The sequence below is a fragment of the Pseudophryne corroboree genome, chromosome 9 (genome assembly GCF_028390025.1).
Source record: "Pseudophryne corroboree isolate aPseCor3 chromosome 9, aPseCor3.hap2, whole genome shotgun sequence".
NCBI classification, from domain to species: Eukaryota; Metazoa; Chordata; class Amphibia; order Anura; family Myobatrachidae; genus Pseudophryne; species Pseudophryne corroboree.
The window spans coordinates 478,617,993-478,690,081 of NC_086452.1; the positions used below are offsets into that span (position 1 = coordinate 478,617,993).

The 72,089-nt window shown below is 48.6% G+C and overlaps 1 protein-coding gene across 1 annotated transcript; it reads left to right on the forward strand.

The window, feature by feature from the left end:
- The first annotated feature begins 13,523 nt into the window (after positions 1-13,523).
- Positions 13,524-15,883, forward strand: LOC134958877 (cGMP-specific 3',5'-cyclic phosphodiesterase alpha). The gene is made up of 2 exons (XM_063941578.1): positions 13,524-13,573; positions 14,638-15,883. Exons 1-2 carry the CDS (start codon positions 13,524-13,526, stop codon positions 15,881-15,883), a joined length of 1,296 nt encoding a protein of 431 aa, XP_063797648.1.
- Positions 15,884-72,089: the final 56,206 nt, after the last annotated feature.

A 72,089-nucleotide genomic window follows, 5' to 3' on the forward strand; every position in this document is an offset into this window, starting at 1 on the left:
CCATACACTGGGGCTGTGCGATCTATCATTCATCAGTAATTACTCCCAGGCTCCTAGGAGTGGCCGTGACTGGCCCAGAGTAATAGTCACGGGTTCCCAGGAGTGGCCATGGCTGGCCCAGAGGAATAGTCACAGGTTCCCAGGAGTGGCCGTGACTGGCCCAGAGGAATAGTCACAGGTTCCCAGGAGTGGCCATGGCTGGCCCAGAGGAATAGTCACAGGTTCCCAGGAGTGGCCGTGACTGGCCCAGAGGAATAGTCACAGGTTCCCAGGAGTGGCCGTGACTGGCCCAGTGGAATAGTCACAGGTTCCCAGGAGTGACCGTGGCTGGCCCAGAAGAGTAGTCACGGGTTCCCAGGAGTGGCCGTGACTGACCCAGAGGAGGACTGGCCCAGAGGAATAGTCACAGGTTCCCAGGAGTGGCCGTGACTGGCCCAGAGGAATAGTCACAGGTTCCCAGGAGTAGCCGTGACTGGCCCAGAGGAGGACTGGCCCAGAGGAATAGTCACAGGATCCCAGGAGTGGCCGTGGCTGGCCCAGAAGAGTAGTCACGGGTTCCCAGGAGTGGCCGTGACTGGCCCAGAGGAATAGTCTCGGGTTCCCAGGAGTGGCCGTGACTGGCCCAGAGGAATAGTCACAGGTTCCCAGGAGTGGCCGTGACTGGCCCAGAGGAATAGTCACGGGCTCCCAGGAGTGGCCGTGACTGGCCCAGAGGAATAGTCACGGGTTCCCAGGAGTGGCCGTGACTGGCCCAGTGGAATAGTCACGGGTTCCCAGGAGTGGCCGTGACTGGCCCAGAGGAATAGTCACAGGTTCCCAGGAGTGGCCGTGACTGGCCCAGAGGAATAGTCACAGGTTCCCAGGAGTGGCCGTGAATGGTCCAGAGGAACAGTCACTGGTTCCCAGGAGTGGCCGTGACTGGCCCAGAGGAACAGTCACGGGTTCCCAGGAGTGACCGTGACTGGCCCAGAGGAATAGTCACGGGTTCCCAGGAGTGGCCGTGACTGGCCCAGAGGAATAGTCACAGGTTCCCAGGAGTGGCCGTGACTGGCTCAGTGGAATAGTCACGGGTTCCCAGGAGTGGCCGTGACTGGCCCAGAGGAATAGTCACGGGTTCCCAGGAGTGACCGTGACTGGCCCAGAGGAATAGTCACAGGTTCCCAGGAGTGACCGTGACTGGCCCAGAGTAATAGTCACTGGTTCCCAGGAGTGGCCGTGACTGGCCCAGAGGAATAGTCACAGGTTCCCAGGAGTGGCCGTGACTGGCCCAGAGGAATAGTCACACTTTGTTAACCACTTGGATACATGAAAAATATTAATTCATATAATGGAATCCCAGTGAGTTACACCAGAATGGCAGATCCAGCTTGCCACCGCTCTGCGGATGACTTCCGCGCTCACCCTCTGCCGGTGACTTCGGCGCTCACCCTCTGCCGGTGACTTCCGCTCGCACCATCCATAGGTGACTTCCGTTCGCACCATCCATAGGTGACTTCCGCTCGCACCATCCATAGGTGACTTCCGCTCGCACCCTCTGCGGGTGACTTCTGCTCGCACCCTCTGCGGGTGACTTCTGCTCGCACCCTCTGCGGGTGACTTCTGCTCGCACCCTCTGCGGGTGACTTCTGCTCGCACCCTCTGGAGGTGACTTCTGCTCGCACCCTCTGGAGGTGACTTCTGCTCGCACCCTCTGGAGGTGACTTCTGCTCGCACCATCCATAGGTGACTTCTGCTCGCACCATCCATAGGTGACTTCTGCTTACACCATCCATAGGTGACTTCTGCTCGCACCCTCTGCCGGTGACTTCTGCTCGCACCCTCTGCCGGTGACTATTGCTTGCACCATCCGCAGGTGACTTCTGCTCGCACCATCCATAGGTGACTTCTGCTCGCACCATCCATAGGCGACTTCTGCTCATACCCTCTGTGGGTGACATTTGTTCATACCCTTTGCGAGTGACTTCTGCTCGCACCATCTGTTAGTGACTTCTGCTTGCACCATCCATAGGTGACTTCTGCTCACACCATCCATGGGTGACTTCTGCTCGCACCCTTTGTGGGTGACTTCTGCTTGCACCCTCTGCCGGTGACTTCTGCTCGCACCTCTGCAGGTGACTTCTGCTTACACCATCCATAGGTGACTTATGCTCGCTTCATCTGCAGGTGACTTCTGCTCGCACCATCCGCAGGTGACTTCTGCTCGCACCATCCGCAGGTGACTTCTGCTCGCACCATCCATAGGTGACTTCTGCTCGCACCATCTGTTAGTGACTTCTGCTTGCACCATCCATAGGTGACTTCTGCTTGCACCATCCATAGGTGACTTCTGCTCGCACCATCCATAGGTGACTTCTGCTCGCACCATCCATAGGTGACTTCTGCTGGCACCCTTTGCGGGTGACTTCTGCTGGCACCATCCATAGGTGACTTCTGCTCACACCATCCATAGGTGACTTCTGCTTGCACCATCCATATGTGACTTCTGCTCGCACCCTTTGCGGGTGACTTCTGCTTGCACCATCCATAGGTAACTTCTGGTAGCAGAGAAATAGGGGACTCAAAATGTGCGCAAGGCAGCTTTAACTGGTGATAATTGTCTAACAGGATGCCACCACACCCCACTGAAACAAAAATTGCAAAAGAGAAGACAATCTTTCCCAGTATAAGCGCCCTAATATATAACAGAACATACGTAACATATACGTCCCTTATTGGTGTAGATGTATTGTTTCTTCAATTTCTTAGTCGTCAGGAGTTTCAATTGTGATGATTTGGTCTCAGCAATTTTATGTAAAGACAAAAAATGAATAAACATACAATGTGTAATATCGTTTTATATAGTCCTCTTTTCTCTGACGTCCTAGTGGATGCTGGGAACTCCGTAAGGACCATGGGGAATAGACGGGCTCCGCAGGAGACTGGGCACTCTAAAAGAAAGATTAGGTACCATCTGGTGTGCACTGGCTCCTCCCTCTATGCCCCTCCTCCAGACCTCAGTTAGAATCTGTGCCCGGCCAGAGCTGGGTGCTCCTAGTGGGCTCTCCTGAGCTTGCTAGAAAAGAAAGTATTTGTTAGGTTTTTTATTTTCAGTGAGATCTGCTGGCAACAGACTCACTGCTACGAGGGACTGAGGGGAGAGAAGCAAACCTACCTGCGTGCAGCTAGCTTGTGCTTCTTAGGCTACTGGACACCATTAGCTCCAGAGGGTTCAAACACAGGGCCTGACCTCGATCGTCCGTTCCCGGAGCCGCGCCGCCGTCACCCTTGCAGAGCCAGAAGACAGAAGAAACGATGAAATCGGCGGCAGAAGACTCCTGTCTTCATTAAGGTAGCGCACAGCACTGCAGCTGTGCGCCATTGCTCCCTCAGCACACCACACACTCCGGTCACTGTAGGGTGCAGGGCGCTGGGGGGGGCGCCCTGGGCAGCAATTTCAATACCTTTGGCAAAAGAATACACATAATACAATCAGTTAACTGTATATGTGTAAAAAAACCCCGCCATTACTTTACAGAAAACGCGGGACAGAAGCCCGCCGCTGAGGGGGCGGGGCCTTCTTCCTCAGCACACCAGCGCCAATTTCCCTTCACAGCTCCGCTGGAAGCACGCTCCTCAGGCTCTCCCCTGCAGTATCCAGGTACAAGACGGGTTAAAAAGAGAGGGGGGGCACATAAATTTAGGCGCAAATCGATACAGACAAGCAGCTATTGGGAAAATCACTTATTAGCAGTGTAAATCCCTGTGTTATATAGCGCTCTGGTGTGTGCTGGCATACTCTCTCTCTGTCTCCCCAAAGGACTTTGTGGGGTCCTGTCCTCAGTCTGAGCATTCCCTGTGTGTGTGCGGTGTGTCGGTACGGCTGTGTCGACATGTTTGATGAGGAGGGTTACGTGGAGGCGGAGCAGAGGCAGATAAGTGTGGTGTCGCCCCCGACGGGGCCGACACCTGATTGGATGGATATGTGGAAGGTCTTAACCGACAGTGTCAACTCCTTACATAAAAGGTTAGATGACGCAGCAGCCTTGGGACAGCCGGGGTCTCAGCCCGCGCCTGCCCAGGCGACTCAGAAGCCGTCAGGGGCTCATAAACGCCCGCTAGCTCTGATGGTAGACACAGATGTCGACACGGAGTCTGACTCCAGTGTAGATGAGGATGAGACAAATGTACAGTCTACAAAAGCCATCCGATGCATGATTACTGCAATGAAAGATGTATTACACATTTCTGATATTAACCCGGTAACCACCAAGAGGGTTTATATGTTTGGGGAGAAAAAGCAGCCAGTGACTTTTCCCCCATCTGATGAATTAAATGATTTGTGTGAAGAAGCGTGGAGTTCCCCTGATAAGAAACTAGTGATTTCTCAGAGGTTACTGATGGCGTACCCTTTCCCGCCAACGGATAGGTTACGTTGGGAAACATCCCCTAGGGTGGACAAGGCGCTAACACGCTTATCTAAAAGGGTGGCACTGCCGTCTCAGGATACGGCCGCCCTAAAGGATCCTGCGGATAGAAAGCAGGAAGCTATCCTGAAGTCTGTGTATACACACTCTGGTACTCTACTGAGACCTGCTATTGCTTCAGCATGGATGTGTAGTGCTGCAGCAGCATGGACTGATACCCTGTCAGACAACATTGATTCCCTCGACAGGGATACTATTTTGCTAACCATCGATCATATAAAAGACGTCGTCTTATATATGCGGGATGCACAGAGGGACATTTGCCTGCTGGCATCTAGAATTAATGCAATGTCCATTTCTGCCAGGAGAGTATTATGGACTCGGCAGTGGACAGGTGATGCTGATTCTAAAAAACACATGGAGGTTTTGCCTTCTAAGGGTGAGGAATTGTTTGGGGACGGTCTCTCGGACCTCGTATCCACAGCAACTGCTGGGAAGTCGACTTTTTTACCTCAGGTTCCCTCACAGCCTAAGAAAGCACCGTATTATCAAATGCAGTCCTTTCGGCCTCAGAAAGGCAAGCGGGTCAGAGGCGCATCCTTTCTGCCCAGAGGCAGGGGTAGAGGAAAGAAACTGCACCAGGCAGCCAGTTCCCAGGAACAAAAATCCTCCCCTGCTTCCACTAAGTCCACCGCATGACGTTGGGGCTCCACAGGCGGAGCCAGGTGCGGTGGGGGCGCGTCTCCGAAACTTCAGCAACCAGTGGGTTCGCTCACAAGTGGATCTCTGGGCTGTACAAATTGTATCTCAGGGATACAAGCTGGAGTTCGAGGCGACTCCCCCTCGCCGTTACCTCAAATCGGCCTTGCCAGCTGCTCCCAGGGAAAGAGAGGTAGTACTGGCGGCAATTCACAAGCTGTACCTCCAGCAGGGGATTATCAAGGTCCCCCTCCTTCGACAGGGCAGGGGTTACTATTCCACAATGTTTGTGGTACCGAAACCGGACGGTTCGGTGAGATCCATCCTGAATTTAAAATCCTTGAACACTTATATAAAGAAGTTCAAGTTCAAAATGGAATCGCTCAGGGCGGTTATTGCAAGCCTGGAAGAGGGGGATTTTAAGGTGTCGCTGGACATCAAGGATGCTTACTTGCATGTCCCCATTTACCCACCTCACCAGGAATACCTCAGGTTTGTGGTACAAGACTGTCATTGCCAATTCCAGACGTTGCCGTTTGGTCTCTCCACGGCACCGAGAATATTTACCAAGGTAATGGCCGAAATGATGATACTCCTTCGGAAGAAGGGAGTTATAATTATCCCGTACTTGGACGATCTCCTCATAAAGGCGAGGTCCAGAGAGCAGTTGTTGGTCAGCGTAGCACTCTCTCAGGAAGTGTTGCAACAGCACGGCTGGATTCTGAATATCCCAAAGTCGCAGCTGATTCCTGCGACGCGTCTGCTTTTCCTGGGCATGATTCTGGACACAGAACAGAAGAAGGTGTTTCTACCGGTGGAGAAGGCCCAGGAATTGTCATCTCTGGTCAGGGACCTCCTGAAACCAAAACAGGTATCGTGCATCACTGCACGCGAGTCCTGGGAAAGATGGTGGCTTCTTACGAAGCAATTCCCTTCGGCAGGTTCCATGCAAGGATCTTTCAGTGGGATCTGTTGGACAAATGGTCCGGATCGCATCTTCAGATGCATCGGTTGATCACCCTGTCCCCAAGGGCCAGGGTGTCTCTGCTGTGGTGGCTGCAGAGTGCTCATCTTCTCGAGGGCCGCAGGTTCGGCATACAGGACTGGGTCCTGGTGACCACGGATGCAAGCCTCCGAGGATGGGGGGCAGTCACTCAGGGAAGAAACTTCCAAGGACAGTGGTCAAGTCTGGAGACTTCACTACACATAAATATACTGGAACTAAGGGCCATTTACAATGCCCTGAGTCAAGCAGAGCCCCTGCTTCAAAACCAACCTGTACTGATTCAGTCAGACAACATCACGGCTGTCGCCCATGTAAACCGCCAGGGCGGCACGAGAAGCAGGATGGCAATGGCAGAAGCCACAAGGATTCTTCGATGGGCGGAGAATCACGTGCTAGCACTGTCAGCAGTGTTCATTCCGGGAGTGGACAACTGGGAAACAGACTTCCTCAGCAGGCACGACCTCCACCTGGGAGAGTGGGGACTTCATCAAGAAGTCTTCACACAGATTGTAAATCGCTGGGAACTGCCACAGGTGGACATGATGGCGTCCCGCCTCAACAAAAAGCTAAAAAAATATTGCGCCAGGTCAAGGGACCCTCAGGCGATAGCTGTGGACGCACTAGTGACACCGTGGGTGTACCAGTCGGTTTATGTGTTCCCTCCTCTTCCTCTCATACCCAAGGTACTGAGGATAGTAAGAAAGAGAGGAGTAAGAACTATACTCATCGTTCCGGATTGGCCAAGAAGAACTTGGTACCCAGAACTACAAGAAATGATCTCAGAGGACCCATGGCCTCTGCCTCTCAGACAGGACCTGTTACAACAGGGGCCCTGTCTGTTCCAAGACTTACGGCGGCTGCCTTTGACGGCATGGCGGTTGAACGCCGGATCCTAGCGGAAAAGGGCATTCCAGATGAAATTATTCCTACGCTGAAAAAGGCTAGGAAAGACGTGACAGCAAAACATTATCACCGAATATGGCGAAAATATGTTGCTTGGTGTGAGGCCAGGAAGGCCCCTACAGAGGAATTCCAGCTGGGTCGATTCCTGCACTTCCTACAGTCAGGAGTGTCTATGGGCCTAAAATTAGGATCCATAAAGGTCCAGATTTCGGCCCTATCTATTTTCTTTCAAAAAGAACTGGCTTCACTGCCTGAAGTTCAGACGTTTGTTAAGGGAGTGCTGCATATTCAGCCCCCTTTTGTGCCTCCAGTGGCACCTTGGGATCTTAACGTTGTGTTGGATTTCCTGAAACCACACTGGTTTGAGCCACTTAAGACCGTGGAGCTAAAGTATCTCACGTGGAAGGTGGTCATGCTGTTGGCCTTAGCTTCGGCTAGGCGTGTGTCAGAATTGGCGGCTTTGTCATGTAAAAGCCCATATCTGATCTTCCATATGGACAGGGCAGAATTGAGGACTCGTCCCCAATTTCTCCCAAAGGTGGTATCAGCGTTTCATTTGAACCAACCTATTGTGGTGCCTGCGGCTACTCGGGACTTGGAGGATTCCAAGTTGCTGGATGTAGTCCGGGCTTTGAAAATTTATGTTTCCAGGACGGCTGGAGTCAGAAAAACTGACTCGCTATTTATCCTGCATGCACCCAACAAGCTGGGTGCTCCTGCTTCAAAGCAAACTATTGCTCGCTGGATCTGTAGCACGATTCAGCAGGCTCATTCTGCGGATGGATTGCCGCATCCAAAATCGGTGAAGGCCCATTCCACAAGGAAGGTGGGCTCTTCTTGGGCGGCTGCCCGAGGGGTCTCGGCATTACAGCTTTGCCGAGCTGCTACTTGGTCGGGTTCAAACACATTTGCAAAATTCTACAAGTTTGATACCCTGGCTGAGGAGGACCTTGAGTTTGCCCATTCGGTGCTGCAGAGTCATCCGCACTCTCCCGCCCGTTTGGGAGCTTTGGTATAATCCCCATGGTCCTTACGGAGTTCCCAGCATCCACTAGGACGTCAGAGAAAATAAGAATTTACTCACCGGTAATTCTATTTCTCGTAGTCCGTAGTGGATGCTGGGCGCCCGTCCCAAGTGCGGACTCTCTGCAATACATGTATATAGTTATTGCTTCACTAAAGGGTTATTGTTATGAGCCATCCGTAAACGGAGGCTCAGTTGTTGTTCATACTGTTAACTGGGTATGGTTATCACAAGTTGTACAGTGTGATTGGTGTGGCTGGTATGAGTCTTACCCTGGATTCCAAATCCTTTCCTTGTTGTGTCAGCTCTTCCGGGCACAGTTTCCCTAACTGAGGTCTGGAGGAGGGGCATAGAGGGAGGAGCCAGTGCACACCAGATAGTACCTAATCTTTCTTTTAGAGTGCCCAGTCTCCTGCGGAGCCCGTCTATTCCCCATGGTCCTTACGGAGTTCCCAGCATCCACTACGGACTACGAGAAATAGAATTACCGGTGAGTAAATTCTTATTATTTGTTCAAAACAATCCTTGTCCCATCAGAATGGAAAAAACACCAAAAGAGATCTGTATAAGGTGCGTACCCCAACTCACACTAGAAGCAAGTGTTTGTGTTCATAAAGTTTTCTTTATATTGCTTCACCCTTTCCGTGGAACCTTCACCAGATAGCATGCAAAGAAGCGCATACCTAAACTCACTTAGAGATATAGATAAATCAAGTGCATAAAGGTATCTTTTTCCTCTATAGTTCCTCTGCTTGCACCAACCACAGGTGACTTCTGCTTGCACCATCCATAGGTGACTTCTGCTCGCACCATCCATAGGTGACTTCTGCTCATACCCTCTGTGGGTGACTTTTGCTCGCACCATCCATAGGTGACTTCTACTCGCACCCTTTGCGTGTGACTTCTGCTTGCACCCTCTGTGGGTGACTTCTGCTCGCACCATCCATAGGTAACTTCTGCTTGCACCATCCATAGGTGACTACTCTTTGTACCATCCATAGGCGACTTCTGATCGCACCCTCTGCGGTTGACTTCTGCTTGCACCATCCATAGGCGACTTCCGCTCATACCCCCTGTGGGTCACTTCTGCTTGCACCCTCTGTGGGTGACTTCTATTCGCACCCTCTGCGGGTGACTTCTGCTCGCACCATTCATAGGTAACTTCTGCTTGCACCATCCACAGGTGACTTCTGCTTGCACCATCCATAGGTGACTTCTGATCGTACCCTCTGTGGGTGACTTTTGCTTGTGCCATTCATAGGTAACTTCTGATTGCACCATCCACAGGTGACTTCTGCTTGCACCATCCATAGGTGACTTCTGCTCATACCTTCTGCTTGCACAATCCATAGGTGACTTCTGCTTGCACCCTCTGCGGGTGACTTCTGCTTGCACCATCCATAGGTGACTTCTGCTCGCACCCTTTGCGGGTGACTTCTGCTCGCACCATCCATAGGTAACTTCTGTTTGCACCATCCATAGGTGACAACGGCTTGCACCATCCATAGGTGACTTTTGCTCGCACCCTCTGGAGATGACTGCACCCTCTGGGGATGACTTCTGCTCGCACCCTCTGGGGATGACTTCTGCTCGCACCCTCCGGGGATGACTTCTGCTCGCACCCTCCGGGGATGACTTCTGCTCACACCCTCTGGGGATGACCTCTGCCCACACCCTCTGGGAATGACTTCTGCTCACACCCTCTGGGGATGACTTCTGCCCACACCCTCTGGGGATGACTTCTGCCCACACCCTCTGGGGATGACTTCTGCTCACACCCTCTACGTGGCATTTCTGCTTGCATCCTCCAAGGTGACATCTGCTCTGACCTTCCGTGGGTGACTTCTGCTTGCACCCTACGCAGATGAGTCCACATGGGATTTCTACTTGCACCCTGGGTGACATCCGTTTTCACCCTCCATTTTGCCTACAAAATGTAAAACATGAATTATATTAGATGCCAATCATGCCTGGTTTTGAATTATCTTCATTGCCAAAAGATAAATACTTGACTATAACCATTGCTGATCAGTCACTTTGCACCTATCACTCACCTGGAACCAGTAATCTCTGTGACGAGGCCCTTGCTGCTGCCGCTTTACTGAGCGCTTATAAGAGATAAATTATGATTAAATCCACCCAGTTTTAAGCAAATTTTTCCGTTTGTGAGAGAAGATCCAGACAGGAAACTCCCCTACACTGTGATCCTGGCATGCAGGAGACTGAGGCTCAGAGGATGGTGCGATAGCTGACAGGGGTGTGTTGCACAGTATATACATACTGATAATAATATTCCAGGATGCCTGCGGATTGTAATAAGGGGCGGGATATAGGAAAGGTGCATCAAATACAAAAACATGGGCATTATAGCAGAAATCACAGTAGTAATAATAACAACCCCGCACCTGAGACTAGAACAGCGCTTCTTACACTCTACTGGTTTGGTCCAGGTCCCATAAGGCATGCTCAGCAGAGTATAAGGAGGAGACAATGTTTTCCAGCTCTCCTCCGGCTCCAGGATACACTCTGACCAATCAGCAGGGGCAGGGGAGGAGACTGTGCTTTCCTGCTCTCATCCGGCTCCAGGATACACTCTGACCAATCAGCAGTGGCATGGGAGGAGACTGTGCTTTCCTGCTCTCATCCGGCTCCAGGATACACTCTGACCAATCAGCAGTGGCATGGGAGGAGACTGTGCTTTCCAGCTCTCCTCCGGCTCCAGGATACACTCTGACCAATCAGCAGGGGCAGGGGAGGAGACTGTGCTTTCCTGCTCTCATCCGGCTCCAGGATACACTCTGACCAATCAGCAGTGGCATGGGAGGAGACAATGCTTTCCTGCTCTTGTCCGGCTCCAGGATACATTCTGACCAATCAGCAGTGGCAGGGGAGGAGACAATGCTTTCCTGCTCTCGTCCGGCTCTGGGATACACTCTGACCAATCAGTAGTGGCGGGGGAGGAGACTATGCTTTCCCGCTCTCCTCCTGCTCCAGGATACACTCTGACCAATCAGCAGTTGCAGGGGAGGAGACAGTGCTTTCCCACTCTCCTCCGCCTCCAGGATACACTCTGACCAATCAGCAGTGGCAAGGGAGGAGACTGTGCTTTCCCGCTCTCCTTCGGCTCCAGGATACACTCTGTCCAATCAGCAGGGGCAGGGGAGGAGACTGTGCTTTCATAATCTCCTTCGGCTCCAGGATGCTCTCTGACCAATCAGCAGTTGCATGGGACCCATTACACTGCTGGACATCTGACTAGGCTTACATGATGACCTGTAGGACATCCAGCCCTCCTCACACCAGGACCCATTACACTGCTGGACATCTGACTAGGCTCACACGATGACCTGTAGGACATCCAGCCCTCCTCACACCAGGACCCATTACACTGCTGGACATCTGACTAGGCTCACACGATGACCTGTAGGACATCCAGCCCTCCTCACACCAGGACCCATTACACTGCTGGACATCTGACTAGGCTTACATGATGACCTGTAGGACATTCAGCCCTCCTCACACCAGGACCCATTACACTGCTGGACATCTGACTAGGCTCACACGATGACCTGTAGGACATCCAGCCCTCCTCACACCAGGACCCATTACACTGCTGGACATCTGACTAGGCTTACATGATGACCTGTAGGACATTCAGCCCTCCTCACACCAGGACCCATTACACTGCTGGATATCTGACTAGGTTCACACGATGACCTGTAGGACATCCAGCCCTCCTCACACCAGGACCCATTACACTGCTGGACATCTGACTAGGCTCACACGATGACCTGTAGGACATCCAGCCCACCTCACACCAGGACCCATTACACTGCTGGACATCTGACTAGGCTCACACGATGACCTGTAGGACATCCAGCCCTCCTCACACCAGGACCCATTACACTGCTGGATATCTGACTAGGCTCACACGATGACCTGTAGGACATCCAGCCCTCCTCACACCAGGACCCATTACACTGCTGGACATCTGACTAGGCTCACACGATGACCTGTAGGACATCCAGCCCTCCTCACACCAGGACCCATTACACTGCTGGACATCTGACTAGGCTCACACGATGACCTGTAGGACATCCAGCCCTCCTCACACCAGGACCCATTACACTGCTGGACATCTGACTAGGCTCACACGATGACCTGTAGGACATCCAGCCCTCCTCACACCAGGACCCATTACACTGCTGGACATCTGACTAGGCTCACACGATGACCTGTAGGACATTCAGCCCTCCTCACACCAGGACCCATTACACTGCTGGACATCTGACTAGGCTCACACGATGACCTGTAGGACATCCAGCCCTCCTCACACCAGGACCCATTACACTGCTGGACATCTGACTAGGCTCACACGATGACCTGTAGGACATCCAGCCCTCCTCACACCAGGACCCATTACACTGCTGGACATCTGACTAGGCTCACACGATGACCTGTAGGACATCCAGCCCTCCTCACACCAGGACCCATTACACTGCTGGACATCTGACTAGGCTCACACGATGACCTGTAGGACATTCAGCCCTCCTCACACCAGGACCCATTACACTGCTGGACATCTGACTAGGCTCACACGATGACCTGTAGGACATCCAGCCCTCCTCACACCAGGACCCATTACACTGCTGGACATCTGACTAGGCTTACACGATGACCTGTAGGACATCCAGCCCTCCTCACACCAGGACCCATTACACTGCTGGACATCTGACTAGGCTTATATGATGACCTGTAGGACATCCAGCCCTCCTCACACCAGGACCCATTACACTGCTGGACATCTGACTAGGCTTACACGATGACCTGTAGGACATCCAGCCCTCCTCACACCAGGACCCATTACACTGCTGGACATCTGACTAGGCTCACACGATGACCTGTAGGACATCCAGCCCTCCTCACACCAGGACCCATTACACTGCTGGACATCTGACTAGGCTCACACGATGACCTGTAGGACATTCAGCCCTCCTCACACCAGGACCCATTACACTGCTGGACATCTGACTAGGCTCACATGATGACCTGTAGGACATCCAGCCCTCCTCACACCAGGACCCATTACACTGCTGGACATCTGACTAGGCTTACACGATGACCTGTAGGACATCCAGCCCTCCTCACACCAGGACCCATTACACTGCTGGACATCTGACTAGGCTTACACGATGACCTGTAGGACATCCAGCCCTCCTCACACCAGGACCCATTACACTGCTGGACATCTGACTAGGCTTACACGATGACCTGTAGGACATCCAGCCCTCCTCACACCAGGACCCATTACACTGCTGGACATCTGACTAGGCTTACACGATGACCTGTAGGACATCCAGCCCTCCTCACACCAGGACCCATTACACTGCTGGACATCTGACTAGGCTCACACGATGACCTGTAGGACATCCAGCCCTCCTCACACCAGGACCCATTACACTGCTGGACATCTGACTAGGCTCACACGATGACCTGTAGGACATCCAGCCCTCCTCACACCAGGACTCAGTACCGCCAGTATCCATATAAACATTATGTTGCATGTTTTTTTCATCGTGTATATAAAATTGTTTCATGTTATAATCTGTACCGATGGCATCATCTGAATATTTTATATACAGTTTGGGTGGAACCAGAATGAGTCAATGTTACCACAATAAATTCTATAATCATAACATGTAGGGTTATATGCTAGGTACAGTGCCGTGATATGTGGGGTTATATGCTAGGTACAGCACCATATGTGGGGTTATATGCTAGGTACAGCACCATATGTGGGGTTATATGCTAGGTACAGTGCCGTGATATGTGGGGTTATATGCTAGGTACAGCACCATATGTGGGGTTATATGCTAGGTACAGTGCCGTGATATGTGGGGTTATATGCTAGGTACAGCGCCATGATATGTGGGGTTATATGCTAGGTACAGTGCCGTGATATGTGGGGTTATATGCTAGGTACAGTGCCATGATATGTGGGGTTATATGCTAGGTACAGTGCCATGATATGTGGGGTTATATGCTTGGTACAGTGCCGTGATATGTGGGGTTATATGCTAGGTACAGTGCCGTGATATGTGGGGTTATATGCTAGGTACAGCACCATGATATGTGGGGTTATATGCTAGGTACAGCGCCATGATATGTGGGGTTATATGCTAGGTACAGTGCCGTGATATGTGCCGCCGATCACCATGCCGACGCCAAAATCCCAAACTATCACAATGCTGCCCGACGGAATGCCGACATACAGGGTCTTTTCCTGTTACTACAGCTACACCTATCACTACATCTACCACTACATCTACGTACCACTACACCTACCGCTACATCTACCGATACACCTACAGCTTCATCTACCGCTACATCTACGTACCACTACACCTACCGCTACATCTACCGATACACCTACAGCTTCATCTACCGCTACACCTACGTACCAATACACCTATTGCTGCATCTACAACTACAGCTTCATCTACCGCTACACCTACCGTTACACCTACGTACCACACCTACAGCTTCATCTACCACTACACCTACCACTAGACTTACCACTACATCTACTGATACAACTACAGCTTCATCTACCGCTACATCTGCCACTACACCTGCTGCTACTACCCATACACATACTGCTACACCTACCACTACACCTACAGCTTCATCTACCGCTACACCTACAGCTTCATCTACCGCTACACCTACTGCTTCATCCACCGCTACACCTACAGCTTCATCTACCGATACACCTACAGCTTCATCTACCACTACACCTACAGCTTCATCTACCGCTACACCTACTGCTTCATCTACCGCTACATCTACAGCTTCATCTACCGCTACACCTGCCGCTACTACTGCTACACCTACCACTACACCTACATCTTCATCTACCGCTACACCTACCGCTTCATCTACCGATACAACTACAGCTTCATCTACCGCTACACCTGTCGCTACTACCAATACACCTACTGCTACACCTACCACTACACCTACAGCTTCATCTACCGCTACACCTGCCGCTACTACCAATACACCTACCACTACACCTACATCTTCATCTACCGCTACACCTACCGCTTCATCTACCGATACAACTACAGCTTCATCTACCACTACACCTACAGCTTCATCTACCGATACACCTACAGCTTCATCTACCACTACACCTACAGCTTCATCTACCGCTACACCTACAGCTTCATCTACCGCTACATCTACAGCTTCATCTACCGCTACACCTACCGCTACATCTACAGCTTCATCTACCTCTACACCTACAGCTTCATCTACCGCTACACCTACAGCTTCATCTACCGCTACACCTACTGCTTTATCTACCGCTACACCTACAGCTTCATCTACCGATACACCTACAGCTTCATCTACCACTACACCTACAGCTTCATCTACCGCTACATCTACAGCTTCATCTACCACTACACCTACAGCTTCATCTACCGCTACACCTACAGCTTCATCCACCGCTACACCTACAGCTTTATCTACCGCTACACCTACAGCTTCATCTACCGATACACCTACAGCTTCATCTACCACTACACCTACAGCTTCATCTACCGCTACATCTACAGCTTCATCTACCGCTACACCTGCCGCTACTACTGCTACACCTACCACTACACCTACATCTTCATCTACCGCTTCATCTACCGATACAACTACAGCTTCATCTACCGCTACACCTGCCGCTACTACCAATACACCTACTGCTACACCTACCACTACACCTACAGCTTCATCTACCGCTACACCTACAACTTCATCTACCGCTACACCTACCACTACACCTATCGCTAGACTTACCACTACACCTACAACTTCATCTACCGCTACACCTACTGCTTCATCCACCGCTACACCTACAGCTTTATCTACCGCTACACCTACAGCTTCATCTACCACTACACCTACAGCTTCATCTACCGCTACACCTACTGCTTCATCTACCGCTACATCTACAGCTTCATCTACCGCTACACCTGCCGCTACTACTGCTACACCTACCACTACACCTACATCTTCATCTACCGCTACACCTGCCGCTACTACCAATACACCTTCTGCTACACCTACCACTACACCTACAGCTTCATCTACCGCTACACCTGCCGCTACTACCAATACACCTACCACTACACCTACATCTTCATCTACCGCTACACCTACCGCTTCATCTACCGATACAACAACAGCTTCATCTACCGCTACACCTACATACCACTACACCTACCTCTACATCTACCGATACACCTACAGCTTCATCTACCGCTACACCTACCAATACACCTACCTCTACATCTACCGATACAACTACAGCTTCATCTACCGCTACACCTACTGCTTCATCCACCGCTACACCTACCAATACACCTACTGCTACATCTACCGATACAACTACAGCTTCATCTACCGCTACACTTACATACCACTACACCTACCTCTACATCTACCGATACACCTACAGCTTCATCTACCGTTACACCTACCAATACACCTACCTCTACATCTACTGATACAACTACAGCTTCATCTACCGCTACACCTGCCACTTCACCTACTGCTACATGTACCGCTACACCTACTGCTCCACCTACCACTTCATCTATCGCTACACCTACAGCTTCATCTACCACTACACCTACCACTTCATCTACCGCTACACCTACAGCTTCATCTACCGCTACACTTACTGCTACCCCTACCGATACACCTACTGCTACACCTACCGCTACATCTACCGCTACCCCTACTGATACACCTACTGCTACACCTACCACTACACCTAATGCTACACCTACCGCTTCACCTACCACTACATCTACCGCTACAACTACAGCTTCATCTACCGCTACACCTACCACTACATCTACCACTTCATATACCACTACACCTACTGCTACACCTACAACTACACCTAATGCTACACCTACCGCTTCATCTACTACTACACCTAGCCTTTCCTGTCATACTATTGTATACATCACAGGTTTGACTATATAAAGTATATGAAAAATACAAAGATTATATTAGAAATATCTTCTTTGCATTATTCTAATCAATTTTATACTCTGAAGTAAAAAGTCTATGGCAGATGAGGCAGTGCCCCCCCCCTCCCCCCCGCCAACCTACCTTTCCCAAACATATCTGATCAACACTCATCAAGTTTCCAGCAGTATATACTGCTGCACCTGTGTATAACGCCCACATGTATATACCGCTGCACCTGTGTATAACGCCCACATGTATATACCGCTGCACCTGTGTATAACGCCCACATGTATATGCCGCTGTACCTGTGTATAACGCCCACATGTATATGCCGCTGCACCAGTGTATAACGCCCACATGTATATGCCGCTGCACCAGTGTATAACGCCCACATGTATATGCCGCTGCACCTGTGTATAACGCCCACATGTATATGCCGCTGCACCTGTGTATAACGCCCACATGTATATGCCGCTGCACCTGTGTATAACGCCCACATGTATATGCCACTGCACCTGTGTATAATGCCAACATGTGTATACCGCTGCACCTGAGTATAATGGCCACATGTATATGCCGCTGCACCTGTGTATAACGCCCACATGTATATGCCGCTGCACCTGTGTATAATGCCCACATGTATATACCGCTGCACCTGTGTATAACGCCCAAATGTATATACCGCTGCACCTGTGTATAACGCCCACATGTATATGCCGCTGCACCTGTGTATAACGCCCACATGTATATGCCGCTGTACCTGTGTATAACGCCCACATGTATATGCCGCTGCACCAGTGTATAACGCCCACATGTATATGCCGCTGCACCTGTGTATAACGCCCACATGTATATGCCGCTGCACCTGTGTATAACGCCCACATGTATATGCCGCTGCACCTGTGTATAACGCCCACATGTATATGCCACTGCACCTGTGTATAATGCCAACATGTGTATACCGCTGCACCTGAGTATAATGGCCACATGTATATGCCGCTGCACCTGTGTATAACGCCCACATGTATATGCCGCTGCACCTGTGTATAATGCCAACATGTGTATACCGCTGCACCTGTGTATAATGGCCACATGTATATGCCGCTGCACCTGTGTATAACCCCCACATGTTTATGCCGCTGCACCTGTGTATAACGCCCACATGTATATACTACTGCACCTGTGTATAATGCCCACATGTGTATACCGCTGCACCTGTGTATAATACCCACATGTATATACCACTTCACCTGTGTATAACACCAACATGTATATGCTGCTGCACCTGTGTATAACGCCCACATGTATATGTCGCTGCACCTGTGTATAACGCCCACATGTATATGCCGCTGCACCTGTGTATAACGCCCACATGTATATGCCGCTGCACCTGTGTATAACGCCCACATGTATATGCCGCTGCACCTGTGTATAATGCCCACATGTATATGCCGCTGCACCTGTGTATAATGCCAACATGTGTATACCGCTGCACCTGTGTATAATGGCCACATGTATATACCACTTCACCTGTGTATAACACCAACATGTATATGCTGCTGCACCTGTGTATAACGCCCACATGTATATGTCGCTGCACCTGTGTATAACCCCCACATGTATATGCCGCTGCACCTGTGTATAATGCCCACATGTATATGCCGCTGCACCTGTGCATAATGCCCACATGTGTATACCGCTGCACCTGTGTATAATACCCACATGTATATACCACTTCACCTGTGTATAACACCAACATGTATATGCTGCTGCACCTGTGTATAACGCCCACATGTATATGTCGCTGCACCTGTATATAACGCCCACATGTATATGCCGCTGCACCTGTGTATAACGCCCACATGTATATGCCGCTGCACCTGTGTATAACGCCCACATGTATATGCCGCTGCACCTGTGTATAATGCCCACATGTATATGCCGCTGCACCTGTGTATAATGCCAACATGTGTATACCGCTGCACCTGTGTATAATGGCCACATGTATATACCACTTCACCTGTGTATAACACCAACATGTATATGCTGCTGCACCTGTGTATAACGCCCACATGTATATGTCGCTGCACCTGTGTATAACGCCCACATGTATATGCCGCTGCACCTGTGTATAACGCCCACATGTATATGCCGCTGCACCTGTGTATAACGCCCACATGTATATGCCGCTCTGCACCTGTGTATAATGCCCACATGTATATGCCGCTGCACCTGTGTATAATGCCAACATGTGTATACCGCTGCACCTGTGTATAATGGCCACATGTATATGCCGCTGCACCTGTGTATAACGCCCACATATATATGCCGCTGTACCTGTGTATAATGCCCACATATATATGCCGCTGTACCTGTGTATAATGCCAACATGTGTATACCGCTGCACCTGTGTATAACGCCCACATGTATATGCCGCTGCACCTGTGTATAATGCCCACATGTATATGCCGCTGCACCTGTGTATAATGCCCACATGTATATGCCGCTACACCTGCCACTTCATCTATCGCTACACCTACCGATACACCTACTGCTTCATCTACCACTACATCTACCGCTACCCCTACTGATACACCTACTGCTACACCTACCACTACACCTAATGCTACACCTACCGCTTCACCTACCACTACATCTACCGCTACAACTACAGCTTCATCTACCGCTACACCTACCACTACACCTACCACTTCATATACCACTACACCTACTGCTACACCTACAACTACACCTAATGCTACACCTACCGCTTCATCTACTACTACACCTAGCCTTTCCTGTCATACTATTGTATACATCACAGGTTTGACTATATAAAGTATATGAAAAATACAAAGATTATATTAGAAATATCTTCTTTGCATTATTCTAATCAATTTTATACTCTGAAGTAAAAAGTCTATGGCAGATGAGGCAGTGCCCCCCCCCTCCCCCCCCCCCCGCCAACCTACCTTTCCCAAACATATCTGATCAACACTCATCAAGTTTCCAGCAGTATATACTGCTGCACCTGTGTATAACGCCCACATGTATATACCGCTGCACCTGTGTATAACGCCCACATGTATATGCCGCTGCACCTGTGTATAACGCCCACATGTATATGCCGCTGTACCTGTGTATAATGCCCACATGTATATGCCGCTGCACCTGTGTATAACGCCCACATGTGTATACCGCTGCACCTGTATATAATGGCCACATGTATATGCCGCTGCACCTGTGTATAATGCCAACATGTGTATACCGCTGCACCTGTATATAATGGCCACATGTATATGCCGCTGCACCTGTGTATAATGCCCACATATATATGCCGCTGTACCTGTGTATAATGCCAACATGTGTATACCGCTGCACCTGTGTATAATGCCCACATGTATATGCCGCTACACCTGCAACTTCATCTATCGCTACACCTACCGATACAACTACAGCTTCATCTACCGCTACACTTACTGCTACCCATACCGATACACCTACCACTACATCTACCGCTACCCCTACTGATACACCTACCACTACACCTAATGCTACACCTACCGCTTCACCTACCACTACATCTACCGCTACAACTACAGCTTCATCTACCGCTACACCTACCACTACACCTACCACTTCATATACCACTACACCTACTGCTACACCTACAACTACACCTAATGCTACACCTACCGCTTCATCTACTACTACACCTAGCCTTTCCTGTCATACTATTGTATACATCACAGGTTTGACTATATAAAGTATATGAAAAATACAAAGATTATATTAGAAATATCTTCTTTGCATTATTCTAATCAATTTTATACTCTGAAGTAAAAAGTCTATGGCAGATGAGGCAGTGCCCCCCCCCCTCCCCCCCCGCCAACCTACCTTTCCCAAACATATCTGATCAACACTCATCAAGTTTCCAGCAGTATATACTGCTGCACCTGTGTATAACGCCCACATGTATATACCGCTGCACCTGTGTATAACGCCCACATGTATATGCCGCTGCACCTGTGTATAACGCCCACATGTATATGCCGCTGCACCTGTGTATAACGCCCACATGTATATGCCGCTGCACCTGTGTATAACGCCCACATGTATATGCCGCTGCACCTGTGTATAACGCCCACATGTATATGCCGCTGCACCAGTGTATAACGCCCACATGTATATGCCGCTGCACCTGTGTATAGCGCCCACATGTATATGCCGCTGCACCTGTGTATAACGCCCACATGTATATGCCGCTGCACCTGTGTATAACGCCCACATGTATATGCCACTGCACCTGTGTATAATGCCAACATGTGTATACCGCTGCACCTGAGTATAATGGCCACATGTATATGCCGCTGCACCTGTGTATAACGCCCACATGTATGTGCCGCTGCACCTGTGTATAATGCCAACATGTGTATACCGCTGCACCTGTGTATAATGGCCACATGTATATGCCGCTGCACCTGTGTATAACCCCCACATGTTTATGCCGCTGCACCTGTGTATAACGCCCACATGTATATACTACTGCACCTGTGTATAATGCCCACATGTGTATACCGCTGCACCTGTGTATAATACCCACATGTATATACCACTTCACCTGTGTATAACACCAACATGTATATGCTGCTGCACCTGTGTATAACGCCCACATGTATATGTCGCTGCACCTGTGTATAACGCCCACATGTATATGCCGCTGCACCTGTGTATAACGCCCACATGTATATGCCGCTGCACCTGTGTATAACGCCCACATGTATATGCCGCTGCACCTGTGTATAATGCCCACATGTATATGCCGCTGCACCTGTGTATAATGCCAACATGTGTATACCGCTGCACCTGTGTATAATGGCCACATGTATATGCCGCTGCACCTGTGTATAACGCCCACATATATATGCCGCTGTACCCGTGTATAATGCCAACATGTGTATACCGCTGCACCTGTGTATAACGCCCACATGTATATGCCGCTGCACCTGTGTATAATGCCCACATGTATATGCCGCTGCACCTGTGTATAACGTCCACATGTATATGCCGCTGCACCTGTGTATAATGCCCACATGTATATGCCGCTGCACCTGTGTATAATGCCAACATGTGTATACCGCTGCACCTGTGTATAATGGCCACATGTATATGCCGCTGCACCTGTGTATAACGCCCACATGTATATGCCGCTGCACCTGTGTATAATGCCAACATGTGTATACCGCTGCACCTGTGTATAACGCCCACATGTATATGCCGCTGCACCTGTGTATAATGCCAACATGTGTATACCGCTGCACCTGTGTATAATACCCACATGTATATACCGCTGCACCTGTGTATAATGGCCACATGTATATGCCGCTGCACCTGTGTATAATGCCCACATGTGTATACCACTGCACCTGTGTATAATGGCCACATGTGTATACCGCTGCACCTGTGTATAATGGCCACATGTGTATACCGCTGCACCTGTGTATAATACCCACATGTATATACCGCTGCACCTGTGTATAATGGCCACATGTATATGCCGCTGCACCTGTGTATAATGCCCACATGTGTATACCGCTGCACCTGTGTATAATGCCCACATGTATATACCGCTGCACCTGTGTATAATGGCCACATGTGTATACCGCTGCACCTGTGTATAATGGCCACATGTGTATACCGCTGCACCTGTGTATAATGGCCACATGTGTATACCGCTGCACCTGTGTATAATACCCACATGTATATACTGCTGCACCTGTGTAGAATGTCTACATGTATCAATGTATGTCATGGCAAATAGTGATTTCTCCCTGTAACATCCAGCGTCACTGGAGATGTGCGTTCTGCAGGGGATCGTCTGCTGCAGATTATTACTAGGCTGATACATCTCTGCTATTCCTGCTCTGCTCTATGCAGGAGGCCTGACAGCAACTACAGACAGGCAGGAATAGTGCAGGCTGAGCGCAGGAGGAAGCTCCCAGGGGTCTGTATCATTGTTATTACTGCTGTCTGCCGGCAGCACCCCTACATCCATCCATCTATCTATCTATCTATCTATCTATCTATCTATCTATCTATCTATCTATCTATCTATCTATCTATCTCATATGTATCTATCTACCTAGTATATATCTATCTATCTCATAGCTATCTATCTATCTATCTCATATCTATCTATCTATCTCATATGTATCTATTTCATATCTATCCATCTATCTATCTCATATGTATCTATCTATTTCATATCTATCTATCTATCTATCTATCTATCTATCTATCTATCTATCTATCTATCTACTGTAGCTATCTATCCATCTCATATGTATCTATCTCATATCTATCTATCTATCTACCTAGTATATATCTATCTATCTAATATCTATATGTCTGTCTATCTATCCATCTCATATCTATTTATCTATCTATCTCTCGGATGTATTTCAGATATCTCTCGGTTGTGTCTCAGCTGTCTCTCAGATGTGCCTTGGATGTATCTCAGATATCTATCTATCTATCTCTCTCATACTGTATATATCTCTCTCTCTCTCTCTCTCTCTCATACTGTATATATATATATCTCTCTCTCTCTCATATCTATATGTCTGTCTGTCTGTCTGTCTGTCTATTTATCTGTCTCTCCCGGATGTGTCTCGGCTGTCTCTTGGATGTGTCTCGGATATCTAGTGGAGGTCTATCTCATGTCTCGGATGTCTCTTGGATGTCTCTCTCATTTGTCTCAGATGTATCTCTGATGCGTCTCGGCTGTCTCTCTCATGTGTCTTGGATGCATCTCAGATATCTCTCGGCTGTCTCTCTCATGTATCTCGGATGCATCTCAGATATCTCTCGGATGTGTATCGGATGTGTCTCCAATGTGTCTCGGATGTCTCTCTCATGTGTCTCGGATGTCTCATGGATGTGTCTCTGCTGTCTCTCGGATGTCTCTCTCATGTGTCTTAGAGGTCTCATGGATGTGTCTCGAATGTCTCTTGGATATGTCTCGGCTGTCTCTCGGATGTGTCTCAGATGTCTCTCAGATGTGTCTCGGCTGTCTCTCGGATATGCCTCGGCTGTATCTCGGATATGCCTCGGCTGTATCTCGGATATGCCTCGGCTGTATCTCGGATGTATATAAGCTGTCTCTCGGATGTGCCTCGGCTGTCTCTCGGATGTGCCTCGGCTGTGTCTCGGCTATGTCTCGGCTGTCTCTCGGACGTCTGAGTCTGTACATACAGAATGAGCCTGGGAGTGAGAAGATCCTGGACGCAGATTTGGCGTGTCACTACATGTAATAGGAACCTACAGTCATAATAATCTCGCTGAAAGTCTTTACAATCTCCATGTTGTTCCCTGAGGAAGAGGCGGACTGGTGACTTTCCTCAGGGGTCAGAGGGGTCTCCAACTTCACAGGCGCATCATATCTCAGCCTGCGCTGACCGGCCTGACGGCGGAATAATGACTCCTCAACGCCGGAACCGGGGATCTAACACTTCTATTACACAACTGATCACTTCCTATAGAAATATAATAATAAGAATTTACTTACCGATAATTCTATTTCTCGGAGTCCGTAGTGGATGCTGGGGTTCCTGAAAGGACCATGGGGAATAGCGGCTCCGCAGGAGACAGGGCACAAAAAAGTAAAGCTTTACTAGGTCAGGTGGTGTGCACTGGCTCCTCCCCCTATGACCCTCCTCCAGACTCCAGTTAGGTACTGTGCCCGGACGAGCATACACAATAAGGGAGGCATTTTGAATCCCGGGTAAGACTCATACCAGCCACACCAATCACACCGTACAACTTGTGATCTAAACCCAGTTAACAGTATGACAACAGAAAGGGCCTCTTAAAGATGGCTCCTTAACAATAACCCGAATTAGTTAACAATAACTATGTACAAGTATTGCAGATAATCCGCACTTGGGATGGGCGCCCAGCATCCACTACGGACTCCGAGAAATAGAATTATCGGTAAGTAAATTCTTATTTTCTCTATCGTCCTAAGTGGATGCTGGGGTTCCTGAAAGGACCATGGGGATTATACCAAAGCTCCCAAACGGGCGGGAGAGTGCGGATGACTCTGCAGCACCGAATGAGAGAACTCCAGGTCCTCCTTTGCCAGGGTATCAAATTTGTAAAATTTTACAAACGTGTTCTCCCCCGACCACGTAGCTGCTCGGCAGAGTTGTAATGCCGAGACCCCTCGGGCAGCCGCCCAAGATGAGCCCACCTTCCTTGTGAAGTGGGCTTTTACAGTTTTAGGCTGTGGCAGGCCTGCCACAGAATGTGCAAGTTGAATTGTGTTACAAATCCAACGAGCAATCGACTGCTTAGAAGCAGGTGCGCCCAACTTGTTGGGTGCATACAATATAAACAGCGAGTCAGATTTTCTGACTCCAGCCGTCCTTGCAATGTATATTTTTAAGGCTCTGACAACGTCCAACAACTTGGAGTCCTCCAAGTCGCTAGTGGCCGCAGGCACCACAATAGGTTGGTTCAGATGAAATGCTGATACCACTTTAGGGAGAAAATGCGGACGAGTCCGCAGTTCTGCCCTATCCGAATGGAAGATTAGATAAGGACTTTTATAAGATAAAGCCGCCAATTCAGATACTCTCCTGGCAGAGGCCAGGGCTAGTAACATAGTCACTTTCAATGTGAGATATTTCAAATCCACCTTTTTCAATGGTTCAAACCAATGGGATTTGAGGAAATCTAAAACTACATTTAGATCCCACGGTGCCACCGGAGGCACCACAGGAGGCTGTATATGCAGTACTCCCTTGACAAAAGTCTGGACCTCAGGGACAGAGGCCAATTCTTTTTGGAAGAATATTGACAGGGCCGAAATTTGAACCTTAATGGATCCCAATTTGAGACCCATAGATAATCCTGATTGCAGGAAATGTAGGAAACGACCCAGTTGGAATTCCTCCGTCGGAACCCTCCGATCCTCGCACCACGCTACATATTTTCGCCAAATGCGGTGATAATGTTTCACGGTGACTTCCTTCCGTGCCTTAATCAAGGTAGGAATGACTTCTTCTGGAATGCCTTTCCCTTTTAGGATCTGGCGTTCAACCGCCATGCCGTCAAACGCAGCCGCGGTAAGTCTTGAAAAAGACAGGGACCCTGCTGTAGCAGGTCCCTTCTCAGAGGTAGAGGCCACGGTTCGTCCGTGAGCATCTCTTGAAGTTCCGGATACCAAGTCCTTCTCGGCCAATCCGGAACCACTAGTATTGTTCTTACTCTTCTTTGCCGTATGATCTTCAATACCTTTGGTATGAGCGGCAGAGGAGGAAACACATACACTGACTGGTACACCCAAGGAGTTACCAGTGCGTCCACAGCTATTGCCTGTGGATCTCTTGACCTGGCGCAATATTTGTCCAGTTTCTTGTTGAGGCGAGACGCCATCATGTCTACAATTGGTCTTTCCCAACGGTCTATTAACATGTTGAAGACTTCTGGATGTAGACCCCACTCTCCCGGATGAAGATCGTGTCTGCTGAGGAAGTCTGCTTCCCAGTTGTCCACGCCCGGGATGAACACTGCTGACAGTGCTATCACGTGATTCTCCGCCCAGCGAAGAATCTTGGCAGCTTCTGCCATTGCACTCCTGCTTCTTGTGCCGCCCTGCCTGTTTACATGGGCGACCGCCGTGATGTTGTCCGACTGAATCAACACCGGCTTTCCTTGCAGGAGAAGTTCCGCCTGGCTTAGAGCATTGTAGATTGCTCTTAGTTCCAGAATGTTTATGTGAAGAGACTTTTCCAGACTCGTCCATACTCCCTGGAAGTTTCTTCCTTGTGTGACTGCTCCCCAGCCTCTCAGGCTGGCGTCCGTGGTCACCAGGATCCAATCCTGAATGCCGAATCTGCGGCCTTCTAATAGGTGAGCCTTCTGCAACCACCACAGAAGTGACACCCTTGTCTTTGGTGACAGGGTTATTCGCAGGTGCATCTGCAGATGCGACCCTGACCATTTGTTGCATGGAATCTGCCGAATGGAATTGCTTCGTAAGAAGCCACCATTTTTCCCAGGACTCTTGTGCATTGATGTACTGACACTTTTCCTGGTTTTAGGAGGTTCCTGACCAGATCGGATAACTCCTTGGCTTTTTCCTCTGGAAGGAAAACCTTTTTCTGAACCGTGTCCAGAATCATTCCTAGGAACAGCAGACGAGTTGTCGGGATTAAATGGGATTTTGGAATATTCAGAATCCACCCGTGTTGTCTTAGCACCTCTTGAGATAGTGCTAAAGCTGTCTCCAGCTGTTCTCTGGACCTTGCCCTTATTAGGAGATCGTCCAAGTATGGGATAACTAATACGCCTTTTCTTCGAAGAAGAATCATCATCTCGGCCATTACCTTGGTAAAGACCCGAGGCGCCGTGGACAATCCGAACGGCAGCGTCTGAAACTGATAGTGACAGTTTTGAACAATGAACCTGAGGTACCCCTGGTGTGCGGGGTAAATCGGAACGTGTAGATACGCATCCTTGATGTCCAAGGATACCATAAAGTCCCCTTCTTCCAGGTTCGCTATCACTGCTCTGAGTGACTCCATCTTGAACTTGAACTTTTTTATGTAGAGGTTCAAGGACTTCAGATTTAGAATAGGCCTTACCGAGCCATCCGGCTTCGGTACCACAAATAGAGTGGAATAATACCCCTTTCCTTGTTGTAATAGGGGTACTTTGACTATCACCTGCTGAGCGTACAGCTTGTGAATGGCTTCCAACACCCTCTCCCTTTCGGAAGAGACGGTTGGTAAGGCAGACTTCAGGAAACGATGAGGAGGATCCGTCTCTAATTCCAACCTGTACCCCTGAGATATTATCTGCAGGATCCAGGGGTCTACCTGCGAGTGAGCCCACTGCGCGCTGTAATTTTTGAGACGGCCCCCCACTGTCCCCGAGTCCGCTTGAGAGGCCCCAGCGTCATGCTGAGGTTTTTGCAGGAGCCGGGGAGGGCTTCTGTTCCTGGGAAGGAGCTGCCTGTTGGTGTCTCTTCCCTCTTCCTCTGCCTCGTGGCAGGTACGACAAGCCCTTTGCTCTCTTATTTTTGTAGGAGCGAAAAAGCTGCGGTTGAAAGGTCGGTGCCTTTCTCTGTTGGGGAGTGACTTGAGGTAAAAAAGTGGATTTCCCGGCAGTAGCCGTGGCCACCAAGTCTGATAGACCAACTCCAAATAACTCCTCCCCTTTATACGGCAAAACCTCCATGTGACGTTTTGAATCCGCATCGCCTGTCCACTGTCGTGTCCATAAGGCTCTTCTGGCTGAAATGGACATAGCACTCACCCGAGATGCCAGTGTGCAAATATCCCTCTGTGCATCACGCATATAGATAAATGCATCCTTTATTTGTTCTAACGACAGTAAAACATTGTCCCTATCTAGGGTATCAATATTTTCAATCAGGGATTCTGACCAAACTACCCCAGCACTGCACATCCAGGCAGTTGCTATAGCTGGTCGTAGTATAACACCTGCATGTGTGTATATATTCTTTTGAATAACTTCCATCTTTCTATCTGATGGATCCTTAAGTGCGGCCGTCTCAAGAGAGGGTAACGCCACTTGTTTGGATAAGCGTGTGAGCGCCTTGTCCACCTTAGGGGGTGTTTCCCAGCGCGCCCTAACCTCTGGCGGGAAAGGGTATAATGCCAATAACTTTTTTGAAATTATCAACTTTTTATCAGGAGCAACCCACGCTTCATCACACACGTCATTTAATTTTTCTGATTCAGGAAAAACTGTTTGTAGTTTTTTCACACCATACATAATACCCTGTTTTACGGTATCTGTAGTATCAGCTAAATGTAACGTCTCCTTCATTGCCAAAATCATATAACGTGTGGCCCTACTGGAAAATACGTTTGAATTTCTACCGTCGTCACTGGAATCAGTGCCCGTGTCTGGGTCTGTGTCGACCGACTGAGGCAAAGGGCGTTTTACAGCCCCTGACGGTGTTTGAGGCGCCTGGACAGGCATTAATTGATTGTCCGGCCGCCTCATGTCCTCAACTGACTGTTTAAGGGAAGATAAACCATCACGTAATTCCACAAATAAAGGCATCCATTCTGGTGTCGACCCCCTGGGGGGTGACATCTGCATATTTGGCAATTGCTCCGCCTCCACACCAATATCGTCCTCATACATGTCGACACCACGTACCGACACACACCGCAAACTCACAGGGAATGCTCTAATGAAGACAGGACCCACTAGCCCTTTTGGGGAGACAGAGGGAGAGTCTGCCAGCACACACCACAAAGCGCTATATATATAAGGGATATCCTTATATTAAGTGCTCCCTTATAGCTGCTTTAATATATATATATATATAGCCATTAATGTGCCCCCCCTCTCTGTTTTACCCTGTTTCTGTAGTGCAGTGCAGGGGAGAGACCTGGGAGCCGTTCTGACCAGCGGAGCTGTGACAGAAAATGGCGCCGTGTGCTGAGGAGATAGGCCCCGCCCCTTTTTCGGCGGGTTCTTCTCCCGCTATTTTTCCAGTCAGGCAGGGGTTAAATATCTCCATATAGCCCCTATGGGCTATATGTGAGGTATTTTTAGCCTTGTATAAGGTTTATATTTGCCTCTCAGAGCGCCCCCCCCCAGCGCTCTGCACCCTCAGTGACTGCCCAGTGAAGTGTGCTGAGAGGAAAATGGCGCACAGCTGCAGTGCTGTGCGCTACCTTATGAAGACTGAGGAGTCTTCAGCCGCCGGTTTCCGGACCTCTTCACGCTTCAGCATCTGCAAGGGGGTCGGCGGCGCGGCTCCGGGACCGGACTCCACGGCTGGGCCTGTGTTCGATCCCTCTGGAGCTAATGGTGTCCAGTAGCCAAGCAGCAAATCCACTCTGCATGCAGGTGAGTTTACTACTTTCCCCCTAAGTCCCACGTTGCAGTGATCCTGTTGCCAGCAGGACTCACTGTAAAGAAAAAAACCTAAACTAAACTTTCTCTAAGCAGCTCTTTAGGAGAGCCACCTAGATTGCACCCTTCTCGTTCGGGCACAAAATCTAACTGGAGTCTGGAGGAGGGTCATAGGGGGAGGAGCCAGTGCACACCACCTGACCTAGTAAAGCTTTACTTTTTTGTGCCCTGTCTCCTGCGGAGCCGCTATTCCCCATGGTCCTTTCAGGAACCCCAGCATCCACTTAGGACGATAGAGAAATATAGGTAACAGCGCCATCAGCGTCACAACACCGGTGCTGCATTCCCTGCGCCTGCACCTGTCACCGGCGTGTGGCTGCTCGGACAGAACGCATTATATAGTAATAACAAGGGAAGACGCATCCTGTCCTGACGCAGTGATGGAGACAGCGCTGATGTTTGCACTGCGCACACACGGTGACTGATTAGCGATGGCGGATGCAGCAAGGTGCACAGAGAGTGACAGGTAGTGGTTCTTTGTGGGAGATAGCGCAGGCGTGACGCGGGGCGTGTCTGACCTGCGACTAAATTTGTACGCAGCTGCAACGGCTCCGGCGGCTCAGTTGTGATGGACATTCTGTGCATGTCCGATGGTGCGTCTTAGCACGCAAGCGGCGGAGCAGAGACACCATCGGTGTGCGTCTCAGTACAAACCCCAGCGGCAGCGTCATTAGCATATTATGCAGATCCGCGGCTTCTCTATACCTGTGTGTGGAGTCGGGGCAGGTTCTAAGGCGAGGGGGTAATATCTATATCGGACCTACGGATGGTTTAGAACATACGTTCCTACTCTGCAGAAACGCCCGGTGCTCCTGAGAATCGGACGGCACGCCCGGGCCACCCGGAAAAGTGGGCAAGTCTCCCGGAGTTGGCCCATAGCCACCTGCACCCCCTTGCTATCGCCCTTACGGAGGAAAAGAGAACTGACTGATGTCGCAATTCGCACTGAATTGCGTCATTGTAGCCCCGCCCCCTGCTTTACAATATCGTAATCTGGGGGAGGGGCGATGCGATTGCACCTTCATGCCCCCTAAGCTGATACCACGCCCCCTGTTGTCCCGACTTGTGGGGGGCAGCCAGAAAGTCGATGAGGACGGTTTAGGACCTTCACACTACAGACAGTCATGATGTCCTCTATATACACTAAACCTCTGACCATATCCCCTGTGCCGAGGGCGCAATGAACCAGGACACCCAGCCGGGGGTATATACTGTGTATATCACTGGAGGGCGCAATGAGCCAGGACACCCAGCCGGGGGTATATACTGTGTATATCACTGGAGGGCGCAATGAACCAGGACACCCAGCCGGGGGTATATACTGTGTATACCACTGGAGGGCGCAATGAGCCAGGACACCCAGCCGGGGGTATATACTGTGTATATCACTGGAGGGCGCAATGAACCAGGACACCCAGCCGGGGGTATATACGGTGTATACCACTGGAGGGCGCAATGAGCCAGGACACCCAGCCGGGGGTATATACTGTGTATACCACTGGAGGGCGCAATGAGCCAGGACACCCAGCCGGGGGTATATACTGTGTATACCACTGGAGGGCGCAATGAGCCAGGACACCCAGCCGGGGGTATATACTGTGTAAACCACTGGAGGGCACATAGAGCCAGGACACCCAGCCGGGGGTATATACTGTGTATACCACTGGAGGGCGCAATGAGCCAGGACACCCAGCCGGGGGCATATACTGTGTATACTACTGGAGGGCGCAATGAGCCAGGACACCCAGCCGGGGGTATATACTGTGTATACCACTGGAGGGCGCAATGAACCAGGACACCCAGCCTGGGGTAAATACTGTGTATACCACTGGAGGGCGCAATGAGCCAGGACACCCAGCCGGGGGTATATACTGTGTATACCACTGGAGGGCGCAATGAGCCAGGACACCCAGCCGGGGGTATATACTGTGTATACCACTGGAGGGCGCAATGAGCCAGGACACCCAGCCGGGGGTATATACTGTGTATACCACTGGAGGGCGCATAGAGCCAGGACACCCAGCCGGGGGTATATACTGTGTATACCACTGGAGGGCGCATAGAGCCAGGACACCCAGCCGGGGGTAAATACTGTGTATAACACTGGAGGGCGCAATGAGCCAGGACACCCAGCCGGGGGTAAATACTGTGTATACCACTGGAGGGCGCAATGAGCCAGGACACCCAGCCGGGGGTAAATACTGTGTATACCACTGGAGGGCGCAATGAGCCAGGACACCCAGCCGGGGGTATATACTGTGTATACCACTGGAGGGCGCAATGAGCCAGGACACCCAGCCGGGGGTATATACTGTGTATACCACTGGAGGGCGCAATGAGCCAGGACACCCAGCCGGGGGTATATACTGTGTATACCACTGGAGGGCGCAATGAGCCAGGACACCCAGCCGGGGGTATATACTGTGTATACCACTGGAGGGCGCAATGAGCAAGGACACCCAGCCGGGGGTATATACTGTGTATACCACTGGAGGGCGCAATGAGCCAGGACACCCAGCCGGGGGTATATACTGTGTATACCACTGGAGGGCGCATAGAGCCAGGACACCCAGCCGGGGGTATATACTGTGTATACCACTGGAGGGCGCAATGAGCCAGGACACCCAGCCGGGGGTATATACTGTGTATACCACTGGAGGGCGCAATGAGCCAGGACACCCAGCCGGGGGTATATACTGTGTATACCACTGGAGGGCGCAATGAGCCAGGACACCCAGCCGGGGGTATATACTGTGTATACCACTGGAGGGCGCAATGAGCCAGGACACCCAGCCGGGGGTATATACTGTGTATACCACTGGAGGGCGCAATGAGCCAGGACACCCAGCCGGGGGTATATACTGTGTATACCACTGGAGGGCGCAATGAGCCAGGACACCCAGCCTGGGGTAAATACTGTGTATACCACTGGAGGGCGCAATGAGCCAGGACACCCAGCCGGGGGTATATACTGTGTATACCACTGGAGGGCGCAATGAGCCAGGACACCCAGCCGGGGGTATATACTGTGTATACCACTGGAGGGCGCAATGAGCCAGGACACCCAGCCGGGGGTATATACTGTGTATACCACTGGAGGGCGCAATGAGCCAGGACACCCAGCCGGGGGTATATACTGTGTATACCACTGGAGGGCGCAATGAGCCAGGACACCCAGCCGGGGGTATATACTGTGTATACCACAGGAGGGCGCAATGAGCCAGGACACCCAGCCGGGGGTATATACTGTGTATACCACTGGAGGGCGCATAGAGCCAGGACACCCAGCCGGGGGTATATACTGTGTATACCACTGGAGGGCGCAATGAGCCAGGACACCCAGCCGGGGGTATATACTGTGTATACCACTGGAGGGCGCATAGAGCCAGGACACCCAGCCGGGGGTATATACTGTGTATACCACTGGAGGGCGCATAGAGCCAGGACACCCAGCCGGGGGTATATAGTGTGTATACCACTGGAGGGCGCAATGAGCCAGGACACCCAGCCGGGGGTATATACTGTGTATACCACTGGAGGGCGCAATGAGCCAGGACACCCAGCCGGGGGCATATACTGTGTATACCACTGGAGGGCGCAATGAGCCAGGACACCCAGCCGGGGGTATATACTGTGTATACCACTGGAGGGCGCATAGAGCCAGGACACCCAGCCGGGGGTATATACTGTGTATACCACTGGAGGGCGCAATGAGCCAGGACACCCAGCCGGGGGTATATACTGTGTATACCACTGGAGGGCGCAATGAGCCAGGACACCCAGTCGGGGGCATATACTGTGTATACCACTGGAGGGCGCAATGAGCCTGGACACCCAGCCGAGGGTATATACTGTGTATACTACTGAGGGCGCTATGAGCCAGGACACCCAGCCGAGGGTATATACTGTGTATACTACTGCAGGGCATAATACGGAAATGGGCACAGAGACCCCGCACGCCTTCTAATGATATACTGAGCTACTTACTGATAATTATATCCTTTCCGCTCAATCATTATATCATTTGAACAATTATAATAATGATTATTAATTCTGACATGTTATTCATTATTAATGTCTCATAGCTGCAGGGTTTCAGTGAATGAATAAAGTAAAAGGATCTAGCGATCAGGTCTGAATTACCCCCTATGTACTAAGCTTTGGAGAGAGATAAAGTACCAACCAATCAGCTCTCGTCATTTTTCAAACACAGCCGGTGATGAGAAGGCGGCCGTGTGGCAGATGCGCCAGTCACCATCATCCACACGATGTAGCCTGAGGGGGTCACCATTATGGTGGGGGTCCATCCGCTAAATCCGGCACCAGTCTAGGCAGAGCTGCACTGGTTCCAGTATAACAGCGAGGGGTCCCTGTGGGGGGTTCACTACGGCTGGCCGGCGGTCGGGCTCCCGGCGACCAGCATCCCGGCGCCGGGAGCCCGACCGCCGGCTTACCGACAGCGTGGCGAGCGCAAATGAGCCCCTTGCGGGCTCGCAGCGCTCGCCACGCTACGCGCGCCACACTATTTTATTCTCCCTCTATGGGGGTCGTGGACCCCCACTAGGGAAAATAAGTGTCGGTATGCCGGCTGTCGGGCTCCCGGCGCCGGTATACTGAGCGCCGGGAGCCCGACCGCCGGCATACAGAAGACCACCCCCTGTGGGACTCATCCTCAATCTGGATCACATGGCGTGCTGATAGCGCCAGGACTCATCCTAATGCCCATGGTTGGTGGGGGTTCTAAGTGTGAAAACATACTAGTTTACTATGTAACACTACAAGTCTCAGAAATCCCTGGCAATAAAATAAAAAAAGTAACAACCATCAGCGCAAAGATCCGCGGCTGGAATGTGAGAAAGCCGCTCTGATTGGCTATTCAGGAATAGAATAGACCCTACGTGGGCGATGAATGAACTAGGACACGGCGATAACACATTGCTACAATGAATCCAATAATATTATGAAGCCCAATCACGACTCGCACATTTATCTCGGAATCGTGGAAACAACATTCATGTATTTGGCGATGCGAGAATGAGTCCCGCCCCCCTTACATGAACGCACCGTCTCCAGGGGTCTTTGTACAACATCTACAGTCAGAGCCGTAACTAGGTATGTGCCGATGGTGCCTTGCCCACAGCGCAAATGAACTGAGGATGCACCATCGGGCATCGCACCCACACGGCCATTAGCTCTGGGTCCAGACTCACTGCTGAAGGCGACGCTGCCTGCGTCCCGCTGAAGCCACCGCCCGCTGTTTGCCGTAATGTGTAAAAAAAGGGGACGCCGTCTGCCGTAATGTGTAATAAGGGGGACACCGTCTGCCGTAATGTGTAATAAGGGGGACGCCGTCTGCCTTGATGTGTAATAAGGGCGACGCCGTCTGCCGTAATGTGTAAAAAAGGGAGACGCCGTCTGCCGTAATGTGTAAAAAAGGGGGACGCCGTCTGCGGTAATGTGTAATAAGGGGGACGCTGTCTGCCGTACCGTGTAAAAAAGGGGACGCTGTCTGCCATAATGTGTAATAAGGGGGACGCTGTCTGCCGTACCGTGTAATAAGGGGGACGCTGTCTGCCGTACCATGTAATAAGGGGGATGCTGTCTGCCGTACCGTGTAATAAGGGGGATGCTGTCTGCCGTACCGTGTAAAAAAGGGGACGCTGTCTGCCGTAATGTGTAATAAGGGGGACGCCGTCTGCCGTAATATGTAATAAGGGGGACGCCGTCTGCCGTAATGTGTAAAAAGGGGGACGCCGTCTGCCGTAATGTGTAATAATGGGGACGCCGTCTGCCGTAATGTGTAAAAAAGGGGGAAGCGGTGTGCCGTAATGTGTAATAAGGGGGACGCTGTCTGCCGTAATGTGTAATAAGGGGGACGCTGTCTGCCGTAATGTGTAATAAGGGGGACGCTGTCTGCCGTAATGTGTAATAAGGGGGACGCTGTCTGCCGTAATGTGTAAAAAGGGGACGCTGTCTGCCGTAATGTGTAAAAAGGGGGACTGTCTGCATTAATGTGTAAAAGGGGAATCTGTCCGCCGTAAGGTGTAAAAGGGGCTCTACCTGGTGTAGTGGCGCTACTGTGCAGCGTAATTTGAATAATGGAGACTACTGTGCACCGTAGTATGAATTGGTATTATTTTGTGGCCACACCCCTTCCCTATGAAGCCACGCTCCTACATTTTTTGCGCGTGCCGTAGGCGCGCACTGCCCATATTTTACATAAGGAAGGGGGGCGCCAATACCGTTTCTTGCACACAGCGCTAAAATGCCTAGTTACGGCACTGTCTACAGTGACTTCCAGTGTTGGGGGGCGCAGACTGGAAGCCGGGGGCTGCTGTCAGACATTACAGGGCCCTGGACAATTATCTCAGTCGCTGACCCCATTTCCCACAGCAGAGACATCCATCAAGTGTGAGGGGTCATTGTGTATGAGGAGAGGTCTTTTGTGCTAGGCCATAGGCCGGCTTTAGGGTTGCTCTTAGATCAGGTGCAGGATTGCCACACTAGATTATACATTACAGACATCTATTATATATATTTATCGCCACACATCTACAAAGGTGAGATCTCCCATCCTACGGCCTCCTCTATCCAGACGCCATTATTGGAAGGCTTCATATGGGCTCTAGCACTGGTGGCCTCATGGGAAATGTCTCCTTACTTGTGAAAGGTGGTAACATCTTCAGTTTTGGTATCCTGAAAACCGCTGTAAGAGTCAACATCTGAAGATCCTCTCGTGCACATGAAGAGTCCACAAGATATAAATATAACTGGACAGCGTAATACTCCTCGGCCAGATGTCATAACCCACTGTCTCAAGTGCAGCAATAAAAGATATTTTGGAACACAGAATTTTGACTCGTTGAGACTAAAACAGGATTTAGCTGCTTGGTACAATGTACCAACACTTTATTACAGAGGAGGTGACGAAACAGTGAGATTAATCATTGAGAAATATGTACAGTAATGAAGTGTCCCTGTCACCCACATAACCTTTAACCTAATCCTGATCCCAACCATAACCCTTACCCTAATCCTGATCTCAACCATAACCCTTATCCTAATCCTGATTCCAAGCATAACCCTAATTCTGATCCCAACCATAACCCTTACCCTAATCCCGATCCCAACCATAACCCTTATCCTAATCCTGATCTGAACCATAACCCTGATCCCAACCATAACCCTTACCCTAATCCCAACCATAACCCTTACCCTAATCCCAACCATAACCCTTACCCTAATCCTGATCCCAACCATAACCCTTACCCTAATCCTGATCCCAACCATAACCCTTACCCTAATCCTGATCCCAACCTTAACCCTTACCCTAATCCTGATCTGAATTATAACCCTAATCCTGATCCCAACCATAACTCTTACCCTAATCCTGATCCCAACCATAACCTTTACCCTAATCCCAACCATAATCCTTACTCTAATCCTGATTCCAAGCATAACCCTAATTCTGATCCCAACCATAATCCTTACCCCAACCATAACCCTTACCCTAATCCTGATCCCAACCATAACCCTTATCCTGATCTGAACCATAACCCTGATCCCAACCATAACCCTTACCCTAATCCCAACCATAACCCTTACCCTAATCCTGATCCCAACCATAACCCTTACCCTAATCCTGATCCCAACCATAACCCTTACCCTAATCCTGATCTGAATTATAACCCTAATCCTGATCCCAACCATAACTCTTACCCTAATCCTGATCCCAACCATAACCCTTACCCTAATCCCAACCATAATCCTTACTCTAATCCTGATATCAACCATAACCCTTACCCTAATCCTGATCCCAACCATAACCCTTACCCTAATCCCAACCATAACCCTTACCCTAATCCCAACCATAACCCTTACCCTAATCCCAACCATAACCCTTACCCTAATCCTGTCCCAACCATAACCCTTACCCTAATCCTGATCCCAACCATAACCCTTACCCTAATCCTGATCCCAACCATAACCCTTACCCTAATCCTGATCCCAACCATAACCCTTACCCTAATCCCAACCATAATCCTTACTCTAATCCTGATATCAACCATAACCCTTACCCTAATCCTGATCCCAACCATAACCCTTACCCTAATCCCAACCATTACCCTTACCCTAATCCCAACCATAACCCTTACCCTAATCCTGATCCCAACCATAACCCTTACCCTAATCCTGTCCCAACCATAACCCTTACCCTAATCCCAACCATAACCCTTACCCTAATCCTGATCCCAACCATAACCCTTACCCTAATCCTGTCCCAACCATAACCCTTACCCTAATCCCAACCATAATCCTTACCCTAATCCTGATACCAACCATAACCATTACCCTAATCCTGATCCCAACCATAACCCTTACCCTAATCCCGATCCCGTTACCCTAATCTTGTTCCCAACAATAACCGTTACCCTAACCATGTTCTCAACTATAACCCTAATGCTGACCTTAGCCCTGAACCTGATTTCAGCCCCTCTCAGCACACCATAGACTACTGCTTTCTGGAGATGGCGGCAGCTGCGGAAGCCAATAGGGGGAATGCTTTGCGTTTAGGATATTGATAAATCTGGCATCATCGCATCCCTCATAGAAACCGGGGGATGCGGCTGCTGGCGGGAATGTCGGGATCACAGCAGGGACCGAAGATACTGGCGATAACTGCTGCGGTCCCTCCTACATACACCCAGGTGATACTTTATAGACCTCGGATCACCACTGCGGCCATCGGTCATGATTCACGATGGTAACAGGCACTGGCCAGCCTGTGTAAGCATGAAGTCTTTGTCCGACATTGCAGACCCTGGACCCATCACACCTTCAAAATGGACGGCGACAGCTCCCGTTTTGAAGAACACCTCCAACTCCACTCTGCTCCCCATCACTGACCCCCAAACATCGCATGTATACACAAGCCATCATACAAATCTGTATCAGACCCACAATACACAGACCTTATAATCAGCGCAACGTTCCCATTATAGTGATATATAGAGCGATGCGCCATATAAGCGGGGCGGTGGGTTACCAGGCACATAAAGTATGGCAGCTGTTTCCGCACTACGTACAAGGATATATTGCCCCAAGGACTGTCAGATATAGATTGCGAGTCCTGATCAGTGACATGGCGCAATGCGGTAACGTCTCGTAAGAAAATGCGCACTGAAGTGTCACCTCACTGCCCTGTAACAGATGAGACCTCATATTGGAGCAGAGAGACATAGATGGGTCCGGAGGTCTCATTACAGCCTACTGCCCGCTCATTCCGTATTCATCTGTAACGCCGCACTTCCTTATAATGGAGCTGTAATTAACATGCTAAATTGCAATGGAATTCCACTGAAAACAAGTCAGAGCGGCATTAATACCACTTTAACTTGCCATCGTGCAGCGACAGCCCCAGGGCTGGCAGGGAATTGTTCTTCTGTACCTAGAATGTCACTAAATGTCACTACACCGCCAGGAAGACACCCGGACACTAACGCTTTACCGTCTCATTTCATAGAGAGGCTCCGGGTATCAGTGCGGCTATCAGGCAGTGGTACGGAATGATCTCAGTGCGGCTATCAGGCGGTGGTACTGAATGATCTCAGTGCGGATATTCAGGCGGTGGTACTGAATGATCTCAGTGCGGATATTCAGGCGGTGGTACTGAATGATCTCAGTGCGGATATTCAGGCGGTGGTACTGAATGATCTCAGTGCGGTAATTCAGGCGGTGGTACGGAATGATCTCAGTGCGGTAATTCAGGCGGTGGTACTGAATGATCTCAGTGCGGTAATTCAGGCGGTGGTACGGAATGATCTCAGTGCGGATATTCAGGCGGTGGTACGGAATGATCTCAGTGCGGATATTCAGGCGGTGGTACGGAATGATCTCAGTGCGGATATTCAGGCGGTGGTACTGAATGATCTCAGTGCGGTAATTCAGGCGGTGGTACGGAATGATCTCAGTGCGGTAATTCAGGCGGTGGTACTGAATGATCTCAGTGCGGTAATTCAGGCGGTGGTACGGAATGATCTCAGTGCGGATATTCAGGCGGTGGTACGGAATGATCTCAGTGCGGATATTCAGGCGGTGGTACGGAATGATCTCAGTGCGGTAATTCAGGTGGTGGTACGGAATGATCTCAGTGCGGTAATTCAGGCGGTGGTACGGAATGATCTCAGTGCAGTTATTCAGGCGATGGTACTGAATGATCTCAGTGCCGATATTCAGGCGGTGGTACGGAATGATCTCAGTGCGGATATTCAGGCGGTGATACAGAATGATCTCAGTGCGGATATTCAGGAAGTGGTACGGAATGATCTCAGTGCAGTTATTCAGGGCGGCGATAGTAAGGAATGATCTCAGTGCGGATATTCAGGCGGTGGTACGGAATGATCTAAGTGCGGATATTTAGGCGGTGGTATGGAATGATCCCAGTGCGGTTATTCAGGCGGTGGTACGGAATTATCCCAGTCCGGATATTCTGGTGGTGGTAATGATTGATCCCAGTGCGGTTATTCAGGCGAAGGTACAGAATGATCCCAGTGCGGCTATCAGGCGGTGGTACGGAATGATCCCAGTGCGGTTAGTCAGGCGGTGGTACGGAATGATCTCAGTGCGGATATTCAGGCGGTGGTACGGAATGATCTCAGTGCGGATATTGGCCCTCATTCCGAGTTGATCGGTCGGTATTTTTCATCGCATCGCAATGAAAATCCGCTTAGTACGCATGCGCAATATTCGCACTGCGACTGCGCCAAGTAATTTAACAATGAAGATATTATTTTTACTCACGGCTTTTTCATCGCTCCGGCGATCGTAATGTGATTGACAGGAAATGGGTGTTACTGGGCGGAAACACGGCGTTTTAAGGGCGTGTGGTTGAAAACGCTACCGTTTCCGGAAAAAACGCAGGAGTGGCTGGAGAAACGGAGGAGTGGCTGGGCGAACGCTGGGTGTGTTTGTGACGTCAAACCAGGAACGACAAGAACTGAACTGATCGCACAGGCAGAGTAAGGTTGAAGTTACTCAGAAACTGCTAAGTAGTTTGTAATCGCAATATTGCGAATACATCGGTCGCAATTTTAAGAAGCTAAGATACACTCCCAGTAGGCGTAGGCTTAGCGTGTGTAACTCTGCTAAATTCGCCTTGCGACCGATCAACTCGGAATGAGGGCCATTCAGGCGGTGGTACGGAATGATCCCAGTGCGGATATTCAGGCTGTGGTACGGAATGATCTCAGTGCGGATATTCAGGCGGTGGTACGGAATGATCCCAGTGCAGCTATCAGGCGGGGGTACGGAATGATCCCAGTGCGGTTATTCAGGTGGTGGTACGGAATGATCTCAGTGCGGATATTCAGGCGGTGGTACGGAATGATCTCAGTGCGGATATTCAGGCGTTGGTACGGAATGATCTCAGTGTGGTTATTCAGGCGGTGGTACGGAATGATCTCAGTGCGGATATTCAGGCGGTGGTACGGAATGATCTCAGTGCGGATATTCAGGCGCTGGTACGGAATGATCTCAGTGCGGATATTCTGGTGGTGGTAATGAATGATCTCAGTGCAGATATTCAGGCGGTGGTACTGAATTATCTCAGTGCGGATATTCAGGCGGTGGTACTGAATGACCTGAGTGCGGATATTCAGGCGGTGGTATGGAATGATCTCAGTGCGGTTATTCAGGCGGTGGTACGGAATGATCTCAGTGCGGATATTCAGGCGGTGGTACGGAATGATCTCAGTGCGGTAATTCAGGCGGTGGTACTGAATGATCTCCGTGCGGATATTCAGGCGGTGGTTCGGAATGATCTCAGTGCGGATATTCAGGCGGTGGTACTGAATGATCTCAGTGCGGTAATTCAGGCGGTGGTACGGAATGATCTCAGTGCGGTAATTCAGGCGGTGGTACTGAATGATCTCAGTGCGGTAATTCAGGCGGTGGTACGGAATGATCTCAGTGCGGATATTCAGGCGGTGGTACGGAATGATCTCAGTGCGGATATTCAGGCGGTGGTACGGAATGATCTCAGTGCGGTAATTCAGGTGGTGGTACGGAATGATCTCAGTGCGGTAATTCAGGCGGTGGTACGGAATGATCTCAGTGCAGTTATTCAGGCGATGGTACTGAATGATCTCAGTGCCGATATTCAGGCGGTGGTACGGAATGATCTCAGTGCGGATATTCAGGCGGTGATACAGAATGATCTCAGTGCGGATATTCAGGAAGTGGTACGGAATGATCTCAGTGCAGTTATTCAGGGCGGCGATAGTAAGGAATGATCTCAGTGCGGATATTCAGGCGGTGGTACGGAATGATCTAAGTGCGGATATTTAGGCGGTGGTATGGAATGATCCCAGTGCGGTTATTCAGGCGGTGGTACGGAATTATCCCAGTCCGGATATTCTGGTGGTGGTAATGATTGATCCCAGTGCGGTTATTCAGGCGAAGGTACAGAATGATCCCAGTGCGGCTATCAGGCGGTGGTACGGAATGATCCCAGTGCGGTTAGTCAGGCGGTGGTACGGAATGATCTCAGTGCGGATATTCAGGCGGTGGTACGGAATGATCTCAGTGCGGATATTGGCCCTCATTCCGAGTTGATCGGTCGGTATTTTTCATCGCATCGCAATGAAAATCCGCTTAGTACGCATGCGCAATATTCGCACTGCGACTGCGCCAAGTAATTTAACAATGAAGATATTATTTTTACTCACGGCTTTTTCATCGCTCCGGCGATCGTAATGTGATTGACAGGAAATGGGTGTTACTGGGCGGAAACACGGCGTTTTATGGGCGTGTGGTTGAAAACGCTACCGTTTCCGGAAAAAACGCAGGAGTGGCTGGAGAAACGGAGGAGTGGCTGGGCGAACGCTGGGTGTGTTTGTGACGTCAAACCAGGAACGACAAGCACTGAACTGATCGCACAGGCAGAGTAAGGTTGAAGTTACTCAGAAACTGCTAAGTAGTTTGTAATCGCAATATTGCGAATACATCGGTCGCAATTTTAAGAAGCTAAGATACACTCCCAGTAGGCGTAGGCTTAGCGTGTGTAACTCTGCTAAATTCGCCTTGCGACCGATCAACTCGGAATGAGGGCCATTCAGGCGGTGGTACGGAATGATCCCAGTGCGGATATTCAGGCTGTGGTACGGAATGATCTCAGTGCGGATATTCAGGCGGTGGTACGGAATGATCCCAGTGCAGCTATCAGGCGGGGGTACGGAATGATCCCAGTGCGGTTATTCAGGTGGTGGTACGGAATGATCTCAGTGCGGATATTCAGGCGGTGGTACGGAATGATCTCAGTGCGGATATTCAGGCGTTGGTACGGAATGATCTCAGTGTGGTTATTCAGGCGGTGGTACGGAATGATCTCAGTGCGGATATTCAGGCGGTGGTACGGAATGATCTCAGTGCGGATATTCAGGCGCTGGTACGGAATGATCTCAGTGCGGATATTCTGGTGGTGGTAATGAATGATCTCAGTGCAGATATTCAGGCGGTGGTACTGAATTATCTCAGTGCGGATATTCAGGCGGTGGTACTGAATGACCTGAGTGCGGATATTCAGGCGGTGGTATGGAATGATCTCAGTGCGGTTATTCAGGCGGTGGTACGGAATGATCTCAGTGCGGATATTCAGGCGGTGGTACGGAATGATCTCAGTGCGGTAATTCAGGCGGTGGTACTGAATGATCTCCGTGCGGATATTCAGGCGGTGGTTCGGAATGATCTCAGTGCGGTAATTCAAGCGGTGGTACTGAATGATCTCCGTGCGGATATTCAGGCGGTGGTACGGAATGATCTCAGTGCGGTAATTCAGGCGGTGGTACTGAATGATCTCAGTGCCGATATTCAGGCGGTGGTACGGAATGATCTCAGTGCGGATATTCAGGCGGTGGTACGGAATGATCTCAGTGCAGTTATTCAGACGGCGGTACAGAGAGAAATAAGAGGTGAGTCCTTCTGGCACGCTCTGTGTTGCTGTGCTTGGTCCTCTGTGCTGCTGTGGATGGTCGTGCTCCCCCGCAGGGGATGGGGGTGTACTGTACACGCAGTTGCAGGAAGTTGCTGTATTTCTCTATGGGATTTATAAGACAGACAGAGATATTTCATTTATCATCGCATTGTTTCACCCACATTTATTACAGGGAGACATCTCATGCAGTTTGGCAGTTACCTTAATTACCAGATGAAATCATCTAGGAAATGTGTCGACACTTAAAACTAATTGTGACACTTGCAAGTGACAGTGCGACAGGCTGGTGGGTAGAGCAGAGGGTTCTGGGAGAGTTACCATTCCACTATCAGACAGCGTATAGTGCTGCTGGAAGTACAGTATGGGGGCACCAGGCGCCAATGCCTGGGGACCGTGATTAGACAACTTACACCTATTCATGATCTGACGCAGGTATAAAGGTGGGGATGCGGCACTGTGAGTGTCTGTGACATCACAGGTATAAATGTGGGGATGCAGCGCTGTGAGTGTCTGTGACATCACAGGTATAAAGGTGGGGATGTAGCGCTGTGAGCGTCTGTGACATCACAGGTATAAAGGTGGGGATGCAGCGCTGTGAGCGTCTGTGACATCACAGGTATAAAGGTGGGGATGCAGCTCTGAGTGTCTGTGACATCACAGGTATAAAGGTGGGGATGCAGCTCTGAGTGTCTGTGACATCACAGGTATAACGGTGGGGATGCAGCGCTGTGAGTGTCTGTGACATCACAGATATAAAGGTGGGGATGCAGCGCTGTGTCTATGACATCACAGGTATAAAGGTGGGGATGCAGCTCTGTGAGTGTCTATGACATCACAGGTATAAAGGTGGGGATGCAGCGCTGTGAGTGTCTATGACATCACAGGTATAAAGGTGGGGATGCAGCTCTGTGAGCGTCTGTGACATCACAGGTATAAAGGTGGGGATGCAGCGCTGTGAGTGTCTATGACATCACAGGTATAAAGGTGGGGATGCAGCTCTGTGAGTGTCTGTGACATCACAGGTATAAAGGTGGGGATGCAGCTCTGTGAGTGTCTGTGACACAGGCATAAAGGTGGGGATGCAGCTCTGAGTGTCTGTGACATCACAGGTATAAAGGTGGGGATGCAGCGCTGTGTCTGTGACATCACAGGTATAAAGGTGGGGATGCAGCGCTGTGTCTGTGACATCACAGGTATAAAGGTGGGGATGCAGCTCTGTGTCTATGACATCACAGGTATAAAGGTGGGGATGCAGCGCTGTTAGTGTCTATGACATCACAGGTATAAAGGTGGGGATGCAGCTCTGTGTCTATGACATCACAGGTATAAAGGTGGGGATGCAGCGCTGTGAGTGTCTTTGACATCACAGGTATAAAGGTGGGGATGCAGCTCTGCGAGTGTCTGTGACACAGGTATAAAGGTGGGGATGCAGCTCTGTGAGTGTCTGTGACATCACAGGTAAAAAAGGTGGGGATGCAGCGCTGTGAGTGTCTGTGACATCACAGGTATAAAGGTGGGGATGCAGTGCTGTGAGTCTCTGTGACATCACAGGTATAAAGGTGGGGATGCAGCGCTGTGAGTGTCTGTGACATCACAGGTATAAAGGTGGGGATGCAGCGCTGTGTCTGTGACATCACAGGTATTAAGGTGGGGATGCAGCGCTGTGTCTATGACATCACAGGTATAAAGGTGGAGATGCAGCGCTGTGAGTGTCTATGACATCACAGGTATAAAGGTGGGGATGCAGCGCTGTGTCTATGACATCAAAGGTATAAAGGTGGGGGTGCAGCGCTGTGAGTGTCTGACATCACAGGTATAAAGGTGGGGATGCAGCGCTGTGAGTGTCTGACACGGGTATAAAGGTGGGGATGCGGCGCTGTGAGCGTCTGTGACATCACAGGTATAAAGGTGGGGATGCAGCGCTGTGAGTATCTGACATCACAGGTATAAAGGTGGGGATGCGGCGCTGTTAGTGTCTGTGATGCAGGTATAAAGGTGGGGATGCGGCTCTGTGAGTGTCTGTGACATCACAGGTATAAAGGTGGGGATGCAGCTCTGTGTCTATGACATCACAGGTATAAAGGTGGGGATGCAGCGCTGTGAGTGTCTGTGACATCACAGGTATAAAGGTGGGGATGCAGCGCTGTGAGTGTCTGTGACATCACAGGTATAAAGGTGGGGATGCAACACTGAGTGTCTATGACATCACAGGTATAAAGGTGGGGATGCAGCGCTGTGAGTGTCTATGACATCACAGGTTTAAAGGTGGGGATGCAGCTCTGTGAGTGTGTGACGCAGGTATAAAGGTGGGGATGCAGCGCTGTGAGTGAGTGTCTATGACATCACAGGTATTAAGGTGGGGATGCAGCGCTGTGAGTGTCTATGACATCACAGGTATAAATATAGGGATGCAGCTCTGTGAGTGTCTGTGACGCAGGTATAAAGGTGGGGATGCAGCGCTGTGTCTATGACATCACAGGTATAAAGGTGGGGATGCAGCTCTGTGAGTGTCTGTGACGCAGGTATAAAGGTGGGGATGCAGCGCTGTGTCTATGACATCACAGGTATAAAGGTGGGGATGCAGCGCTGTGAGTGTCTATGACATCACAGGTATAAAGGTGGGGATGCAGCGCTGTGAGTGTCTGTGACGCAGGTATAAAGGTGGGGATGCGGCTCTGTGAGTGTCTGTGACATCACAGGTATAAAGGTGGGGATGCAGCGCTGTGAGTGTCTATGACATCACAGGTATAAAGGTGGGGATGCAGCACTGTGAGAGTCTGACATCACAGGTATAAAGGTGGGGATGCGGCTCTGTGAGTGAGTGTCTATGACATCAAAGGTATAAAGGTGGGGATGCAGCACTGTGAGTGAGTGTCTATGACATCACAGGTATAAAGGTGGGGATGCAGCTCTGTGAGTGTCTGACATCACAGGTATAAAGGTGGGGATGCAGCGCTGTGAGTGTCTGTGACATCACAGGTATAAAGGTGGGGATGCAGCTCTGTGAGTGTCTGTGACATCACAGGTATAAAGGTGGGGATGCAGCTCTGTGAGCGTCTGTGACATCACAGGTATAAAGGTGGGGATGCAGTTCTGTGAGAGTCTGTGACATCACAGGTATAAAGGTGGGGATGCAGCGCTGTGAGTGTCTGTGACATCACAGGTATAAAGGTGGGGATGCAGCGCTGTGTCTATGACATCACAGGTATAAAGGTGGGGATGCAGCGCTGTGAGTGTCTGACATCACAAGCATAAAGGTGGGGATGCAGCGCTGTGAGTGTCTGACATCACAGTTATAAAGGTGGGGATGCAGCGCTGTGAGTGAGTGTCTATGACATCACAGGTATAAAGGTGGGGAAGCAGCGCTGTGAGTGTCTGTGACATCACAGGTATAAAGGTGGGGGTGCAGCGCTGTGAGAGTCTGACATCACAGGTATAAAGGTGGGGATGCAGCGCTGAGTGTCTGTGACATCACAGGTATAAAGGTGGGGATGCAGCGCTGTGATTGTCTGTGACATCACAGGTATAAAGGTGGGGATGCAGCGCTGTGAGTGTCTGTGACGCAGGTATAAAGGTGGGGATGCAGCTCTGTGAGTGTCTGACATCACAGGTATAAAGGTGGGGATGCAGCACTGTGAGTGTCTGTGAAGCAGGTATATTGGTAGGGATGCAGCTCTGTGAGTGTCTGTGACATCACAGGTATAAAGGTGGGGATGCAGCGCTGTGAGTGTCTATGACATCACAGGTATAAAGGTGGGGATGCAGCTCTGTGAGTGTCTGACATCACAGGTATAAAGGTGGGGATGCAGCACTGTGAGTGTCTGTGAAGCAGGTATATTGGTAGGGATGCAGCTCTGTGAGTGTCTGTGACATCACAGGTATAAAGGTGGGGATGCAGCGCTGTGAGTGTCTATGACATCACAGGTATAAAGGTGGGGATGCAGCTCTGTGAGTGTCTGACATCACAGGTATAAAGGTGGGGATGCAGCACTGTGAGTGTCTGTGAAGCAGGTATATTGGTAGGGATGCAGCTCTGTGAGTGTCTGTGACATCACAGGTATAAAGGTGGGGATGCAGCGCTGTGAGTGTCTATGACATCACTGGTATAAAGGTGGGGATGCAGCTCTGTGAGTGTCTGTGACGCAGGTATAAAGGTGGGGATGCGGCTCTGTGAGTGAGTGTCTCTGACATCACAGGTATAAAGGTGGGGATGCAGCGCTGTGAGTGTCTGTGACATCACAGGTATAAAGGTGGGGGTGCAGCGCTGTGAGAGTCTGACATCACAGGTATAAAGGTGGGGAAGCAGCGCTGTGAGTGTCTGTGACATCACAGGTACAAAAGTGGGGATGCAGCGCTGTGAGTGTCTATGACATCACAGGTATAAAGGCGGGGATGCAGCTCTGTGAGTGTCTGTGACGCAGGTATAAAGGTGGGGATGCGGCTCTGTGAGTGAGTGTCTATGACATCACAGGTATAAAGGTGGGGATGCAGCGCTGTGAGTGTCTGTGACATCACAGGTATAAAGGTGGGGATGCAGCGCTGTGTCTATGACATCACAGGTATAAAGGTGGGGATGCAGCGCTGTGAGTGTCTGTGACGCAGGTATAAAGGTGGGGATGCGGCTCTGTGAGTGTCTGTGACATCACAGGTATAAAGGTGGGGATGCAGCGCTGTGAGTGTCTATGACATCACAGGTATAAAGGTGGGGATGCAGCACTGTGAGAGTCTGACATCACAGGTATAAAGGTGGGGATGCGGCTCTGTGAGTGAGTGTCTATGACATCAAAGGTATAAAGGTGGGGATGCAGCACTGTGAGTGAGTGTCTATGACATCACAGGTATAAAGGTGGGGATGCAGCTCTGTGAGTGTCTGACATCACAGGTATAAAGGTGGGGATGCAGCGCTGTGAGTGTCTGTGACATCACAGGTATAAAGGTGGGGATGCAGCTCTGTGAGTGTCTGTGACATCACAGGTATAAAGGTGGGGATGCAGCGCTGTGTCTATGACATCACAGGTATAAAGGTGGGGATGCAGCGCTGTGAGTGTCTGTGACATCACAGGTATAAAGGTGGGAATGCAGCTCTGTGAGTGTCTGTGACATCACAGGTATAAAGGTGGGGATGCAGCGCTGTGAGTCTCTGTGACATCACGGGTATAAAGGTGGGGATGCAGCGCTGTGAGTGCCTGTGACATCACAGGTATACAGGTGGGGATGCAGCTCTGTGAGTGTCTGTGACATCACAGGTATAAAGGTGGGGATTCAGCGCTGTGTCTGTGACATCACAGGTATAAAGGTGGGGATGCAGCGCTGTGAGTGTCTGTGACATCACAGGTATAAAGGTGGAGATGCAGCGCTGTGAGTGTCTGTGACATCACAGGTATAAAGGTGGGGATGCAGCGCTGTGTCTATGACATCACAGGTATAAGGGTGGGGAATGCAGCTCTGTGAGTGTCTGTGACATCACAGGTATAAAGGTGGGGATGCAGCGCTGTGAGTCTCTGTGACATCACAGGTATAAAGGTGGGGATGCGACGCTGTGAGTGTCTGTGACATCACAGGTATAAAGGTGGGGATGAAGCGCTGTGAGTCTCTGTGACATCACAGGTATAAAGGTGGGGATGCAGCGCTGTGAGTGCCTGTGACATCACAGGTATAAAGGTGGGGATGCAGCGCTGTGAGTGTCTGTGACATCACAGGTATAAAGGTGGGGATGCAGCTCTGTGTCTGTGACATCACAGGTATAAAGGTGGGGATGCAGCGCTGTGAGTCTCTGTGACATCACAGGTATAAAGGTGGGGATGCGGCGCTGTGAGTGTCTGTGACATCACAGGTATAAAGGTGGGGATGCGGCTCTGTGACATCACAGGTATAAAGGTGGGGATTCAGCGCTGTGAGTGTCTGTGACATCACAGGTATAAAGGTGGGGATGCAGCGCTGTGAGTGTCTGTGACATCACAGGTATAAAGGTGGGGATGCAGCTCTGTGAGTGTCTGTGACATCACAGGTATAAAGGTGGGGATGCAGCGCTGTGAGTGTCTGTGACATCACAGGTATAAAGGTGGGGATGTAGCTCTGTGAGTGTCTGTGACATCACAGGTATAAAGGTGGGGATGCAGCTCTGTGAGTGTCTGTGACATCACAGGTATAAAGGTGGTGATGCGGAGATATATATATATATATATATATATATATATATACACACATACATACATACATACATACATACATGCATATACATATAGTATACAAGCATGCACATACAGTATACATACACACACATATACATACACACATATTGGATACACACACAGTATATACATACAGTATATATACATAAACATATATACAGTATACATATAGGATACACACACTTGCATATACATACATATTCATACATATACAGTATACATGCATATACATACATATATACATACAGTATACATACACATGCATATACATACAGTATACATACACATGCATATATATACATACATACAGTATACATACACATGCATATACATACAGTATACATACACATGCATATACATACAGTATACATACACATGCATATACATACAGTATACATACACATGCATATACATACAGTATACATACACATGCATATACATACAGTATACATACACACATATAGGATACACACAGACACATACAGTATGTACATACAGTATACACACACATACAGTATACACACACATACAGTATACATACATACATATAGGATACACACACACGCATATACATACAGTATACACACATATACATACATACATACACACATACAGTATACATATACACATACAGTATACATACACACAGGATACACACAGACACATATACATACAGTATACATACACACATACAGTATACATACACACCTATACATACATACAGTATACATACACATACAGGATACACAGACACATATACATACAGTATACACACATATACATACACACATACTGTATACATACACACATACAGTATACACACAGACACATACACATACAGTATACATACACACATACACAGACACATATACATACAGTATACATACTGTATACATACACACATACAGTATACACACAGACACATATACATACAGTATACATACACACATACAGGATACACACACGCATATATATACATACATACAGTATACATACACACATACAGGATACACACACGCATATACATACATACAGTATACATACACACATACAGGATACACACAGACACATATACATACAGTATACACACATATACATACAGTATACACACATACACGCATATACATACATACAGTATACACACACATACAGGATACACACAGACACATATACATACAGTATACACACATATACATACAGTATACACACACACGCATATACATACACACACGCATATACATACATACAGTATACATACACACATACAGGATACACACAGACACATATACATACATACAGTATACACACATACAGTATACATACATACACACACGCATATACATATATACAGTATACATACAGGATACACACAGACATATACATACATTATACACACACACACACATACAGTATACACACATACATACAGTATACATACATACACACACACGCATATACATACAGTATACATACACACATACAGGATACACACAGACACATATACATACAGTATACACACATATATATACAGTATACATACACACACATATACATACATACATACATACAGTATACATACACACATACAGGATACACACAGACATATACATACAGTATACACACACATATACATACAGTATACACATACATACAGTATACATACACACACGCATATACATACAGTATACACACATACATATAGGATACACGCACATACATACAGTATACACACACACATATAGGATACACACAGACACATACATACATACATACAGTATACATACACACACACGCATATACCATGGACGTGCGGTGAGCTAAATGGCTCAGGAGGCACTATCTAGCGCCAGAACCAGATTTATACACAATATATGAGCCAAAGAGTACATCTGGGCATTATACACAGGTGCAGCGGTATATACATGTGGGCATTATACACAGGTGCAGCAGTATATACATATGGGTATTATACACAGGTGCAGCAGTATATACATCTGGGCATTATACACAGGTGCAGCGGTATATACATGTGAGCATTATACACAGGTGCAGCAGTATATACATGTGGGCATTATACACAGGTGCAGCAGTATATACATGTGGGTATTATACACAGGTGCAGCATTATATATATGTGGGTATTATACACAGGTGCAGCATTATATACATCTGGGCATTATACACAGGTGCAGCGGTATATACATGTGAGCATTATACACAGGGGCATCAGTATATTCATGTGGGCATTATACACAGGTGCAGCAGTATATACATCTGGGCATTATACACAGGTGCAGCAGTATAAACTCCTGGAAATTTGGTGAGTTTTGATCAGAGATGTGTGGATAAGATAAGCAGGTGAGGGGAGTAGTGTGTGTGTGTGTGTGTGGGGGGGGGGGGGGGGGGGGGCACTGCCTCACCTGCCATAGACTTTTTACTCGGGAGTTTTGGCTATAAAAATTATTAGAATAATGCAAAGAAGATGTTTCAAACATATTCTTTGTATTTTTCATATATTTTATACAGTAAAAAATCTGGTACAAACATAAGTATGACAAGAAAGGCTCTGCCTCACCTGCCTCACCCCACCGCACGTCACTGGCATATACATACATACATACATACATACATACAGTATACACACACACATATACATACATACATACAATATACACACAGACACATACATACAGTATACACACACACATACATATAGGATACACACAGACACATACATACAGTATACACACATACATACAGTATACACACACACACACACAGGATACACAGAGACACATACATACATACATACATACATACAGTATACATATACACACATACATACACACATACAGTATACATATACACATACAATGTACATATACACACATACATACACACATACATACATACATACATACATACAGTATACACACACAGACACATACATGCATACAGTATACACCATACCTCCCAACTTTGACTTTCTGTGTTGCGGGACACTGGCGAGGCGAAGCTGCGCGCGCTCCCGAAAAGGAGGTGTGGCCTATGAAAAGGGGGCGTGACTTGGCGGGAGGACCCGCGATCGCGAGCCACGCCCCCCATTTTCGTCACTGAGAGGGCATGCCCAGCGCTCTGTGAGCCGCTGGCATTCTCCCTCTGACTCCACTGAATAGACGCTGTGTGCATGCGCACAGCGTCTATTCACCGCTGCTCTGCTAAGCAGAGCAGCGATTGACAGAGCCTCCCAACTGACCCCCCCACCGCGGGACACTGTGGCCCGCGGGTGGGACAGCGGGACAGTCCCCAAAAAACGGGACTGTCCCGACAAAATCGGGACAGTTGGGAGGTATGGTATACACACACACATGCAGTATACACACACATACAGTATACACACACATACAGTATACACACACATATACACATACAGTATACACACAAACAGTATACACACAAACAGTATACACATCAAAAACATATACATACAGTATACATACACACACATGCATACACAGATACAGTATATATACACGCACATACAGTATACACACTGTATACACACACATAGTATACACACACACACACATATGCATACACAGATACAGTATATATACACACACATACAGTATACACACACACATACAGTATACACACACACACACACACATACATACATACATACATACATGTGCTGAGAAATTAGTGGTTATGAATAAAACAGATCTTGGCTGGAGAGCTTACAACCGTAGCGGTACATAATCTCCTATATAAATTAGAGATGAGCGGGTTCGGTTCCTCGGAAACCGAACCCGCCCGAACTTCAGTTTTTTTTACACGGGGCCGAGCGACTCGGATCTTCCCGCCTTGCTCGGTTAACCCGAGCGCGCCCGAACGTCATCATCCCGCTGTCGGAATATCGCGAGGCTCGGATTCTATCGCGAGACTCGGATTCTATATAAGGAGCCGCGCGTTGCCGCCATTTTCACTAGGGATGAGCGGGTTCGGTTCCTCGGAATCCGAACCCGCCCGAACATCATGTTTTTTTACACGGGGCCGAGCGACTCGGATCTTCCCGCCTTGCTCGGTTAACCCGAGCGCGCCCGAACGTCATCATCCCGCTGTCGGATTCTCGCGAGGCTCGGATTCTATCGCGAGACTCGGATTCTTTATAAGGAGCCGCGCGTCGCCGCCATTTTCACACGTGCATTGAGATTCATAGGGAGAGGACGTGGCTGGCGTCCTCTCCGTTTATAGAGAAGAGAGTGAGACAGTAGAGAGAGACACAGTAGTAATTTTGGGGAGCATTAGGAGGAGTACTAGTAGTTACTTGCTGAAGTGATAGATAGTGTGACTGTATATTATCTGACTTGTGGGGGAGACACTGACAGTGGGGAGCAGTTAGAGTCTGAGAGCAGGACTCAGGAGTACATATAACGTACAGTGCACACTTTTGCTGCCAGAGTGCCACACTGCCATTGTGACCACACTGACCACCAGTATAATATATATTGTGATTGTCTGCTTAGGAGTACTACTTGCAAGTTGCTGATAGTGTGACCAGTGACCTGACCACCAGTCACCACCAGTTTAATATATATATATATATATATATATATATATATATATATATATAATTGTATATAATATATATATAATATTGTATACCACCTACCCGTGGTTTTTTTTTTTTTTCTTTCTTCTTTATACATACTACTATAGTAGCTTACTGTAGCAGTCTGCGGTGCTGCTGAGCTGACTGTGTCCAGCAGGTCCGTCATCAGTCATTACATAATAAATATATATACCTGTCCGGCTGCAGTACTAGTGATATTATATATATATTGATTTCATCTCATTATCATCCAGTCTATATTAGCAGCAGACACAGTACGGTAGTCCACGGCTGTAGCTACCTCTGTGTCGGCAGTCGCTCGTCCATCCATAATTGTATACCACCTACCCGTGTTTTTTTTTTTTTTCTTTCTTCTTTATACATACTACTATAGTAGCTTACTGTAGCAGTCTGCGGTGCTGCTGAGCTGACAGTGTCCAGCAGGTCCGTCATCAGTCATTACATAATAAATATATATACCTGTCCTGCTGCAGTACTAGTGATATTATATATATATATATTGATTTCATCTCATTATCATCCAGTCTATATTAGCAGCAGACACAGTACGGTAGTCCACGGCTGTAGCTACCTCTGTGTCGGCAGTCGCTCGTCCATCCATAATTGTATACCACCTACCCGTGTTTTTTTTTTTTTTCTTTCTTCTTTATACATACTACTATAGTAGCTTACTGTAGCAGTCTGCGGTGCTGCTGAGCTGACAGTGTCCAGCAGGTCCGTCATCAGTCATTACATAATAAATATATATACCTGTCCGGCTGCAGTACTAGTGATATTATATATATATATATATTGATTTCATCTCATTATCATCCAGTCTATATTAGCAGCAGACACAGTACGGTAGTCCACGGCTGTAGCTACCTCTGTGTCGGCAGTCGCTCGTCCATCCATAATTGTATACCACCTACCCGTGTTTTTTTTTTTTTCTTTCTTCTTTATACATACTACTATAGTAGCTTACTGTAGCAGTCTGCGGTGCTGCTGAGCTGACAGTGTCCAGCAGGTCCGTCATCAGTCATTACATAATAAATATATATACCTGTCCGGCTGCAGTACTAGTGATATTATATATATATATATATTGATTTCATCTCATTATCATCCAGTCTATATTAGCAGCAGACACAGTACGGTAGTCCACGGCTGTAGCTACCTCTGTGTCGGCAGTCGCTCGTCCATCCATAATTGTATACCACCTACCCGTGGGTTTTTTTTTCTTTCTTCTTTATACATACTACTATAGTAGCTTACTGTAGCAGTCTGCGGTGCTGCTGAGCTGACAGTGTCCAGCAGGTCCGTCATCAGTCATTACATAATAAATATATATACCTGTCCAGCTGCAGTACTAGTGATATTATATATATATATATATATATTGATTTCATCTCATTATCATCCAGTCTATATTAGCAGCAGACACAGTACGGTAGTCCACGGCTGTAGCTACCTCTGTGTCGGCAGTCGCTCGTCCATCCATAATTGTATACCACCTACCCGTGGTTTTTTTTTTCTTTCTTCTTTATACATACTACTATAGTAGCTTACTGTAGCAGTCTGCGGTGCTGCTGAGCTGACAGTGTCCAGCAGGTCCATCATCAGTCATTACATAATAAATATATATACCTGTCCGGCTGCAGTACTAGTGATATTATATATATATATATATATATATATATATATGTATTGATTTCATCTCATTATCATCCAGTCTATATTAGCAGCAGACACAGTACGGTAGTCCACGGCTGTAGCTACCTCTGTGTCGGCAGTCGCTCGTCCATCCATAATTGTATACCACCTACCCGTGGTTTTTTTTTTTTTTTCTTCTTTATACATACTACTATAGTAGCTTACTGTAGCAGTCTGCGGTGCTGCTGAGCTGACAGTGTCCAGCAGGTCCGTCATCAGTCATTACATAATAAATATATATACCTGTCCGGCTGCAGTACTAGTGATATTATATATATATATATTGATTTCATCTCATTATCATCCAGTCTATATTAGCAGCAGACACAGTACGGTAGTCCACGGCTGTAGCTACCTCTGTGTCGGCAGTCGCTCGTCCATCCATAAGTATACTAGTATCCATCCATCTCCATTGTTTACCTGAGGTGCCTTTTAGTTGTGCCTATTAAAATATGGAGAACAAAAATGTTGAGGTTCCAAAATTAGGGAAAGATCAAGATCCACTTCCACCTCGTGCTGAAGCTGCTGCCACTAGTCATGGCCGAGACGATGAAATGCCAGCAACGTCGTCTGCCAAGGCCGATGCCCAATGTCATAGTACAGAGCATGTAAAATCCAAAACACCAAATATCAGTAAAAAAAGGACTCCAAAATCTAAAATAAAATTGTCGGAGGAGAAGCGTAAACTTGCCAATATGCCATTTACCACACGGAGTGGCAAGGAACGGCTGAGGCCCTGGCCTATGTTCATGGCTAGTGGTTCAGCTTCACATGAGGATGGAAGCACTCAGCCTCTCGATAGAAAACTGAAAAGACTCAAGCTGGCAAAAGCACCGCAAAGAACTGTGCGTTCTTCGAAATCCCAAATCCACAAGGAGAGTCCAATTGTGTCGGTTGCGATGCCTGACCTTCCCAACACTGGACGTGAAGAGCATGCGCCTTCCACCATTTGCACGCCCCCTGCAAGTGCTGGAAGGAGCACCCGCAGTCCAGTTCCTGATAGTCAGATTGAAGATGTCAGTGTTGAAGTACACCAGGATGAGGAGGATATGGGTGTTGCTGGCGCTGGGGAGGAAATTGACAAGGAGGATTCTGATGGTGAGGTGGTTTGTTTAAGTCAGGCACCCGGGGAGACACCTGTTGTCCGTGGGAGGAATAGGGCCGTTGACATGCCTGGTGAAAATACCAAAAAAATCAGCTCTTCGGTGTGGAAGTATTTCACCAGAAATGCGGACAACATTTGTCAAGCCGTGTGTTGCCTTTGTCAAGCTGTAATAAGTAGGGGTAAGGACGTTAACCACCTCGGAACATCCTCCCTTATACGTCACCTGCAGCGCATTCATAATAAGTCAGTGACAAGTTCAAAAACTTTGGGCGACAGCGGAAGCAGTCCACTGACCAGTAAATCCCTTCCTCTTGTAACCAAGCTCACGCAAACCACCCCACCAACTCCCTCAGTGTCAATTTCCTCCTTCCCCAGGAATGCCAATAGTCCTGCATGCCATGTCACTGGCAATTCTGACGAGTCCTCTTCTGCCTGGGATTCCTCCGATGCATCCTTGCGTGTAACGCCTACTGCTGCTGGCGCTGCTGTTGTTGCTGCTGGGAGTCGATGGTCATCCCAGAGGGGAAGTCGTAAGCCCACTTTTACTACTTCCACCAAGCAATTGACTGTCCAACAGTCCTTTGCGAGGAAGATGAAATATCACAGCAGTCATCCTGTTGCAAAGCGGATAACTGAGGCCTTGACAACTATGTTGGTGTTAGACGTGCGTCCGGTATCCGCCGTTAGTTCACAGGGAACTAGACAATTTCTTGAGGCAGTGTGCCCCCGTTACCAAATACCATCTAGGTTCCACTTCGCTAGGCAGGCGATACCGAGAATGTACACGGACGTCAGAAAAAGACTCACCAGTGTCCTAAAAAATGCAGTTGTACCCAATGTCCATTTAACCACGGACATGTGGACAAGTGGAGCAGGGCAGGGTCAGGACTATATGACTGTGACAGCCCACTGGGTAGATGTATGGACTCCCGCCGCAAGAACAGCAGCGGCGGCACCAGTAGCAGCATCTCGCAAACGCCAACTCTTTCCTAGGCAGGCTACGCTTTGTATCACGGGTTTTCCAGAATACGCACACAGCTGAAAACCTCTTACGGCAACTGAGGAAGATCATCGCGGAATGGCTTACCCCAATTGGACTCTCCTGTGGATTTGTGGCATCGGACAACGCCAGCAATATTGTGTGTGCATTAAATATGGGCAAATTCCAGCACGTCCCATGTTTTGCACATACCTTGAATTTGGTGGTGCAGAATTTTTTTAAAAACGACAGGGCGTGCAAGAGATGCTGTCGGTGGCCAGAAGAATTGCGGGACACTTTCGGCGTACAGGCACCACGTACAGAAGACTGGAGCACCACCAAAAACGCCTGAACCTGCCCTGCCATCATCTGAAGCAAGAAGTGGTAACGAGGTGGAATTCAACCCTCTATATGCTTCAGAGGTTGGAGGAGCAGCAAAAGGCCATTCAAGCCTATACAATTGAGCACGATATAGGAGGTGGAATGTACCTGTCTCAAGCGCAGTGGAGAATGATTTCAACGTTGTGCAAGGTTCTGCAACCTTTTGAACTTGCCACACGTGAAGTCAGTTCAGACACTGCCAGCCTGAGTCAGGTCATTCCCCTCATCAGGCTTTTGCAGAAGAAGCTGGAGGCATTGAAGGAGGAGCTAAAAGGGAGCGATTCCGCTAGGCATGTGGGACTTGTGGATGGAGCCCTTAATTCGCTTAACAAGGATTCACGGGTGGTCAATCTGTTGAAATCAGAGCACTACATTTTGGCCACCGTGCTCGATCCTAGATTTAAAACCTACCTTGGATCTCTCTTTCCGGCAGACACAAGTCTGCTGGGGTTCAAAGACCTGCTGGTGAGAAAATTGTCAAGTCAAGCGGAACGCGACCTGTCAACATCTCCTCCTTCACATTCTCCCGCAACTGGGGGTGCGAGGAAAAGGCTCAGAATTCCGAGCCCACCCGCTGGCGGTGATGCAGGGCAGTCTGGAGCGACTGCTGATGCTGACATCTGGTCCGGACTGAAGGACCTGACAACGATTACGGACATGTCGTCTACTGTCACTGCATATGATTCTCTCACCATTGAAAGAATGGTGGAGGATTATATGAGTGACCGCATCCAAGTAGGCACGTCAGACAGTCCGTACTTATACTGGCAGGAAAAAGAGGCAATTTGGAGTCCCTTGCACAAACTGGCTTTATTCTACCTAAGTTGCCCTCCCACAAGTGTGTACTCCGAAAGAGTGTTTAGTGCCGCCGCTCACCTTGTCAGCAATCTGCGTACGAGGTTACTTCCAGAAAATGTGGAGAAGATGATGTTCATTAAAATGAATTATAATCAATTCCTCCGTGGAGACATTGACCAGCAGCAATTGCCTCCACAAAGTACACAGGGAGCTGAGATGGTGGATTCCAGTGGGGACGAATTGATAATCTGTGAGGAGCGGGATGTACACGGTGATATATCGGAGGATGATGATGAGGTGGACATCTTGCCTCTGTAGAGCCAGTTTGTGCAAGGAGAGATTAATTGCTTCTTTTTCGGTGGGGGTCCAAACCAACCCGTCATTTCAGTCACAGTCGTGTGGCAGACCCTGTCACTGAAATGATGGGTTGGTTAAAGTGTGCATGTCCTGTTTATACAACATAAGGGTGGGTGGGAGGGCCCAAGGACAATTCCATCTTGCACCTCTTTTTTCTTTCATTTTTATTTGCGTCATGTGCTGTTTGGGGAGTGTTTTTTGGAAGGGCCATCCTGCGTGACACTGCAGTGCCACTCCTAGATGGGCCAGGTGTTTGTGTCGGCCACTAGGGTCGCTTAGCTTACTCACACAGCTACCTCATTGCGCCTCTTTTTTTCTTCTTTGCGTCATGTGCTGTTTGGGGAGTGTTTTTTGGAAGGGCCATCCTGCGTGACACTGCAGTGACACTCCTAGATGGGCCAGGTGTTTGTGTCGGCCACTAGGGTCGCTTATCTTACTCACACAGCTACCTCATTGCGCCTCTTTTTTTCTTCTTTGCGTCATGTGCTGTTTGGGGAGTGTTTTTTGGAAGGGCCATCCTGCGTGACACTGCAGTGCCACTCCTAGATGGGCCAGGTGTTTGTGTCGGCCACTAGGGTCGCTTAGCTTACTCACACAGCTACCTCATTGCGCCTCTTTTTTTATTCTTTGCGTCATGTGCTGTTTGGGGAGTGTTTTTTGGAAGGGCCATCCTGCGTGACACTGCAGTGCCACTCCTAGATGGGCCAGGTGTTTGTGTCGGCCACTAGGGCCGCTTAGCTTACTCACACAGCTACCTCATTGCGCCTCTTTTTTTCTTCTTTGCGTCATGTGCTGTTTGGGGAGTGTTTTTTGGAAGGGCCATCCTGCGTGACACTGCCGTGACACTCCTAGATGGGCCAGGTGTTTGTGTCGGCCACTAGGGTCGCTTAGCTTAGTCATCCAGCGACCTCGGTGCAAATTTTAGGACTAAAAATAATATTGTGAGGTGTGAGGTATTCAGAATAGACTGAAAATGAGTGGAAATTATGGTTTTTGAGGTTAATAATACTTTGGGATCAAAATGACCCCCAAATTCTATGATTTAAGCTGTTTTTTAGGGTTTTTTGAAAAAAACACCCGAATCCAAAACACACCCGAATCCGACAAAAAAAATTCGGTGAGGTTTTGCCAAAACGCGGTCGAACCCAAAACACGGCCGCGGAACCGAACCCAAAACCAAAACACAAAACCCGAAAAATTTCAAGTGCACATCCCTAATTTTCACACGCGCATTGAGATTGATAGGGAGAGGACGTGGCTGGCGTCCTCTCCGTTTATAGAGAGTGAGACTACTAGAGTAGAGAGAGACACAGTATTATTTACTTTAGTAATTTTAGGGAGCATTAGGAGGAGTACTACTACTTGCTGAAGTGATAGTGTGACTGTATATCTGACTTGTGGGGGAGACACTGACAGTGGGGAGCAGTTAGAGTCTGAGAGCAGGAGTACATATTTTAACGTACAGTGCACACTTTTGCTGGCACTCTGCTGCCAGAGTGCCACACTGCCATTGTGACCACACTGACCACCAGTATATATTGTGATTGTCTGCTTAGGAGTACTACTTGCAAGTTGCTGATAGTGTGACCAGTGACCTGACCACCAGTTTAATTAATCACCACCAGTTTAATATATATATATATATATATATATATATATAATTGCATATAATATATATATAATTGTATATGTATACCACCTACCCGTGTTTTTTTTTTTTTTCCTTTCTTCTTGATACATACTACTATAGTAGCTTACTGTAGCAGTCTGCGGTGCTGCTGAGCTGACAGTGTCCAGCAGGTCCGTCATCAGTCATTACATAATAAATATATATACCTGTCCGGCTGCAGTACTAGTGATATTATATATATATATATATATATATATATATATATTAATTTCATCTCATTATCATCCAGTCTATATTAGCAGCAGACACAGTACGGTAGTCCACGGCTGTAGCTACCTCTGTGTCGGCAGTCGCTGGTCCATCCATAATTGTATACCACCTACCCGTGGTTTTTTTTTTCTCTTTCTTCTTGATACATACTACTATAGTAGCTTACTGTAGCAGTCTGCGGTGCTGCTGAGCTGACAGTGTCCAGCAGGTCCGTCATCAGTCATTACATAATAAATATATATACCTGTCCGGCTGCAGTACTAGTGATATTATATATATATATATATATATATATTAATTTCATCTCATTATCATCCAGTCTATATTAGCAGCAGACAGTACGGTAGTCCACGGCTGTAGCTACCTCTGTGTCGGCAGTCGCTGGTCCATCCATAATTGTATACCACCTACCCGTGGTTTTTTTTTTTCTCTTTCTTCTTGATACATACTACTATAGTAGCTTACTGTAGCAGTCTGCGGTGCTGCTGAGCTGACAGTGTCCAGCAGGTCCGTCATCAGTCATTACATAATAAATATATCTACCTGTCCGGCTGCAGTACTAGTGTGATATAATATATATTGATTTCATCTCATTATCATCCAGTCTATATTAGCAGCAGACACAGTACGGTAGTCCACGGCTGTAGCTACCTCTGTGTCGGCAGTCGCTCGTCCATCCATAAGTATACTAGTATCCATCCATCTCCATTGTTTACCTGAGGTGCCTTTTAGTTGTGCCTATTAAAATATGGAGAACAAAAATGTTGAGGTTCCAAAATTAGGGAAAGATCAAGATCCACTTCCACCTCGTGCTGAAGCTGCTGCCACTAGTCATGGCCGAGACGATGAAATGCCAGCAACGTCGTCTGCCAAGGCCGATGCCCAATGTCATAGTACAGAGCATGTAAAATCCAAAACACCAAATATCAGTAAAAAAAGGACTCCAAAATCTAAAATAAAATTGTCGGAGGAGAAGCGTAAACTTGCCAATATGCCATTTACCACACGGAGTGGCAAGGAACGGCTGAGGCCCTGGCCTATGTTCATGGCTAGTGGTTCAGCTTCACATGAGGATGGAAGCACTCAGCCTCTCGCTAGAAAAATGAAAAGACTCAAGCTGGCAAAAGCACCGCAAAGAACTGTGCGTTCTTCCAAATCCCAAATCCACAAGGAGAGTCCAATTGTGTCGGTTGCGATGCCTGACCTTCCCAACACTGGACGTGAAGAGCATAGCCTTCCACCATTTGCACGCCCCCTGCAAGTGCTGGAAGGAGCACCCGCAGTCCAGTTCCTGATAGTCAGATTGAAGATGTCAGTGTTGAAGTACACCAGGATGAGGAGGATATGGGTGTTGCTGGCGCTGGGGAGGAAATTGACAAGGAGGATTCTGATGGTGAGGTGGTTTGTTTAAGTCAGGCACCCGGGGAGACACCTGTTGTCCGTGGGAGGAATAGGGCCGTTGACATGCCTGGTGAAAATACCAAAAAAATCAGCTCTTCGGTGTGGAAGTATTTCACCAGAAATGCGGACAACATTTGTCAAGCCGTGTGTTGCCTTTGTCAAGCTGTAATAAGTAGGGGTAAGGACGTTAACCACCTCGGAACATCCTCCCTTATACGTCACCTGCAGCGCATTCATAATAAGTCAGTGACAAGTTCAAAAACTTTGGGCGACAGCGGAAGCAGTCCACTGACCAGTAAATCCCTTCCTCTTGTAACCAAGCTCACGCAAACCACCCCACCAACTCCCTCAGTGTCAATTTCCTCCTTCCCCAGGAATGCCAATAGTCCTGCAGGCCATGTCACTGGCAATTCTGACGAGTCCTCTCCTGCCTGGGATTCCTCCGATGCATCCTTGCGTGTAACGCCTACTGCTGCTGGCGCTGCTGTTGTTGCTGCTGGGAGTCGATGGTCATCCCAGAGGGGAAGTCGTAAGCCCACTTTTACTACTTCCACCAAGCAATTGACTGTCCAACAGTCCTTTGCGAGGAAGATGAAATATCACAGCAGTCATTCTGCTGCAAAGCGGATAACTGAGGCCTTGGCATCCTGGGTGGTGAGAAACGTGGTTCCGGTATCCATCATTACTGCAGAGCCAACTAGAGACTTGTTGGAGGTACTGTGTCCCCGGTACCAAATACCATCTAGGTTCCATTTCTCTAGGCAGGCGATACCGAAAATGTACACAGACCTCAGAAAAAGAGTCACCAGTGTCCTAAAAAATGCAGCTGTACCCAATGTCCACTTAACCACGGACATGTGGACAAGTGGAGCAGGGCAGGGTCAGGACTATATGACTGTGACAGCCCACTGGGTAGATGTATGGACTCCCGCCGCAAGAACAGCAGCGGCGGCACCAGTAGCAGCATCTCGCAAACGCCAACTCTTTCCTAGGCAGGCTACGCTTTGTATCACCGGTTTCCAGAATACGCACACAGCTGAAAACCTCTTACGGCAACTGAGGAAGATCATCGCGGAATGGCTTACCCCAATTGGACTCTCCTGTGGATTTGTGGCATCGGACAACGCCAGCAATATTGTGTGTGCATTAAATCTGGGCAAATTCCAGCACGTCCCATGTTTTGCACATACCTTGAATTTGGTGGTGCAGAATTTTTTTAAAAACGACAGGGGCGTGCAAGAGATGCTGTCGGTGGCCAGAAGAATTGCGGGACACTTTCGGCGTACAGGCACCACGTACAGAAGACTGGAGCACCACCAAAAACGCCTGAACCTGCCCTGCCATCATCTGAAGCAAGAAGTGGTAATGAGGTGGAATTCAACCCTCTATATGCTTCAGAGGTTGGAGGAGCAGCAAAAGGCCATTCAAGCCTATACAATTGAGCACGATATAGGAGGTGGAATGTACCTGTCTCAAGCGCAGTGGAGAATGATTTCAACGTTGTGCAAGGTCCTGCAACCTTTTGAACTTGCCACACGTGAAGTCAGTTCAGACACTGCCAGCCTGAGTCAGGTCATTCCCCTCATCAGGCTTTTGCAGAAGAAGCTGGAGGCATTGAAGGAGGAGCTAAAAGGGAGCGATTCCGCTAGGCATGTGGGACTTGTGGATGGAGCCCTTAATTCGCTTAACAAGGATTCACGGGTGGTCAATCTGTTGAAATCAGAGCACTACATTTTGGCCACCGTGCTCGATCCTAGATTTAAAACCTACCTTGGATCTCTCTTTCCGGCAGACACAAGTCTGCTGGGGTTCAAAGACCTGCTGGTGACAAAATTGTCAAGTCAAGCGGAACGCGACCTGTCAACATCTCCTCCTTCACATTCTCCCGCAACTGGGGGTGCGAGGAAAAGGCTCAGAATTCCGAGCCCACCCGCTGGCGGTGATGCAGGGCAGTCTGGAGCGACTGCTGATGCTGACATCTGGTCCGGACTGAAGGACCTGACAACGATTACGGACATGTCGTCTACTGTCACTGCATATGATTCTCTCACCATTGAAAGAATGGTGGAGGATTATATGAGTGACCGCATCCAAGTAGGCACGTCAGACAGTCCGTACTTATACTGGCAGGAAAAAGAGGCAATTTGGAGGCCCTTGCACAAACTGGCTTTATTCTACCTAAGTTGCCCTCCCACAAGTGTGTACTCCGAAAGAGTGTTTAGTGCCGCCGCTCACCTTGTCAGCAATCGGCGTACGAGGTTACTTCCAGAAAATGTGGAGAAGATGATGTTCATTAAAATGAATTATAATCAATTCCTCCGCGGAGACATTGACCAGCAGCAATTGCCTCCACAAAGTACACAGGGAGCTGAGATGGTGGATTCCAGTGGGGACGAATTGATAATCTGTGAGGAGCGGGATGTACACGGTGATATATCGGAGGATGATGATGAGGTGGACATCTTGCCTCTGTAGAGCCAGTTTGTGCAAGGAGAGATTAATTGCTTCTTTTTCGGTGGGTGTCCAAACCAACCCGTCATTTCAGTCACAGTCGTGTGGCAGACCCTGTCACTGAAATGATGGGTTGGTTAAAGTGTGCATGTCCTGTTTATACAACATAAGGGTGGGTGGGAGGGCCCAAGGACAATTCCATCTTGCACCTCTTTTTTCTTTCATTTTTATTTGCGTCATGTGCTGTTTGGGGAGTGTTTTTTGAAAGGGCCATCCTGCGTGACACTGCAGTGCCACTCCTAGATGGGCCAGGTGTTTGTGTCGGCCACTAGGGTCGCTTAGCTTACTCACACAGCTACCTCATTGCGCCTCTTTTTTTCTTCTTTGCGTCATGTGCTGTTTGGGGAGTGTTTTTTGGAAGGGCCATCCTGCGTGACACTGCAGTGCCACTCCTAGATGGGCCAGGTGTTTGTGTCGGCCACTAGGGTCGCTTAGCTTACTCACACAGCTACCTCATTGCGCCTCTTTTTTTCTTCTTTGCGTCATGTGCTGTTTGGGGAGTGTTTTTTGGAAGGGCCATCCTGCGTGACACTGCAGTGCCACTCCTAGATGGGCCAGGTGTTTGTGTCGGCCACTAGGGTCGCTTAGCTTACTCACACAGCTACCTCATTGCGCCTCTTTTTTTCTTCTTTGCGTCATGTGCTGTTTGGGGAGTGTTTTTTGGAAGGGCCATCCTGCGTGACACTGCAGTGCCACTCCTAGATGGGCCAGGTGTTTGTGTCGGCCACTAGGGTCGCTTAGCTTACTCACACAGCTACCTCATTGCGCCTCTTTTTTTCTTCTTTGCGTCATGTGCTGTTTGGGGAGTGTTTTTTGGAAGGGCCATCCTGCGTGACACTGCCGTGACACTCCTAGATGGGCCAGGTGTTTGTGTCGGCCACTAGGGTCGCTTAGCTTAGTCATCCAGCGACCTCGGTGCAAATTTTAGGACTAAAAATAATATTGTGAGGTGTGAGGTATTCAGAATAGACTGAAAATGAGTGGAAATTATGGTTTTTGAGGTTAATAATACTTTGGGATCAAAATGACCCCCAAATTCTATGATTTAAGCTGTTTTTTAGGGTTTTTTGAAAAAAACACCCGAATCCAAAACACACCCGAATCCGACAAAAAAAATTCGGTGAGGTTTTGCCAAAACGCGGTCGAACCCAAAACACGGCCGCGGAACCGAACCCAAAACCAAAACACAAAACCCGAAAAATTTCAAGTGCACATCCCTAATTTTCACACGCGCATTGAGATTGATAGGGAGAGGACGTGGCTGGCGTCCTCTCCGTTTATAGAGAGTGAGACTACTAGAGTAGAGAGAGACACAGTATTATTTACTTTAGTAATTTTAGGGAGCATTAGGAGGAGTACTACTACTTGCTGAAGTGATAGTGTGACTGTATATCTGACTTGTGGGGGAGACACTGACAGTGGGGAGCAGTTAGAGTCTGAGAGCAGGAGTACATATTTTAACGTACAGTGCACACTTTTGCTGGCACTCTGCTGCCAGAGTGCCACACTGCCATTGTGACCACACTGACCACCAGTATATATTGTGATTGTCTGCTTAGGAGTACTACTTGCAAGTTGCTGATAGTGTGACCAGCGACCTGACCACCAGTTTAATTAATCACCACCAGTTTAATATATATATATATATATATATATATATATATATATAATTGTATATAATATATATATAATTGTATATGTATACCACCTACCCGTGTTTTGTTTTTTTTTCTTTCTTCTTGATACATACTACTATAGTAGCTTACTGTAGCAGTCTGCGGTGCTGCTGAGCTGACAGTGTCCAGCAGGTCCGTCATCAGTCATTACATAATAAATATATATACCTGTCCGGCTGCAGTACTAGTGATATTATATATATATATATATATATATATATATTAATTTCATCTCATTATCATCCAGTCTATATTAGCAGCAGACACAGTACGGTAGTCCACGGCTGTAGCTACCTCTGTGTCGGCAGTCGCTGGTCCATCCATAATTGTATACCACCTACCCGTGGTTTTTTTTTTCTCTTTCTTCTTGATACATACTACTATAGTAGCTTACTGTAGCAGTCTGCGGTGCTGCTGAGCTGACAGTGTCCAGCAGGTCCGTCATCAGTCATTACATAATAAATATATATACCTGTCCGGCTGTAGTACTAGTGATATTATATATATATATATATATATATATATATATTAATTTCATCTCATTATCATCCAGTCTATATTAGCAGCAGACACAGTACGGTAGTCCACGGCTGTAGCTACCTCTGTGTCGGCAGTCGCTGGTCCATCCATAATTGTATACCACCTACCCGTGGTTTTTTTTTCTCTTTCTTCTTGATACATACTTCTATAGTAGCTTACTGTAGCAGTCTGCGGTGCTGCTGAGCTGACAGTGTCCAGCAGGTCCGTCATCAGTCATTACATAATAAATATATATACCTGTCCGGCTGCAGTACTAGTGATATTATATATATATATATATATATATATATATTAATTTCATCTCATTATCATCCAGTCTATATTAGCAGCAGACACAGTACGGTAGTCCACGGCTGTAGCTACCTCTGTGTCGGCAGTCGCTGGTCCATCCATAATTGTATACCACCTACCCGTGTTTTTTTTTTCTCTTTCTTCTTGATACATACTACTATAGTAGCTTACTGTAGCAGTCTGCGGTGCTGCTGAGCTGACAGTGTCCAGCAGGTCCATCATCAGTCATTACATAATAAATATATATACCTGTCCGGCTGCAGTACTAGTGATATTATATATATATATATTAATTTCATCTCATTATCATCCAGTCTATATTAGCAGCAGACAGTACGGTAGTCCACGGCTGTAGCTACCTCTGTGTCGGCAGTCGCTGGTCCATCCATAATTGTATACCACCTACCCGTGTTTTTTTTTTTTCTCTTTCTTCTTGATACATACTACTATAGTAGCTTACTGTAGCAGTCTGCGGTGCTGCTGAGCTGACAGTGTCCAGCAGGTCCGTCATCAGTCATTACATAATAAATATATCTACCTGTCCGGCTGCAGTACTAGTGTGATATAATATATATTGATTTCATCTCATTATCATCCAGTCTATATTAGCAGCAGACACAGTACGGTAGTCCACGGCTGTAGCTACCTCTGTGTCGGCAGTCGCTCGTCCATCCATAAGTATACTAGTATCCATCCATCTCCATTGTTTACCTGAGGTGCCTTTTAGTTGTGCCTATTAAAATATGGAGAACAAAAATGTTGAGGTTCCAAAATTAGGGAAAGATCAAGATCCACTTCCACCTCGTGCTGAAGCTGCTGCCACTAGTCATGGCCGAGACGATGAAATGCCAGCAACGTCGTCTGCCAAGGCCGATGCCCAATGTCATAGTACAGAGCATGTAAAATCCAAAACACCAAATATCAGTAAAAAAAGGACTCCAAAATCTAAAATAAAATTGTCGGAGGAGAAGCGTAAACTTGCCAATATGCCATTTACCACACGGAGTGGCAAGGAACGGCTGAGGCCCTGGCCTATGTTCATGGCTAGTGGTTCAGCTTCACATGAGGATGGAAGCACTCAGCCTCTCGCTAGAAAAATGAAAAGACTCAAGCTGGCAAAAGCACCGCAAAGAACTGTGCGTTCTTCCAAATCCCAAATCCACAAGGAGAGTCCAATTGTGTCGGTTGCGATGCCTGACCTTCCCAACACTGGACGTGAAGAGCATAGCCTTCCACCATTTGCACGCCCCCTGCAAGTGCTGGAAGGAGCACCCGCAGTCCAGTTCCTGATAGTCAGATTGAAGATGTCAGTGTTGAAGTACACCAGGATGAGGAGGATATGGGTGTTGCTGGCGCTGGGGAGGAAATTGACAAGGAGGATTCTGATGGTGAGGTGGTTTGTTTAAGTCAGGCACCCGGGGAGACACCTGTTGTCCGTGGGAGGAATAGGGCCGTTGACATGCCTGGTGAAAATACCAAAAAAATCAGCTCTTCGGTGTGGAAGTATTTCACCAGAAATGCGGACAACATTTGTCAAGCCGTGTGTTGCCTTTGTCAAGCTGTAATAAGTAGGGGTAAGGACGTTAACCACCTCGGAACATCCTCCCTTATACGTCACCTGCAGCGCATTCATAATAAGTCAGTGACAAGTTCAAAAACTTTGGGCGACAGCGGAAGCAGTCCACTGACCAGTAAATCCCTTCCTCTTGTAACCAAGCTCACGCAAACCACCCCACCAACTCCCTCAGTGTCAATTTCCTCCTTCCCCAGGAATGCCAATAGTCCTGCAGGCCATGTCACTGGCAATTCTGACGAGTCCTCTCCTGCCTGGGATTCCTCCGATGCATCCTTGCGTGTAACGCCTACTGCTGCTGGCGCTGCTGTTGTTGCTGCTGGGAGTCGATGGTCATCCCAGAGGGGAAGTCGTAAGCCCACTTTTACTACTTCCACCAAGCAATTGACTGTCCAACAGTCCTTTGCGAGGAAGATGAAATATCACAGCAGTCATTCTGCTGCAAAGCGGATAACTGAGGCCTTGGCATCCTGGGTGGTGAGAAACGTGGTTCCGGTATCCATCATTACTGCAGAGCCAACTAGAGACTTGTTGGAGGTACTGTGTCCCCGGTACCAAATACCATCTAGGTTCCATTTCTCTAGGCAGGCGATACCGAAAATGTACACAGACCTCAGAAAAAGAGTCACCAGTGTCCTAAAAAATGCAGCTGTACCCAATGTCCACTTAACCACGGACATGTGGACAAGTGGAGCAGGGCAGGGTCAGGACTATATGACTGTGACAGCCCACTGGGTAGATGTATGGACTCCCGCCGCAAGAACAGCAGCGGCGGCACCAGTAGCAGCATCTCGCAAACGCCAACTCTTTCCTAGGCAGGCTACGCTTTGTATCACCGGTTTCCAGAATACGCACACAGCTGAAAACCTCTTACGGCAACTGAGGAAGATCATCGCGGAATGGCTTACCCCAATTGGACTCTCCTGTGGATTTGTGGCATCGGACAACGCCAGCAATATTGTGTGTGCATTAAATCTGGGCAAATTCCAGCACGTCCCATGTTTTGCACATACCTTGAATTTGGTGGTGCAGAATTTTTTTAAAAACGACAGGGGCGTGCAAGAGATGCTGTCGGTGGCCAGAAGAATTGCGGGACACTTTCGGCGTACAGGCACCACGTACAGAAGACTGGAGCACCACCAAAAACGCCTGAACCTGCCCTGCCATCATCTGAAGCAAGAAGTGGTAACGAGGTGGAATTCAACCCTCTATATGCTTCAGAGGTTGGAGGAGCAGCAAAAGGCCATTCAAGCCTATACAATTGAGCACGATATAGGAGGTGGAATGTACCTGTCTCAAGCGCAGTGGAGAATGATTTCAACGTTGTGCAAGGTTCTGCAACCTTTTGAACTTGCCACACGTGAAGTCAGTTCAGACACTGCCAGCCTGAGTCAGGTCATTCCCCTCATCAGGCTTTTGCAGAAGAAGCTGGAGGCATTGAAGGAGGAGCTAAAAGGGAGCGATTCCGCTAGGCATGTGGGACTTGTGGATGGAGCCCTTAATTCGCTTAACAAGGATTCACGGGTGGTCAATCTGTTGAAATCAGAGCACTACATTTTGGCCACCGTGCTCGATCCTAGATTTAAAACCTACCTTGGATCTCTCTTTCCGGCAGACACAAGTCTGCTGGGGTTCAAAGACCTGCTGGTGACAAAATTGTCAAGTCAAGCGGAACGCGACCTGTCAACATCTCCTCCTTCACATTCTCCCGCAACTGGGGGTGCGAGGAAAAGGCTCAGAATTCCGAGCCCACCCGCTGGCGGTGATGCAGGGCAGTCTGGAGCGACTGCTGATGCTGACATCTGGTCCGGACTGAAGGACCTGACAACGATTACGGACATGTCGTCTACTGTCACTGCATATGATTCTCTCACCATTGAAAGAATGGTGGAGGATTATATGAGTGACCGCATCCAAGTAGGCACGTCAGACAGTCCGTACTTATACTGGCAGGAAAAAGAGGCAATTTGGAGGCCCTTGCACAAACTGGCTTTATTCTACCTAAGTTGCCCTCCCACAAGTGTGTACTCC

Coding starts and splice junctions, on each gene's coding strand:
- LOC134958877 (XM_063941578.1), top strand. CDS start 13,524: ATGACCTGTAGGACATCCAGCCCTCCTCACACCAGGACTCAGTACCGC. Junction 13,574..14,637: donor ACCAGGACTCAGTACCGCCA/GTATCCATATAA, acceptor ATACAACTACAG/CTTCATCTACCGCTACATCT.